Source organism: Saccopteryx leptura, unplaced genomic scaffold (assembly GCF_036850995.1).
Source record: "Saccopteryx leptura isolate mSacLep1 unplaced genomic scaffold, mSacLep1_pri_phased_curated manual_scaffold_20, whole genome shotgun sequence".
Taxonomy (NCBI): domain Eukaryota; kingdom Metazoa; phylum Chordata; class Mammalia; order Chiroptera; family Emballonuridae; genus Saccopteryx; species Saccopteryx leptura.
This window is the reverse complement of record NW_027095702.1, coordinates 1,282,454-1,335,518: the sequence shown is the minus strand read 5'-3', so window position 1 is coordinate 1,335,518 and position 53,065 is coordinate 1,282,454. Positions and strand designations below refer to the sequence as shown.

At 36.6% G+C, this 53,065-nt stretch overlaps 1 protein-coding gene across 1 annotated transcript; it reads right to left on the bottom strand.

Annotated features, from left to right (window-relative positions):
- Positions 1-8,633: 8,633 nt before the first annotated feature.
- Positions 8,634-43,042, bottom strand: LOC136386903 (dmX-like protein 1). Its single transcript, XM_066358023.1, is given in 15 exon segments — positions 8,634-8,741; positions 9,638-9,759; positions 9,941-10,526; positions 10,638-10,891; positions 15,787-15,999; positions 25,368-25,536; positions 26,722-26,911; positions 31,041-31,209; positions 31,212-31,218; positions 33,183-33,232; positions 33,235-33,245; positions 36,883-37,015; positions 42,380-42,433; positions 42,436-42,457; positions 43,022-43,042. Coding segments are annotated over 15 exon segments (2,109 nt in total).
- Between the last annotated feature and the right edge of the window lie 10,023 nt (positions 43,043-53,065).

Sequence of the window (53,065 nt, the reverse complement as noted above, 5' to 3'; positions counted from 1 at the left end):
GGGCAGAGCATCGTCCCCTGGTGGGCAGAGCGTAGCCCCTGGTGGGCGTGCCGGGTGGATCCCGGTCGGGCGCATGCAGGAGTCTGTCTGACTGTCTCTCCCTGTTTCCAGCTTCAGAAAAATGAAAGAAAAAAAAAAAAAAGAATCACCTGGAAGGCTTATTAAACAGACCCCAGAGTTTGTGACTCAGTAAGTCTAGGTACAGCCCAAGAATTCTTATTTCTAACAATTTCCCAAGTAATGCTGATGCTGCTATTCTGGATACCACATTCTAAGAACCACTGCCTTAAGAAAAAAAGAAAAAGAAATATATATATAGTATATATACCAGGAACCACACACTCACAATCTTTCACAGCACACAGCTCCAGGCAGCATTACCATAATTATCAAAGTTGGCAAATAAGGTGCAACCATGTTATTATCTCCACTCTAGAAACTTTCATTTTGTCTTCACAAAAGGACAATAAATTTGTTTTTGAAATCAGTATCTAAGATTACAACTGGCTAACAAATGTCAAAGTAATCTGAAAACAATGAGAAATTTAAGTGTTCAATTTAGGGTACTTGAAGATACTAATTTCTGTTTCTACATGGATTTAAAAAAACGTAGTTATACCTATTTTTAAATACCTAAACACTTATAGATTACAATATTTGATTAGCCTTTTTTCACAAAATATACTAACCTGCTGATGGCTTAACACTTATTATCTCAACTCCTTCTGGCAAATGCAACTCTTGGCTATACACCATTTCCGAAGACACAGTCAACTTGCTGGTACTCTGGAGATTTGCTCTGCAAGCCTGATACTTCTGTAAAAAAGGAGCTAGGATCCTCTCTGGCGAAGAAGAATAATGTTCTTCTGGCTGCCAAACTGTTTCTGATATTTTTGTATCTACTCTTTCATCTATAAAACATAAGAAAAGAACCAACATCAGGGGTTGTGGGGAACCCTTTAATATATAAAATAGCTGTATTTCATAATCTAAAAACCTGCCCTAATAAAAGATTTATAAAGTAAACATTAATATGCCACTTTATAACAAAAAAATCAGAAAATCAGTTTGCTTTTTTAATTAACTGAATAAAACTATTATCATCACTCAATAAGAATAACTTTAAAAATACACACTGAACTGCCCGATATAATTTTCTATATTATATATATATACTATATTAATTATATTATATAATTTGTTAAGTTAAGCCTATCTAAAGTTAAAAAACAAAAAAGACTCACCCAATGAGACAGGAGTGGACTTTAAATGTAAATTCTACATATGTAACAATGAATGGTTGTCTTGGGTACACTCTATTACAATTAGGTAGAATTTTTCAGAAAATTCATTAGTTGAACTGCCTGTTAGTATTAATGATATTTTTCACTATCAACAAGGATTAATGAGACAAGTTATTAAATATACTAAGTTAAAATAACTTGAAATTTTAATAAAATCAAAATTCTTGCCTCTAGTTCTAAAGATAAAGTAGAATTACAGAATGGAATAAACTTTACCACATGAGTTTGTATTAACTTAAAATTTTTGACTTTGGGTGATGGGTATGCAACATAATTGAACGACAAGATAACCTGGACATGTTATCTTTGAATATATGTATCCTGATTTATTGATGTTACCCCAATAAAAAAACAATATTATTAAAAGAAAAAAATTTTAACAAGCATGCTATGCTTAAATTTCACTTTTTGAATTGACAAGCTTCAAAAAATCACATATTACAGCCATCAGTAATACAATGTTCACATAGATCATATTAAGTAGGAATTTTCTAAACAAAAATTATGTGATAGGCACTTTAAGTGAACATATGATGACAAAAATAGTGTTGCCAAATCTATTTTCAAATAAGACCTTTAATGAAATGACTTACTAACAATGTATATCTAAGGACCAATATAAAAGTATTCATCATCCAACATTTAGGAAAATCTTTCTTAGTCAAACCTGCATAATTTAAAGCAGCACATAAGGTTGCTCAAATAAACTAAAAAATCCATCTCGATCTAAATTAAATATATATAAAATATATCATTAAATCAGTAGTTCATTATACCAGAGGAAAAAAAAAGTTTTAAACTCTAGATTTAATCCAAGCTTTTTTTTTTATAATAATTTTATTTTTTTAGTGGGGTGACATCAATAAATCAGGATACATATATTCAAAGATAACAAGTCCAAAGAAAACAAGATAGAAGGTGACAGAGGACAATCTGACTTTGGGTGGTGGGTATGCAACATAATTGAACGACAATCCAAGCTTTTCTTATATTCATTACATACAAAATTATAAAAAGAAAATTACACCATAGAAACTATAAATCATAGAACATATAAAAAATTAGCAACTATATTAGAGTGCAGTCATTTTATCCTTTTAAATTTTCATAGAAAAAAGTTTCAAAGGAACACCAGGAAAGAAAGATAATCATAAATATATTAAGAGACTAATAAAAAGGCAACTGCAGTAATGTGTTCTGGGTGAGTTAAACATTTAGATTACAAGACTTAAGAGAAAGGGAAGGGTAAGGAATTATAACAAAAGGGAAAAATAGATCTAATTCTGATAATTTTACTAACAAGAAAGAATGCCCAATAATAAAAGCTTCTGTAAAATATTTCTATTCTTGACATTAAATCAAAATAAGATAAAAAACATAAATCCTTGGGTATATTCTAGAAAATTCTAATAATAAAAATAGTAGTTTGGGGGTAAAAGTAAGAAATCTCTGAATATTTTAACAAAAAACTAGGAAAAATACTTAGTTTTAAAGAGGAAAAAAAGTTAAAAATTAAAGAATCATAAAAAAGCAAATGGTGTAGAACAGATGAAGATCATAGCAAAACTCAACCTTAAGCATAGGAGAGTAATTTCTTTAAAAAGTCTTACAAAAGAGCTGAATTGTTAACAATACTAATATTTTATTAATACTTAAGTATAATAAAGGAAAAATAATGAACATTTGTTGATATAAATAACCTTTTATCCTGTGTTGACATCTTTATTTCCCATTTTTTATCATCCTTCCATCATTATATTCAGAAGTTATAAAAACACTGTTTTTGCACACTTCATGAATTCTCAGGAAAAATGATAGCAGACTAAGTGAAAGCAGTGGCAAGAAACTAGACATTAGATATAAAAGTGCAGAACTCAAAGAAGTACTTCTCGGCCCTGGCCCGTTGGCTCAGTGGTAGAGAGTCAGCCTGGTGTGCAGGAGTCCCAGGTTTGATTCCCTTCCAGGGCACACAGGAGAAGTGCCCATCTGCTTCTCCACCTCTCCCCCTCTCCTTCCTCTCTCTCTCTCTCTTCCCCTCCCGCAGCCAAGGCTCCATTGGAGCAAAGTTTGCCTGGGCCCTGAGGATGGCTCTGTGGCCTCTGCCTCAGGCGCTAGAATGGCTCTGATTGTGGCAGAGCGAAGCCCCAAGATGGGCAGAGCATCGCCCCCTGGTGGGCATGCCGGGTGGATCCCGGTTGGGCACATGCGGGAGTCTGTCTGACTGCCTCCCAGTTTCCAACTTCAGGAAAATAAAAAAAAATAAAAAAAGTACTTCTCAAAGAAAAAGGAAAATGGAAAAAAGAATAAAGAATTTACAAGAGAAGTAAAATAATACTCTGGAACAAATAAAAATGTAGTTATTAATATTACTTGAGGCTTATAACTGACTTTTAAAATAAGTTACACACTATATGGTTGCTTTATAAGAAAAGTCATTTTTGTGTTTGGTTTGCCTCTGTAATTGAAACTGATGACCAAGAGATTGTAGCTTTATTTCCTGTTTTCCTTTATGCAAAGATAATACAGTTATATTGAGTGGAAGCATTTAAATAATTTTTAAAACTTTAATTATAAAAGTATTAAGACACATTACTTTTTAAACTATAACTTGAAGTGTTAAGCTACTAGTTATACTTATAGGTATCCACATTATCCAAAATTGTTAGGGCAGACCTCATCCATCAAAAAGCATTCATACATTAACAACAAAAACATTTCTATTAAGCTTTTTAAAACATAATTGACAAACCTCCTTCATTTTTCCATAGTTCCTGGTTCAGAATAAAAAGATACTGTTAATTTATGATAAATAATGCCCACAAACTCACTCAGGAAACATTTTAGCTTCAAATAGATTGTATGAAACATATCAATTTCTTCCTAACATCCCTACAGATTATTTCTCATCAAATAAGAATTTTGTCTTTACCTTCATCAGAGAATATTCTGCCTTTTCCCATACTTTTCTTCTCAAGGTTATTCAAAAATGAAGTCTTCTTGAAAAACATGAAGCAGCTGGGTTTTTTGGCCTTGCTGAATGTAAATAAATAGCAACATGAGTTGACATACATGTTATTTAGCCTAATGATAAGTGGCCAGAAAAAATAATACTTACAAGTTTTGTAATGGGATCATAATGCGATGAATGCATCCTGGCCTGGCTGTTGATTGTTGACTTATGATGTTAAACACTTCACCAACTATTTGTTTGGTTGTTTTAGGGGGGGAAAAAGGGATATCTCCTTTATTAAGCAATTAAATTAAAAAATAATAACATAAAACGTCAAATTTCAGGCATAATAAATATGTTTGAGTGTGGCTAAATAAGTTAACAAGTCTCACTATAAATATTCTAGGACTTTACCTTACTAGGGAATTATGTAGAAATGAGTAAGAGTCACAACTCAGCTGGTACACAGATAAACAAAAGAAATGCTTGGTGATTTCAAGGGGGAAAAAAGTATTTTATATCCATAAATGTGAAAGATTGACTTTCATCTCATGGAACTGTTCTAAGAATCGATGCTTTTTAAGCATTAATTTTGAGATGAGAAGGACAGAGCTAAAGAAACAAGTTGATAGACTGCTTATACACGTATGCTGACTTCTTCAGCCACTTATTCCTGACTGTCAAGGTCATATTGTTAAATTGAATCTTCATCATACTTGATCTATCAGCACCATCTGATCCTGGAGATCACTCCCTCCTCCTTGAAATAATTTTCCCCACTTGTCTTCCCTTATACACCATACTCATTCCACTTTTAACAATGGAATACCCCAGAGTTCAATCCTATCACTAGTTTCCAACTATATTTTCTTCCTCAGGTGATCTCCAGCTCCACAATTTTAAATTTAGATTCTGACAACTACTTATTTTATCTTCAGACCAGCTTCCCTCTAAATTCCAGACTAGCCCTACTGGATCTTAGATGTCCAACAGGCATCTCAAAATTAACATGTCTAAAGTCAGGCTCTTGAATACCCCTGCTCCTCAAAATCTGCAATTTATACAAACCTCTCATTTTAATTTACGGCAATTCTATTTTTCCTAGTGCTCAGTTACAAATCTTGAAAGGCATCCTCTTTTTCTCACACAAACCCCATATTCAGTCCAATCCTAACTATTCAATGTTCAAAATCCACCCAGATTGGATCAATTCTTATCTTTTATAACTACTGCTTGCTACAATTCTAAATCCCTTTGGACTCTCTCCTGGACTTACTGTAATAGCTTCCTGATTGATCTGATTCCACTTCTGCTTCCTTGTCTAATCTATACAGCAATCAGAGTAATCCTTTTGAAACCTAAGTGAGAACATATCACTGACATTTTCTTCAATGGCTTCTATGTTATTCAGAGTAAAAGCCAAAGTTAACCATAATTGCTGATGAGGTCTCATATGGTATGGCCGGCCTAACTCTCGGACTCGAACCAGACTATTCTCTGGCTGCCTCACTTGCTCTGCTCCAGCCATATGGTCTCCTTCCTGCTCCTTTACATACCAAACATGTCCTGGACTCAGGATCTTTGCCCTGGCTGCTCTTTATTTCCTGTAATACTCTTCCTCGAAATATCCCTATAGTTAGCTTTGTCATCTCCTTCAGGTCTTTACTCAAATGGAATCTTTGTAATGAGGCTCTCTGACAAGTACCTTACTTGGCGCTCCTTACTGCTTTAGCTACACTGTTGCTCTCCATGGTATTTGTTAATATGATATAATTTTACAGTTTTCCCCTATACCCCCTCATTAGAATATAAGCTCAGATTTTTTTATCCATTTTACACACATCTAAATTTCCAGCATTTAAAATAATTCCTGAGCCTGACTAGGTGGTGGCGCAGTAGACAGAGTGTCAGCCTCGGAGGCAGAGGACCCAGGTTTGGAACCCCGAGGTCATCAGCTTGAGTACAGGCTCATCCAGCTTGAGTGCAGGCTCACCAGCTTGAGTTCGGAGTGGCCGGCTTGAGCGTGGAATCAGAGACATGATCCTATGGTCACTGGCTTGAAGCTCAAGGTCGTTAGCTTGAGCAAGGGGTCTCTGGCTCAGCTGGAGTCCCCCGGTCAAGGCACATATGGGAAAGCAATCAATGAACAACTAAGGTGCTGCAACTATGAATTGATGCTTCTCATCTCCTTCATATCTGTCTGTCCCTGTCTGTCTCTTTTTCTCTCGCTAAAAAAAAAACAAAACAAAAAAAAAAAACACACAAAAAAAACTATACATGTGGTTTGAAAAAAAACTTTGTTCTGCAAAACCTGCATTAAAAATAAACATAATTTAGGAATAAAACAGGACTAGAACAGACCACTGGCATCTATGCAATTATGTAACCAGGGCATTAACAAAAAACATTAATTGATAGTTGAGGAGACAGCTCCAATCTTCTAAACAGAAAGCTCAGTAGTTTTCTCAGGGAATATTTTAAAATACCAAAACCAAAAATGTGAAAACACTGGCTTGCTGGAGGTGTTGAAACATTGCAGATGGTGGGTTGCTATTAGTTTGGCTCAGGAAGAAATGCAACCTATATCATAAGACAAAAGCTTTGCAATGGTGTTTAAAAGATTCCTACTTGTATACAACCGAAATGAGAGGTTTTTTCTTTCTTGATTAAGATTAAAATTCCACTCCTGTTATTTCAGCTCCCATTGACGAGAGAACAATTGCAGATGAAGCAACATAACTATCACATTATACTGCTATTAGTTCTAATTTATCTCTGAGCAAAAAGTACAGTATTACAGAAACTCATATTATAGGACACTAGACTTTCTTCCTGAATAAATGAAAGAAATGACTTCTTTTTAAAGGAACTTAGAATCACTGTAATGGTACAATGCAATTGTGAAAAAAATAAAATAACTAAAAAACATACACATGTATTACTGGGGAACAATTTTTTTTTTCATTTTCTGTTGCATGAGGTTTTAGAACTGTTTCTATATATGTCTGCATCCTGATTCCAAATCTGAAATCCGTTTTTTTGGTGCATGCTCTAGATTTTATGCAATTTTATTTCCTTTTGTTACAGTTAATGGCATGCATTGGTTTTTAAATTGGAGTTAAAGGGCAATGACTCTTCGATTGAACATAACCACAAGGCAATTCATGTTTTACAAACATCACTTTAACATAATTGTAGTTGTTTTTAATGTAAAAGTTATTATATGATAAAAAAACAACCTCTGATTTTGTTTTAAGATTGAATCATGGCTTCTTCAAGTAGGCGTAACTGTAAGAATAGTCCTGACACCTTCTGTTATATATGTGGCTGTTACATACTTCAACATCAAAGGCGAAATATTTCATCATTTGTGACACATGCATATATTGCCTATTTTCAAGTTCCCCTTGGCAATCAAGATAAGAATTGGGCTCTTCATATTGTATGTCATAATTGTGAGGAAATGCTTCATGACTGGACAAAAGGAAAACACAAAGGAATGCCTTTTGGTATTCCCATGGTTTGGCATGAACCTAAGAACCACAGCAGTGACTTTTATTTCTGTCTGTCCATACAAAGGACATCGGCAAGAAAAAACAGCATATGACCACATATCCTAATATTCCTTCAGCAATATGACCTATCCCACACTCTGAGACACTCCTGGTTCCAGTTTTCAATGGTTTTATTTCTTCTAAGGATGAAGAAAGTGAACATGGTGATCAAGTGTATTTTGATAAGATGCATGAGGAAATGGTTGTAGAATCTGAAGGGACTTCTTCCGATGCCAAGCAGTCATTAACCCCTCAGCAGTTTAGCCAACCCGAATTTAATGACTTAGTAAGAATGAGATAAAAATTGTCCTCAACTTTCTGAAGTATGAGGAGCATAACTGGATCATTTGTGTGGATCTTGAAATGGTAAATTTCCTGCTAGGACAACAGAGAGGTTTCACGAAGTATCCTTGCTTTCTGTGTTTGTGGGACAGCTGAGCTCAGGAGAAACACTGGACACAGAAGGAGTGGCTGAAACGTGAGGCTCTGGAAGTAGGGATGCAAAATATTGTGAATGAACCTGTAGTTAATCAAGACAGGATCAATTTTCTCCCACTTCACATCAAACTTGGCTTAATGAAGCAGTTTGTTCAGGCTTTGAATAGAGAAAGTGAATGCTTTCAACATATTATTTCTGCTTTTCCTGCCTTGTCCTTCGAGAAGATAAAAGCAGGTGTATTCGATGGACCTCAAATTCGAACCCTCATTCATGTCGAAGAATTTGGCAGGAAGAGAATAGGAGGAGGGGAGCACCAGGCAGTCTTTTGTGGCAGTTACAAAGAACTTCTTTGGCAACAAAAAAGCAGAAAAACTAGAACTTCTGGTTCAAAGGATGCTGTTGGCTTTCTCTGCGACATTGGCTGGGAACACGAGCGTTAAGATTTCACTTCCTGAACTGTCACCACTTGATAAGTTTCCCCGAAAATCTTGCAGCTGTTAGTAGATGAGCAGACTACTGCTAGAGGCATCCAACGAGATTGTCCTCAACAAGTACCACCAAATGCAAACTTTTGCCTGAATAGAATTTAAATTGGTTTTGTGCAAATTTTATGATTAAAATAAGTGTTTTAATATGTTCTATTTTGAAATTGTAGACCAGGGGTAGTCAACCTTTTTATACCTACCACCCACTTTTGTATCTCTGTTAGTAGTAAAGTTTTCTAACCGCCCACCAATTCCACAGTAATGGTGATTTATAAAGTAGGAAATTAACTTTGCTTTATAAAATTTATAAAGCAGAGTTATAGCAAGTTAAAGCATATAATACTACTTGCTTACCAAGTGCTTTATGTCGGATTTTTGCTGTTTGGCAGAATAAACCTTTATATAACAACTTATTATAGTTAAATCTATCTTTTTATTTATACTTTGGTTGCTCTGCTACCACCCACCATGAAAGCTGGAATGCCCACTAGTGGGCAGTAGGGACCAGGTTGATTACCACTGTTGTAGACAAATTCTGATGCAATCATATCTTTTAGTGTATTAGTGTATTTAATGTATTATATAAATTACTATATTTTCACAAACATGATGCCCAAGAAGACATTCTACTTCATTATGTTAAACTAAATGTTGAAAATTTTTACAAATAAAATAAAAACCTAAAATCTTGAATTGCAAAAAACTATAGTTTACAGAAAAAAACTAATGTCAGATTTGAGATCAGCACACTCGAATTAGGTAAGAACAAGTGTTTTTGTGGATGCAACAAAAATTTTTTCCCCAGTGTTATAAATTATGTCACAATTTTTGAACAGGTCCAATAAGTATGAATTAAGTGTCTAAAAATCATATAATATGCTTAGTTTTGAAAGCTATTTACTTACAGAAATTTCAGGATTTGAAAGCTCACATAGAAGTTTCTTGGCATCAGTAACTGCTTCATATAATCTCAGGTATTGTCCATCACTGGCTACAAAACACGCACTAGGAGAGTTGCAGTGTGCACCTACAAAGCAATTACAAACAGTTAAAAGTCAACTCTTAAACAATAATGTCCAAAATTTAAATTTATTAAAACAAAATCAGAATGCTTACCTAAACAATAACTGGGTATAAGAGTGGGCAGCCATGCCACATTGGAAAATGAGAAACATGAAGAGAATTAATCCGGGCAAGCTCTGAAACACCTCCAGAAAAAGACAATGGCCCAACTGGATCAACCCTCCAAAGAATTAGTTCACTATAAACTGCACTGGGGTCCTGAATTTTCACATCAACAGGGATTTTCTTCTGCTGTGCCAAATCTTCAGTATTTACAGCATCATTGGGTTGTTTTTGGTTATCAAGATCTGGTGTCCTTAATGCATTACGGTGTGATGTTGTCAATAATAATGGTAATACTGAATGGCAAGCTAAATCATTAAGATGAAAGTGATGACCACAATATCTGGATTTGTGGGAAATACTGAGAACTTCAGAAAAAGCAGATTCCTCAGCAAAACTGACTAGCCACTGATTCAGAGAGCCATCAGCATGCTTTGAAATCATCATAACATTAGGGGTAAAAATACTTAATTTTAAGCTATTAGTTGATTTGCTGTGGCCAGAAGAGATAAGCATTGATGCGGAACATGTGAGGCTAGGAGGCTTTTGTTTCCCTTGCTGAATAGCCAAGTCAACATTCTTGGTACAGGCATACATCACTATGCTTTTACAGAGAGAGTTTGCATCACCTGTGGAGAAAGCTACAGAAATTCTGGAAACAAAGGACACCTAGAACTAAGAAAGTGAGCATTAGAACACATGAAATTTTATAAAGCAGTATTACAAAACTGTACCCACATTTAAAAGGAAGTAGCTCTTCAGAGATCTTAATAATAGTACCTGTACTTGATGAAACATACCAGGCTGGTATTCATCCAGCCAATCCACATGCCAAACCAGCAAAGAGCCATCCATGGGATGTATACTGAATAGCATGTCTGCATTTTTACTCCATTCAGACAGAAGTAGTTCAATCTGATGATCAATGGCAGCTGATGGTAATGGTATAAAACTTGAGTTCGGTACCATTTTATCTCCACTCAATTCATTCTTTTCATGATTTATTTTCAGATCGTCAACATCATCATCCATTTCTATAAGCAAAAAGGTTCATGAATCAAGTAAATATAATCAAGCTATTACTATAAATAGAGATATATCTTTAAAAATGCATTCAAGATGAAAAACATACTAGTTTTCATAAATAAGAAATGGGCTCCCCTTTAGAAATAACCTTGCTCCAGGAATATAAGGCCACTGTAGTTAATGGAGTAATCAGAAGGGCTTTAGACCTGAGTCAGTGGAGTATTGGTAGAAGGGTTATTATTAAACAGGAAAATAGTTAAACTGGTTTCTAAACCCAGATGTATACCACAATTAACTACTTAGCAGTGAGACCCACTAATTGTCTGGACCTTAGTTTTGCTTATGGTAAAATGAGGTAGTTGGAGCCAGTGCTATAATTGTGGGCTGAATTTTAAATATACATTATTGGAATGTAATTTTCACTTTTTTCATAACTAAGATTTACCAAATCCCGAGTCTGCTATACCACCTATCCTCTAGGTATATGCACTTATAACTGATAGGACATTTTATTTTATTTTTATTATAATTTTATTTTTTTAATGGGGTGACATCAGTAAATCAGCTTACATATATTCAAAGATCAACAAGTCCAGGTTATCTTGTCTTTCAATTATGTTGCATACCCATCACAAAAAGTCAGATTGTCCTTTGTCACCTTCCTTCTAGTTTTCTTTGTGCCCCTCCCCCTCCCCCTTTCCCTCTCCCTCTCCCTTTCCCCCCTCACCCCGTAACCACCACACTCTTATCAATGTCTCTTAGTTTCACTTTTATGTGATAGGACATTTTAAACAAATACATTTATGGTGCCCAATTTTCAGATTTTCTTCAACACATAAGTAATTAAAAATAAACTGGTATAACAACTTAACAAAGGTAAATATGTATATTCTGGCCTCTATTCAAATACCCTGATCCCTATTCCTGTTTAGGAATACAGAGACTTTCTTTCTTTTTTTTTTTTTTACAGAGACAGAGCGAGAGTCAGAAAAAGGGATAGACAGGGACAGACAGACAGGAACGGAGAGAGATGAGAAGCATTAATCATTAGTTTTTTTGTTTTTTTTTTTTTTATGTTTTTTTAAATTTTATTTATTCATTTTAGGGAGGAGAGAGAAAGGGAGAGAGAGACACAGAGAGGGAGAGAGAGAGGAGAGAGAGACAGAGAGAAGGTGGGGAGGAGCTGGAAGCATCAACTCCCGTATGTGCCTTGACCAGGCAAGCCCAGGGTTTTGAACCGGGGACCTCAGCATTTCCAGGTCGACGCTTTATGCACTGTGCCACCACAGGTCAGGCTTAATCATTAGTTTTTCCTTGCGACACCTAAGTTGTTCATTGACTGCTTTCTCATATGTACCTTGACCGTGGGGCTACAGCAGACCAAGTGACCCTCTGCTCGAGCCAGCGACTTTGAGTCCAGGCTGGTGAGGTTTGCTCAAACCAGATGAGCCCACACTTAAGCTGGTAACCTCACGGTTTTGAATCTGGGTCCTCCACATTCCAGTCCGACACTCTATCCACTGTGCCACCACCTGGTCAGGCTAGAGAGACTTTTTTTTTTTTTTTTGTATTTTTCTGAAGCTGGAAACGGAGAGAGACAGTCAGACAGACTCCCGCATACGCCCGACCGGGATCCACCCGGCACGCCCACCAGGGGCGACGCTCTGTCCACCAGGGGGCGATGCTCTGCCCCTCCAGGGCATCGTTCTGCCGTGGCCAGAGCCACTCTAGCGCCTGGGGCAGAGGACAAGGAGCCATCCCCAGCGCCCGGGTCATCTTTGCTCCAATGGAGCCTTGGCTGCGGGAGGAGAAGAGAGAGACGGAGAGGAAGGAGTGGGGGGTGGAGAAGCAAATGGGCGCTTCTCCTATGTGCCCTGGCCGGGAATCGAACCCGGGTCACCTGCACGCCAAGCTGACACTCTACCGCTGAGCCAACCAGCCAGGGCCTAGAGAGACTTTCTTAAAAGAGACTCTCAAAAATGTTAGACTGTTTACCAGATTTTAAAAATTGGTCAAGACATACAAATCATTAAGAAAAAAATAATTCAATAGAAAATCACGTAAAGAGGAAGAAGCAGCAAACTACAAAAGGGCTAAAATAATTCTGGTCAATTTGCATTCAAGAAAATGCCAAGTAAAACAAGTTGGCATTTTCCTCATATTGGCTGGCAAAATGTAACATAGTATATAGTATAATAGCAAGGACATGAAAAAAGATATTTGAATGTACGTAGAGGAAGTATAAACTGGTAAACATTTCTGGAGGTCAATTTGGCAGAAGTTACTATGCTGTACATCTGAAATTAATCTGAAAATAAGATTTAAAAAGTTAAATTAAAAAATATATAACAGAGCCTGCCCAGTGGTGGCACAGTGGATAAAACATCAACCTGGGGCTCTGAGGTCCCAGGTTTAAAACACTAAGGTTGCTGGCTTGAGTATGTTTCCATCCAGTTTGAGAGCAGGGTTCCAGCTTAAGTGCGGGGTTGCTGGCTTGAACATGGAATCACAGACATGACCCCATGATTGCTGGCTTGAGCTCAAAGGTAGCTGGCTTGAAGCCCAGGGTCACTGGCTTGAGCCCAGGGTCACTGACTTGAGCAAGGGGTCACTGGCTCAGCTGGAGCCCGACAGTAAAGGCATGTACAAGAAGCAATCAATAAACAAGTAAAGTGCTGCAACTACAAGCTCATGCTTCTCATCTCTTTCCCTTCCTGTCTGTCCATCTGTCTCTTTCTTGAAAAAGTAAAAATAAAATAAAAAAGAAAGAAAAAAAATGTATGGCAGAAATTATCAAAACTTATTGAAATTTAAAATGTTTATACCTGGCAATTCCATACTTAGGAATCTATGCTATAGAAATTTAACACAATGATGAAAAGATATGTCATTGTACCATTATCAATACAATGAAAAACAATTTAAATCAATTTAAATACCATCAATAGAGAAAGTTTTCTCTTAACATTGAATACTCAGGCGCTATTAAAAAAGATGGAATTTAAAAAGCAAGTTGCAAAACACTATTTTTGGTTTAAAAATGAACTCTCATAGTAGAATTTAAAAAAAAAACTGACTATATGAATACATGTGTAGGAAGATAGAAAAGAATAAATGTAGGACACTCAATAATACGGAAACTTTAAACCTATCTATACCATTTGATTTATTTTCCTAATGAGCATGTACAATCTCATAATTAAAACTTTTTAAAAACAAAAAGATGTATGAACCACCACCTATGGCAGAGATGGCTAAGTGGCCACCACAAATCTGTGCTTCCTACTTCTTAACACAGTATGGCTGGTGATCCAGTCAGGATAGAATGGCTGGTTATCCAGGTCAGGGACCGCATGGAGCCTATAACTAGCGCTTTCCAATGAAATAAGAAAATGATTATGTGCCAATTCTGAATCAAAACTGAGAAACAGCCATACTGTCTCCTCTCTTTACCAACTGATTAAAGCTAAAAGCAGAAGAGTTTTAGGTCATAGTATAAACCTTCTCAAACTTTAATGTACATAACAATCACCTGGAGATTTCTTCAAAGTATGGGCTCTTACTTAGTAGTTCTGGGTAGAACCTGAGCTTGTGCTTTTTTTTTTTTTTTTTTTTTTTTAGAGCAGCAGGAAGAGAGAGAAACAGGAACATTGAGCTGCTCTTGTATGTGCCCTGACCTGGGAATCAAACCAGAAACCTCCACACTCCAGGAGGACATTCGACCAACCAAGCTATCTGGCCAGGGCTTAATTTTTCTTTTTTTTTTTAGATTTTATTTATTCATTTTTAGAGATAGAGGGGAGAGAGAGAGAAGTGGGGGAAGAGCAGGAAGCATCAACTTCCATATGCACCTTGACCAGGCAAGGCCAGGGTTTCAAACCAGTAACCTCAGGGTTCCAGGTCGATGCTTTTTCCACTGCGCCACCACAAGTCAGGTTTAATTTTTTATTTTCTTTTATTGATTTTTAGAGACAGAGAGAGGAAGGGAGAGAGAGTGGATGTGTGCCCTGACCAAGGATCAAACCCACAACCCTGCTGTTTCTGGACAGTGCTCTTAACCAACTGAGTTAATGGGCTTGGGCCAAGATTGTGCATTTCTAACATGTTTCCAGGTACTGCCAATGCTGCTAGTCCACAGATAGTCCTTTAAGTGGCAAGGCCTTAGGGGGTGATTAAGCCTATGTATGGAGATGTGTGAATCACTACATCACTAGTAGAAGAAACAGGAACCTAAAACAGAAACACATACCCTAAATCAGGGGTCCCCAAACTTTTTACACAGGGGGCCAGTTCACTGTCCCTCAGACCGTTGGAGGGCCGGACTATAAAAAAAACTATGAACAAATCCCTATGCACACTGCACATATCTTATTTTAAAGTAAAAAAACAAAACAGGAACAAATACAATGTTTAAAATAAAGAACAAGTAAATTTAAATCAACAAACTGACCAGTATTTCAATGGGAACTATGGGCCTGCTTTTGGCTAATGAGATGGTCAATGTCCGGCTCCATATTTGTCACTGCTAGCCATAACAAGTGATATGATGCACATCTGGAGCTGTGACACGTGCGTCCCGCATTACCGAAAGTAGTACTGTACGTGAGCGCCCCGCGCTTTGTGGCGCTGCCACATACAGTACTCCAGGAGCCATCCTGTGCTCCTCTCACTGACGACCAATGAAAGAGGTGCCCCTTTTGGAAGTGCAGCGGGGGCCGCATGCGGCCCACAGGCCATAGTTTGGGGACCCCTGCCCTAAATTATTAAATGAGCTAGTCCACGTTTGTATTAATGCAATGGAAATTTTGAAGTTTATTTCTGACAGTGGCTAGTGTTTCCCTAATATAAAAATATTTGCTATTTTGAACAAAATTTACATTTTTTATCCTTCATAAAGCTTTACCTTCATCAGATTTTACATCTGCCTGATTCAAGTCTTCTACACTGGCCTCAGAAGATGGCTGTTCAAAACGTTTTCTAAGTTGCTGTAAAAAGACTTCCATGGACAAAGTAAAATGTAACTCTTTATTGTTTAGCCAGTGTACCACAAAAGGTCCACTCTTCTCTTCATGTTCACTTAGAGTTAGAGATGTAATAGAAGGAAGAAGTGGAATGTCTGTAAAGAAAAACAAAAACAATTAAAATTTCTAACAACATCCAGGTCTCATTTTTTATTGACTATTCCATTTATCTTTAAACCTCTGCAATACATTTTATTTAATCTATAAATAAGACTCTCAATATAAAGTCTGCCACTTATTATTGATAACAGACTTAATGGTAAATTTAACATACCTATTATAAAGGAGATAAAATTATATATTCTAGGTTATGTATAATAACTTATTTTTATATTCATATATTTTTCTTAATTCTAAAAAATTCTCATTGAGAAACATTTGTAATTTGTAGACATTTTAATAAGTCTTAATTTATATATACACTGTGTTAAGAAACATATTTTAACCTGATCTACCAGGCAAAACCCATCATTATGACATCAAAGGAACCAGTGATTTAACTGCACAACAACTTTCCTTCTTACTTAACAGACTGAAATTTCAACTTTTTAAATGACCCCGCCCGTCAATACAACTCTAAGACACTGCTCATTTATTAACATCAAGATCGATGTTGGAAAGTGAAAATTTGATATTCCCTTCTTATATTCAAGAAAGGCATTCAAGAAGAACCAAATCAGCTATAAAAATATTGTCCCCTGGTATTACTTTTGATATAATTACTAAATTAAACATTTTGAAGTACAAATTCAAAGTAAGTTATGACAATCCCTAATTAATAGAGGTGAAGAAAAAAATTTGTCTATCATATTAAATGACATCTAAGTGTAGCTCATGCTGGTATCTGCTGAAGAGTAAAGACTGAAATAGATTCAGAGAATATATTCTAATTCTATGCTTCATGAGAGCAAGGATCACATGTTTTTATCACCCTTCTTTCTCCACTTCCTGTCACTATCTTCAGTCCCTATACTGGCACAGACTAAACATTCAATAAAAGCAGTGAGGGACTTAACTGCCCATTCCATTGTTTCTAGGTGATAAACACTAATGCAGGGATTAAGACAGTGGCCTGCAAGAATCCTAATCGGTACAGTTTTCTGATTTTTGATTTATAATCAACCCCCCAAAAATCAGGAATGCCTCTGGTAGATGACAGACTTAGTTGTTAAGATATACAAGGAGGGACTAATGCTGTCTTTTAGCAGAAGCATTCTGGTTTTCAAAATAAAACAAAACAAAAAACACATTTCCTTGTCCTGACCTCATTTAAAGAATTTGATTTATGTCATTTTTTTATGAGAAACGTTCATGGAAAGGATATCAAAAACAGAACTAAGAGAATAGGCTCTTACGAGCTCCTCTCCTGTTTCTATTTGGCAAATAAATAAGGCCACACCTGAGAGAGGGGTTATAAATAAGAAATAGAGCATCCAGAAAGGTCATTACAAAATATCTATAATTTCAGAAAAAAATTTTGTCTGTCTACCTGCTAATAATATTTTGCTTTGATTTGCTCTGTATGTAGGGATTTTCCTTAGGGACCTACAATCTAAGAAACATTTTAGACCTTTCCTTATTGAAAGAAGTCAAAGAGATGCTCCACTGGAAGTAAGGCCCTTAGCCTTTTCCAAGTGAGAATTCAAGCTTTCTATAATCAAAAAATATTGTCTTTTACTCAGAGAGACTCAAAATTATTCCACAAATCTTAAAGTTACCTCTGGGTATTATAAACTTTGTCAGAGTGTGTGTGTGTGTGTGTGTGTGTGTGTGTATAGATACATTTTTTCCACTGGTATTTATTTTTAACTTAGTTTTACATTGAAATTATTGCAGTGACACTGGTTAACAAAACTATATAGGTTTCAGGTGCAACACATCTTATATACACCGTATTGTCAATGTATATATTTTGATAAAGGTAATAATTTTTTACAAGCCTGTATACCTTTTTAACAAAAATAATAGCACTCCCCTTTACAGTTTCTTGGCTTGTAAATTCTTTTAGAGCTGGGACTGTTGTCAACCAAATAAAAGAGAATCATCAAATACTCTTTATTCCTACCACAAGTATCTCTACACTTTAATTTATCAAAGCACTTGTCACTTTTATTCAAATAACTAATGGATCATATTTATCACTGTGTCTTTGAAGAATGCAATATAGCAAATCCAGTGTGCTATAGAAAAATAGGTGATGTTAAATTTATGCTTAAGAATATCCCAAATACATAAAAAGTTCAGATTAATGCTTATCTTCTGGGGAGAAGTAGGGTGAAAGAAAGATGAAAAAGGCTTTTACTATTCATTTTCTATACAAATGGCATTTTTTTTTAATAAATTTTTATTAATGGTAATGGGATGACATTAATAAATCAGGGTACATATATTCAAAGAAAACATGTCTAGGTTATTTTGTCATTAAATTATGTTGCATACCCCTCGCCCAAAGTCAGATTGTCCTTCGCCACCCTCTATCTAGTTCTCTGTGCCCCTCCCCCTCCCCCTAACTCTCCCCCTGTCCTCCCTCCCCCCACCCCTGGTTACCACCACACTCTTGTCCATGTCTCTTAGTCTCATTTTTATGTTCCACCAATGTATGGAATCATGTAGTTCTTGTTTTTTTCTGATTTACTTATTTCACTCCGTATAATGTTACCAAGATCCCACCATTTTGCTGTAAATGATCTGATGTCATCATTTCTTATGGCTGAGTAGTATTCCATAGTGTATATGTGCCATATCTTCTTTATCCAGTCTTCTATTGAAGGGCTTTTTGGTTGTTTCCATGTCTTGGCCACTGTGAACAGTGCTGCAATGAACATGGGGCTACATGTGTCTTCACGTATCAATGTTTCTGAGGTTTTGGGGTATATACCCAGTAAAGGGATTGCTGGGTCATAAGGTAGTTCTATTTTCAGTTTTTTGAAGAACCACCATACTTTCCTCCATAATGGTTGTACTACTTTACAGTCCCACCAACAGTGAATGAGGGTTCCTTTTTCTCCACAGCCTCTCCAACATTTGCTATTACCCGTCTTGTTGATAATAGCTAATCTAACAGGGGTGAGGTGGTATCTCATTGTAGTTTTGATTTGCATTTCCCTAATAACTAATGAAGCTGAGCATCTTTTCATATATCTGTTGGCCATTTGTATCTCACCTGGGAGAAGTGTCTATTCATGTCCTCTTCCCATTTTTTTATTGGATTGTTTGTTTGTTTGTTCTTGAGTTTTATGAGTTCTTTGTAAATTTTGGAAATTAGGCCCTTATCTGAGCTGTTGTTTGAAAATATCATTTCCCATTTAGTTGGCTGTCTGTTTATTTTGATATCAGTTTCTCTTGCTGAGCAAAAACTTTTATTCTGATGTAGTCCCATTCATTTATCTTTGCCTTCACTTCTCTTGCCATAATGTTCTTTAAAACCCAGGTCCATGATTTTACTACCTATGTCTTCTTCTATGTACTTTATTGTTTCAGGTCTTATATTTAGGTCTTTGATCCATTTTGAATTAATTTTAGTACACGGGGACAGGCTGTAGTCGAGTTTCATTCTTTTGCATGTGGCTTTCCAGTTTTCCCAACACCATTTGTTGAAGAGGCTTTCTTTTCTCCATTGTGTGTTGTTGGCCCCTTTATCAAAGATTATTTGACCATATATATGTGGTTTTATTTCTGGGCTTTCTATTCTGTTCCATTGGTCTGAGTGTCTATTTTTCTGCCAATACCATGCTGTTTTGATTATCGTGGCCCTATAATATAGTTTAAAGTCAGGTATTGTAATGCCCCCAGCTTCATTCTTTTTCCTTAGGATTGTTTTGGCTATTCGGGGTTTTTTATAGTTCCATATAAATCTGATGATTTTTTGTTCCATTTCTTTAAAAAATCTCATAGGGATTTTGATGGGAATTGCATTAAATTTGTATATTGCTTTGGGTAATATGGCCATTTTGATTATATTTATTCTTCCTATCCAAGAACAAGGAATATTTTTCCATCTCATTGTATCTTTTTCGATTTCCCTTAACAATGCTTTGTAATTTTCATTATATAGGTCCTTTACATTCTTTGTTATGTTTATTCCTAGGTATTTTATTTTTTTTGTTGCAATCGTGAAGGGGATTATTTTTTTGAGTTCGTTTTCTAATATTTCATTGTTGGCATAGAGAAAGGCTATGGACTTCTGTATGTTAATTTTGTATCCTGCGACCTTACTGTATTGGTTTATTGTTTCTAATAATCTTTTTGTGGAGTCCTTCGGGTTTTCGATGTATAGGATCATATCATCAGCAAAAAGTGATACCTTTACTTCTTCTTTTCCGATATGGATGCCTTTTATTTCTTTGTCTTGTCTGATTGCTCTGGCCAGAACTTCTAGCACCACGTTAAATAAGAGTGGAGAGAGTGGACAACCCTGTCTTGTTCCTGATTTAAGGTAGAAAGTCCTCAGTTTTATGCCGTTTAAAATGATGTTGGCTGATGGTTTATCATATATGGCCTTTATCATGTTGAGATATTTTCCTTCTATACCCATTTTGTTGAGAGTCTTAAACATAAAATTGTGTTGTATTTTATCAAAAGCCTTTTCTGCATCTATTGATAAGATCATGTGGTTTTTGTTCTTTGTTTTGTTGATATGGTGTATTACGTTAACCGTTTTGTGTATGTTGAACCATCCTTGAGATTCTGGGATGAATCCCACTTGATCATGATGTATTATTTTTTTTAATATGTTGTTGTATTCGGTTTGCCAGTATTTTGTTTAGAATTTTAGCATCTGTATTCATTAGAGATATTGGTCTGTAGTTTTCTTTCTTTGTGCCATCCTTGCCAGGTTTTGGTATGAGGGTTATGTTGGCCTCATAAAATGTGTTTGGAAGTATTGCTTCTTCTTCAATTTTTTGGAAGACTTTGAGTAGAATAGGAACCAAGTCTTGTTTGAATGTTTGATAGAATTCACTAGTATAACCGTCAGGGCCTGGACTGTTATTTTTGGGGAGATTTTTAATAGCTTTTTCTATTTCCTCCCTGCTGATTGGTCTGTTTAGGCTTTCTGCTTCTTCATGACTCAGTCTAGGAAGGTTTTATTGTTCTAGGAATTTATCCATTTCTTCTAGATTGTTGTATTTGGTGGCATATAATTTTTCATAGTATTCTACAATAATTCTTTGTATATCTTTGATGTCTGTGGTGATCTCTCCTCTTTCATTTTGGATTTTATTTATTTGAGTCCTGTGCCTTTTTTCCTTGGTGAGTCTTGCCAAAGGTTTGTCAATTTTGTTGATCTTTTCAAAGAACCAGCTCCTTGTTTTATTGATTTTTTCTATAGTTTTTCTGTTCTCTATTTCATTTATTTCTGCTCTGATATTTATTATCTCCTTTCTTCGGCTGGTTTTGGGTTGTCTTTGTTCTTCTGTTTCTAGTTCCTTAAGGTGTGAAGTGGTTTACTTCGGCTCTCTCTTGTTTGTTCATATAGGTCTGAAGTGATATGAACTTTCCTCTTATTACTGCTTTTGCTGCATCCCAGAGATTCTGATATGTCGTATTTTCATTTTCACTTGTCTGTATATATCTTTTGATCTCTGCGCTTATTTCTTCTTTGACCCATTCATTTTTTAGAAGTATGTTGTTTAGTTTCCACATTTTTGTGGGTTTTTCCCCCTCTTTTTTGCAGTTGAATTCTAGTTTCAAGGCTTTATGATCAGAAAATATGCTTGGTACAATTTCAATTTTTCTAAATTTGCTGATATTGTCTTTGTGGCCCAACATATGGTCAATTCTTGAGAATGTTCCATGTACACTAGAGAAAAATGTATACTCTGTCGCTTTGGGATGAAATGTCCTGTAGATGTCTATCATATCCAGGTGTTCTAGTATTTCGTTTAAGGCCACTATATCTTTATTGATTCTCTGTTTGGATGACCGATCTAGAGCCGTCAGCGGAGTATTGAGGTCTCCAAATATGATTGTATTTTTGTTAGTTTTTGTTTTAAGGTAAATAAGTAGCTGTCTTATATATTTTGGTGCTCCTTGGTTTGGTGCATATATATTAAGGATTGTTATGTCTTCTTGATTCAGTGTCCCCTTAATCATTATGAAATGACCATTTTTGTCTCTGAGTACTTTTTCGGTCTTGTAGTCAGCATTATCAGATATGAGTATTGCAACACCTGCTTTTTTTTTGGGTGTTGTTTGCTTGGAGTATTGTTTTCCAGCCTTTCACTTTGAATTTGTTTTTATCCTTGTTGCTTAGATGTGTTTCTTGTAGGCAGCATATAGTTAGATTTTCTTTTTTAATCCATTCTGCTACTCTGTGTCTTTTTATTGGTAAGTTTAATCCATTTACATTTAGTGTAATTATTGACACTTGTGGGTTCCCTACTGCCATTTTATAAATTGCTTTCTGTTAGTTTTGTATCTAGTTTGATTCTTCTCTTTTGTTTTTCTATCATTTGTTTTTGTTTGTTTGTGTTCCATACTTCTTTCCTCTGTTGCTACCTTTTTTAAGTCAAGTGTTTTTGTGGTGTTTTTTTCTAGGGTGGTTACCATTAAGTAATGAAAAGGGTACCTACCATATTCATTGTAGTGCCCTATCTTATAAGTATTTCTGCACTTCATCGTCCTTTGCTACTCTTAATCTTATTCTCTCCCCCCTTTTTTTCCTTTGTTGTCACAGTTTAAGTTTGGTTTTATTGTGTTCTTGGTGGAGCTGTTACTTGTGGTGTTGTTTTATTTTGTTCTTTGAATCTGGTTGGAAAACCCCCTTTAGTATTTCCTGGAGTGGGGGCTTTCTGTTGATAAATTCTCTCATCTTTTCTGTATTTGTGAATGTTTTTAGATCTCCTTCGTACTTGAATGATAGCTTTGATGGGTATAGTATTCTTGGCTGAAAGTACCTCTCTTTCAGGGCTTTAAATATTGGGGTCCACTCTCTTCTAGCTTGTAGAGTTTCTGCTGAGAAATCTGATGATAATCTAATAGGCCTTCCTTTATATGTTGTACTCTTCTTTTCCCTGGCTGCCTTGAGAATTTTTTCTTTGTCATTGGTTTGTGTCATCTTTATTATGATGTGGCAAGGCTTTGGGAAAGGCTCTGGCAGTCAGGGCCTCCAGTGTAATCAGGCGGGGGTGGGAGTCAATTGTTGTCAACGTGACTGTTCAGCGCCTAGCAACAGTTGGACCTCTCAACCCAGGCTTTCCACACTTTGTAGCCTGTTTTGGCTGGGAAGAAGAGGCACTAGTCTCTGCTTGCGACTAGTGTAGATCTTATTATCTGCCAAGTCCTTCTTGTTAGCGTTTATCCCTGAATATGGAGGCTCTATCAATCAGAAGTTGCCCCCGCCCCTTTAGCGAGAGGCACTAAAAAATATCACGCCTCTTGTCTTGGGTCGCTGAACTGAGAGAGATCTTATCAATTAGAACCAAGGGTGCGCAGATTTCACGGGTTAAGTTAATTTCAGTAATTGGGTCGCAGCTGTGCTCCCGAAGGTATTTCAGGCTGCCTGCGCGCACCCCTCCCCCAACGCTTGATTGTTAGCTTGAATGGCTGGGTGAGGTGCCCCGACCACGGAGAGAATCTCCCAAGTATGGAATACCGCCCTGAGGCCTCTCCCGCTCCCCCCGCTGGTGGCGGCTGGGGAGCACTGGGCGCAGGATGATGGGGCACCCTGGGTGTGCGGGCCAGCAGTGCGCTCTGGGCGGGTGGAATGCCCAGGGTACACGCGCGAATGGGGTGCTCCGGGCACCGGTGGCTGGCGACTCTCACTCGCAGTGCGCGGGCCGCTGGGAACGTTATCGGTGCTCGGTCTGCAACCAGACCGGGCGCGCGCCAGCGGCTGCTCGCCGCTCTGGAGTGTGGGCGGTGCTCACTCTGCAACCAAACCGGGCGTGCGCCTGCGGCTGCTCGTGGCTGCTCGCGGCGGCTGTTCGCGGCGGCTGCTCGCGGCTGCTGCTCGCGGCTCCCGAGTGTGGGCTGACTCACCACCACCACAGGCGCACTCCCTCGCGGCTTGAATGAACGTCCCTGCGGTAGCTTCCTCCACACCCTCGTCTGTCAGATTCAAGTGATAACAGTCCTTTCGCTTTCAGTTTGTGTGGAACTCCGGAATGCTCCGAGGATAAATTTTCCTGTTTCTAGTTGATAAATTTGTTGTGATTTTGGGGAGATCTGTCGGACGCGCTGCTCACGGTGCCTTTCCGTGACGTCACTCCCCAGATGGCATTAATGATAGGCAATTACTGTTTTAATTTTTTCCCAGTAATATTCTATGGTTTTACTTTAAATGTCTCAGCTGTGATCAGTTGGGGCTTATTTATTTATTTATTTATTTGTTTGTTTATACCTTCATTTTAGAGAGGAGAGTGAGAATGAAAGAGACAGACACAGAGAGAGAGAGAGAGAGAAAGGGTGGAGGAATAGGAATCATCAACTCCCATATGTGCCTTGACCAGACAAGTGCAGGGTTTTGAACTGGCAACCTCAGCGTTCCAGATCAAAGCTTTATCCACTTCACCACCACAGGTCAGGCCTGTGATCAGTTGGTTTTGAAACTCACAGAAAATATTTCCTAAAATGAGTACTTATTTTCATCAAATTTATAGACAGATCCAGATATTCTAGATCTGTCTATCTAATTGTACATATTTGACTACAGAAATGAGATTCTTAATTCTTCCAGTTATAACTTTTATATATCTCTGCTCTATTTCTGAAATGGCTCCAAAGATCAAGTACTACCACATTGTTTTTTTACTTTTCTTTCTTTCTTTTTTTTTTTTTTTTGTATTTTTCTGAAGGTAGATGTAGGGAGGCTGTCAGAGAGACTACCGCATGCACCCGACCGGGATCCACCCGGCATGCCCAGTAGGGGGCGACGCTCTGCCCATCTGGTGCGTTGCTCCATTGCGGCTGGTGCCATTCTAGCACCTGAGGCAGAGGCTATGGAGCCGTCCTCAGCACCCGGGCCAAGTTTGCTCCCATGAAGCCTTGGCTGTGGGAGGGAAAGAGAGAAATAGAAAGAAAGGAGAGGGGGAAGGGTGAAGAAGCAGATGGGCGCTTCTCCTGTGTGCCCTGACTAGGAATGGAACCGGGGACTTCTACACGCTGGGCCAATGCTCTACCGCTGAGCCAACCAGCCAGGGCTCTACCACATTGGTTTTAACAACTACACAATAATTATAAAATCCTAATCTCTGATAAGTATTAACTCTAATCTCAATTTGTGAATACATTAATAAAGTATCTCAATGGCTTATCAAGATCTTAAATCACAAACCATATATAGCCTTAAGGAACAAAGAAATAAACAAAAGTCTCATTTTGTGTAGCTAGTGAGTTGGCTATAATGAAAAATTAACAAAGAAAGTCAACTCCAATTTTTTTACCTATTTAAAACTAAAAAAATGACTTATTATCAAATCAATCTACTCAATTCCAAAAACCTTTTTTGAACAGTGCTCATTACCCATGGCAGGGTTGATGCTGGCTGCGATATGAAAGTGGCAAAGTGCATTAGCATGCAGCGGAGCGATCCTGTGGACGTGATGTGGGTCCTGCTGATACAGCAGGTATCCGGTGTGTGCTACAAAGGCCAGAGACCTCCTCCGACCTCTACGAAAATGTCTCAGATTGACCTGTGTGAATAACAAAGTAAAACTAATACCTATACTGTCATAAGGACATATGCATAAGCTATACAGTATTGTTAGACATTACAGATATTCTATTTCAGATGAGTTTATATGTACAAATAGCTTTCAGTAGTTTTGTATAGCAAATTTGAAACCTAAACAAGCTTAGAACTTAAACTGACCAACTCTGAAATATCGTACAATACATTACAATTTTATTTGGTGTTATTTCCTGATAATTAATTTTCTGAACTTAAAGTTTTGGTTTTACAATAATGTGTCTGTGGACAATGACGTCTCTATGTATACTGTTTTCTTTGTATCCATGCCTTACTCCCTATGACCACAAAGCACTGGATAATATTACCATAATAAATTAGGGTGGTATTTCATAATTTACAAAGCATTTTCAGATAATCTCATTTGATCCACTGCATAAGGGTCCAGGCAGACCTCACAAATATTGTTATTCTCATCCTTCAGATAAAATAGTTTATACAGAATTCAAGGTCTAAAAGTAGACAGATTCCTAACTGTTGAGTCTCCATGTATTATATATTTAATAATATTCTGAGTCATTAGAACACCATTATAATTCATAAAGTTGTTCCATAATCATAGCATTCAAAGATAAATCATTTTTAGATCACTTCCTGTTTTTAGTATTAAGAATGAAAAGAATCTGCATTACTACTCTATGTTCAATTAGTACAAACATCAAAAATTGACTTTTACTTTCTACATTACTTAGTAAAATAAATACTTCCAGTTTTGAGAGGTTCTAAAGATAATCGTAGAATAGAATCTGACAAAACTACTCTAGTCATTCCTGTAATTAAGACAGGAAAAAACACCCAAATTCTAAAGAAAATAAATAATTTTGAAGTCACACCTTTGCTTCCTCAGACTTTGTTATTTTAGCTAAGATAAGTATACGCATCCTTTTCTTATACTCAATTAAACTAAGATTAACTTCATAATTATAATGGTTGTTTACTGTAGACAAAATCCTTAAGGACATATTTTAAACAAAATAAAACTGAAAATTTTCTGAGATTTTCCTAAGACATATTTTTTTATACCTATCCATATGACTTTGAATATTATGACCGATATTACAAAAAAGGCAATTCCATGTACAAAATGTTTTAAAATTTGTAAGAAATAAGATCTAGCGAGAACACTCACATCTAAAGTATTTTGAACTCGTTCTTTACTGGAAGAGTTTCTCTCCAAGTTATTTGTTAAATTAATTGGTTCGGTCCAATGGTTGATGTCACCTCCATGTAGTAAACAATCATTTGGTAAAAATGTCTCTACCTAAAGACGACACACATTATCTTTGCAGCAAGTCAACAGTACATTACATACAGAAGCCCTAAGGAATAAAAATATTTTAGAGGCAAAAATATAAATTCACACAGTATCACATTCTACAATGTTTCTGTTATAATGCACACACACAGCTAAAGTACCAATGAAGAAAATATCAATGCACATGTATGCAATATTTTTAGTCAAAATTATAACTGAGTGGGTATTTGATTTCATCGCAACAAATGCTTGCTAACCTATTTCTTTTCTGCCTGGAATTTGGTAGTTCTTTTTTCAATAATCTAAGATTTTCCTTATTGCTAAGGAATAAAGACTGAAATCGTGCCATAATCCCTCTTAAAAAGAAAAACACCCAATTATATCTATTAAAATTTTTAAATTTTCTGATCTATTCAGTGAATGGTTATTTGAAATACTTCATAATGATTCATTTTTACTTCCTGTACAGGCACATGCACATTGGTGATTAACAGGCTACATTAACTAGTACACTTATTCTCTCCTTGCCTAACATACATGCGGAAAGCAGTCAAGTGTAAGAACAGAAAATTAATGATGAAAGACGTACAGCCACCTCCTCCCTGAATCATTCCTGATTGTCAGTGAATTTACTGTCTTGCCACCCCACAAAATAAAAGCAAAACTAACTGCACATATATTAATAAGCATTTGATGCTTATGGAAGCATCAAAATATAAGGTTGAAACCCCATCAACAAAAACTACCTCCTATTGGGACACTCTGAAACTTTAGAAAAAAAAGAGTCCCAATATCCTGTAATAGACACTCTTTCAAACATATTTGTTTAAAAACAATCAGTAGAAGACTTCTATCAAGTAACTCACGGGTTAAACTAAATAAAAAGAAATAAAAATATTCTGTAGCAGTCGCTTTGTTAAGTATGTCTACCTGATCATAAAAGAACCATAGCAAAGGGGAAGAAAAGGAGGACAGCATGTTTTGTCTTGGTTGCTCTTCCCTTCAGCTTTCCTCCTCTATTCTCTCATCTGTCTCCTTCCTGCCCTCTTCCTTCCCTTCTCTGTCTACTCTTCGTTCTCCCTTGCCACCCACTCCCTGGGCTTCTCTCCTTCAATTCTCAGTTCTCCTCTCCAGACTAACCTTCCTTGCTATCTCTCTGCCTTCTTTCCCTTTACCTCTCCCCCCTTCCTACTCCTTCCTTCCTTTTCAAACTATTTCTTCTTTCCCCCTCCTCCTTCCTCTCCCTCCTCCTTCATTTTTTCTCCCTCTTTTTTTTCCCTCTACTCCCCTATGCCCTTCTTCTATCCCCCTTCCTTCTCTGTTTCTCTATAATACATTCACACACAGGCAGTGGCAATGAGATCAAGAGTAAACAAACAGAAACAGAAGAAAATATATCAAAAGGAAATATGGAAAGTTCACGGTTCATAGTGCCAATCGGTAGTGCCAACTGGCAAAATGGAAAGGCTTACCAAGGAAAAGCAGAATGTAGGAGACTAAAGGGCTAAATAGACAGCAGTCAGAAAAGGCATAAGAACTTAGGCAAGGGTAGCAAATTAAGCAAGAAAGGTACACAACTCAGAAGCAAGAAGAGGGCTTTGACCCTGAATGGGTGACCCCATGTGATTTTCCTCACCTCACAGGATAGCTAACCTTACAGACAGTCAGTGTAAACAGTTGGCAGGTAATATATAGGCAGAGCATGTAAGAAACACTCTGATCTGTTTGAGGCATTTCTCTGGCAAAATCTTCCTTCCTCACTTCTTCATTAGGATATCTAATGCTTTCTTCAATGGCATATCATCCTCAGGTATAGCCAAAAAATAAAATAAATAAAAAGGTATAACCTTAGAGAAGGCAACCATGTTATGGGTGTATCACCCCTCCTATTTTGATGTAACAACAGGATAACACAGTTTGAAACTAGGTGTCTACACTAATTTTGGGAGGTTTCTAGAGGATATAATCAAATCTCCCAATCTGTCCTACATTTATCAATTTTTTAATTAGTAAAGAAGTATATGCTTATGACAAACACTTCCCCATTATTCTCTCAAGCCAGCAGTCCCTTGCATACTATTACCATTTGGTTGAGTATCTTAATTTTATGTGAAAAACAAACTTCCCATATTGCCCAGAGAAGATGCCATATCTTTGATGGGATGTCTCTCATTCTCATAAGAAAGTAACAAAAATGAAAATGAGAGAGCTCAGGGAGATTAGCTGGTCTTAAATGACATAGATCCAAAAGTAAATTTCTGGAGACCTCTAAAAGATGCCATAACTAACAGAAATTATAATTATATATCACAGCTCCCTATGATGCAAAATTTAGTTGTTAAGAGCTCTTGGGGCCTTTTTGACAACACTGAGTGAACTAGGTTAGGAGCAGACCTGACTTCTCCTAAAAGATACAATATTTTTAAGCCTCTTTTTTAGAAGGCTGGTAGCCCAAACATCAGTGAATGAAAACAATTGGATATATTAGAAGAAATTAGCCTGTGAAATGATGTAATTTTTTTTTTTAATTTTTTTTAATTTTATTTATTCATTTTAAAGAGGAGAGAGAGAGAGAGAGAGGAGAGAGAGACAGGGGGGAGGAGCAGGAAGCATCAACTCCCATATGTGCCTTGACCAGGCAAGCCCAGGGTTTCGAACTGGCGACCTCAGCATTTCCAGGTCAACGCTTTATCCACTGTGCCACCACAGGTCAGGCGAAATGATGTAATTTTTTAAAAGATACTTCTAAAAGGCTCACAGTGCATGATGATAGCTATTTTTACTGGGATGATTTACAATTTTTAAAAGAAGAGTTAACATATGCCACAGCTCAGTCTATTCTAAACACATTTTTACATGTGTGGGCAATGATCTTAGAGTTACTAAGCAATAGTTCTCAAAGTAAAGCAGGGATGAGGGGCTTTTGCTAACAATATAGGTTGTCTACAGCACTCTTCTTTAGCCCAAAGACCGACACATCCTCCTAACAACAGAAGCATTACTGTTTCCAGAGTATACTACTCATATTCTTTCCTATGATGGGGAGCGGGGGTAAGAATAATAACTGTCACACCAGAAAATAGCTCAAAAGCTAGGTAAAACAATAACGGATACATGTTATTATACATTTGTCCGTAAAATGCAGAACACCAACAGTGAAATGTAATGTAAACTATGGAATTTAGATAATAATACTTTGTTTATAAAGGTTCATGAATTCTAAGAAATGTGGAGAATGTTGACATGAGGGGAAGCTATGCATGCCTGAGAGCAAAGGATATATAGGAAATCTCTATACCCTCCCCTCCATTTTGCTATGGACCTTAAACTGATCTAAAGAAGTCTTAATATATATATATATATATATATATATATATATATATATATTATATTATTATATATATATTGTAAATCTAGGTATATTCTGCTGCCTCAGAAGAACAAAACTGAAGCCAACAAATGGTCCAGGCAGACTACCACAGATCAGTTTAGGACACTGCAAGTGATAACGGGAAAAACTGTACTGCTCCACGGTATGGTCAAGTTGAAAATGGCCATGTGAAATAAAAAAGGGATTTCTATCTATACTTAAGTAATCTCCATAACTTACTAAGTACAGGCAACAATTCAATGGGATATCAAGTCTTGTAAGTGCTACAGGGAAGAAAGGAAGTGCTTGTTTATGCACGTATAGGTTAAACTAATACCTAGTTCAGGGCATCTTAATGTATAACCCACTCTCTTTTCCTCAAAGATGTTGGATATAATTAAATAAGTGTTTGAAATCTCTTGCTATGTCCTCTCAATAACACTAGGGGTTTTTTGTTCTTGCTTTTTTTTAACCGGAGGAGATACACATAGACGGTACTAGATAAAGTAATGAAATTTGAAAAAGTCCATGCAAACAACAATATGCAGAATAAGTAATGGATACAAGAATTGGAATCATAACATAGAGAAGAAAAAGATGAACAACTCTGTAGAAGTAAATTATTCTTTCACATGGCTTTCCTCTTAAATGTCAATCACAGCTGACCTGTGACCAGAAGTTTGCAAGTCAGGGACTATCTAATATTACTTGAATCTTCATAGGTAAAAGTCCTATACCTATGAATTTTCAAAGTAAGAAAAGTAGTCAAAGTCCCAAAGATGATGTTTTCTTAATACATGAGAAAAATTACTAATCCACTGACCTAGGCATATATTTGCTGGTTTTACGCCAGGAAAATCCATTTGCAGCTGGAGGATGGGCCAGATATACAAAAGAAAAGTCAATTTCTCCTTGGGATTGTTTTTCTGAACTTTTATCTGGAGAGGTAACAGCTGTCCGCCAGTTTTCTACATTGTACCATACCTTTAAAGACAGTCATCCTAAGAGAAAAAAACAAACAAACATGGAAAAACATCCACATCAGATTTAATGATTAAGTTAAATAGCAAATGTAAGATTTTTCTCTCCAATCACAGAAACAGGGATGGGAAAAGGGGTTGAGCATGGAGGAACTGAGAAGAAAACCTCTGATTATGATACTTTTCTATTAGCATTCCTTATTGTGCTCTGAGAATTAAAATGTGTGAATGCGTACATTATGCAAGGGTTAGTTCAAGGAAAATTCTAGTTACCATACAGTATGGAAAATAGAGTCATTCAGAAAAGACTGAAAGATAAGTTATGGGTTCTTTTTCCACTTACCCAAATATCATATAAGAAAGCATTACCACTAACAGACTTACAAAGACTAATAATGTCTGAAAAGGGCAGTTTTCATGAATTATCACATGATGTACAAAGAAAATATTGAAGATGATAATAAGCATTTAAAAACTACTACTATATAAAATAACCTAAGAAAAATAAAAATTGCACCTCCTAATCTGGGAAATAAGGGAACAAGAGAGACTAAAATGTACCAAGTTTCACTCTTAAGCCATAATTGCATTCCCACCTTTAAAGTCGATCAGAATAACAGCTTCACTCTCTCCTAAAAAAACCTCAGAGGATTTAGAGTACGTATCTCATATTCTTAACCTGCAGAAGGCTTTGAGCAATGAGAACAGTAACTTCAGTTGTGCATTAACTGCTCTGTGAACCAATAATTAAAAATAAAATATTTTCAAAGAAATACATTATTCTAAAATCAATAGGTAATGACAAAGAAAATTATTACAAATGTCCTTCTAGAACAGTGGTTCTCAACCTGTGGATCGCGAACCCAGCAGGGGTTGAACGACCAAAACACAGGGGTCGCCTAAAGCAATGAGAATACATTCTGAATCTAACTGTAGGAAAATTACAGTTATGACGTAGTCACCAAAATTATTTTTTGGTTTGGGGTCACCGCAACATGAGGAACTGTATTGCAGGGTCATGGCATTAGAAAGGTTGAGAACCACTGCTCTGGAAAGTCTGTAATTTGTTATATCTTAATCCTTAATATATGTCTGTTTAAAGATAATATAAATATGGCCCTGGCCGGTTGGTTCAGCGGTAGAGCGTTGGCCTGGCGTGCGGGGGACCCGGGTTCAATTCCCAGCCAGGGCACATAGGAGAAGCGCCCATTGGCTTCTCCACCCCCAACCCCTCCTTCCTCTCTGTCTCTCTCGTCCCCTCCCGCAGCCAAGGCTCCTTTGGAGCAAGGATGGCCCGGGCGCTGGGGATGGCTCCTTGGCCTCTGCCCCAGGCGCTGGAGTGGCTCTGGTCCTGGCAGAGCGACGCCCCGGAGGGGCAGAGCATCGCCCCCTGGTGGGCAGAGCGTCGCCCATGGTGGGCGTGCCGGGTGGATCCCGGTCGGGCGCATGCAGGCGTCTGTCTGACTGTCTCTCCCTGTTTCCAGCTTCAGAAAAAAAAAAGATAATATAAATAGTGCAATAGTTCATTGATAGTATTCTACATGCAAGACACCATGCCAATCAATTTACTTCTACTGTCTAAATTAACCCTATGATGAATGATCTGAAGTAGGGTTTTTTTATCCTCAGTTTACAAATGACAACGCCAAAGCTCAAAGAAATTAACTATACTGCTCACAAAAGTTACAGGATATTTCAAAATGAATATGAAGCTATATATTTATCCCCTAAATTTTTGAGCAGTATATTTACCCAATATCAAAAAGCTGGTAAATGGTAGTTTTAATAACGACGGATTACCTTTAAGTCTATGCTATTTCAATTATACCATACTGCCTTTTAATAAAGTCATATTGAACCAAATTTTACTATTTCACATTTTAAACAAAATATTTTCAACTTAAATAAAAAAATAAAACTCTAAGTTTTTTGAAGTTTCAAATAAACCATAAACACAATCTGTCAATAGCATTTTCATAAATTACCTTCCCAGCAGTGGCAAAAAATTCCCCATCTGGTGAAAATTTCATTAAATTTGGGAAGCAGTTCTGTAAATTAAAGATATAAGGAATAATTATTAAGAAAAATTCAATGAGAAAGCAATATTACTCCATAAACAATATTCAGCAATTTCTTCAAATAACAAAATTTTTGATAACACAAGTTTTATACTTACTTTTAAGTATAGCTCATAATTATAAATTTAAAAATATAACTAAATTAAATATAAAGATTATTTTTATGTAAAAATATTCATGTATAAGAATCATGCAAAGAATAACTTGTCAGTCCTTAAAATTTAAGAGTCATAGCTCTCATTCCCTCAGAATGTGAAAGAATGGTTATATTTTTAATCTGGATATCTGATTTCCAGAACCGTAAATAATCTGTATTTCAAAATACATTTTCATGGACAAACTAATATTTTAAAAAGCATTCTGCTTTATGGTAGCATGTGACTAAATACAGATTACGTGTGGGTTAGTGACCGTCAGGGACTGAGCCTTCCAGCTTCACCTATATACTTGGTGAGTACTTGCTCTTCTTCTCCAAGGAGTTTTGGCTCCTTTCTGTTCACAGCCTTTCCCTTTGGCTACTCCTCAAGACTGTCACTATCTTTGCCTTCCTTTCCTTATCCAAGTTCATGCTTAGATGCATCCTAAAATTATTTGTAAAGCAGGCCAGAGATTAATTCAGTCACAGTTCATTCCAAATACAAATATATTTTTCCTGACTTTAAATGTAACAAATACGTACTTTAAAATATATATACAGATGAATAAGAAAAAAAATAAAACCATCTTTAGTTTCACTGATACCGTGACACCAATTATCAGGCAAAACCACACTTAATATTTTAATATAAAGATTTTCAGATGCATCTGTCTGCTCTTCCTCTCTATTTCCTATAGGAGGGTGTGGGGGAAGAGGGTATAGAAACTGAGGCCACATCAACAGTTTGCTTTGCAACATTTACTTATTTAAAGATACATTATGGCCGGACCAGGTGGTGCCACAGTGGATAGAGCATCAGACTGGGATGCAGAGGACCCAGATTTGAGACCCCAAGGTCACTGGCTTGAGCATGGGCTCACCAGCTTTAGCTCAGGGTTGCTGGCTTGAGTGTGGAATCACAGACATGACCCCATGGTCACTGGCTTGCGCCCAAATGTCACTGGTTTGAAGCCTAAGATCACTGGCTTGAGCCCAAGGTTGCTGGCTTGAGCAAGGGGTCACTTGTTTTGCTGTAGCCACCCATCAAGGCACATATGAGAAAGCAATCAATGAACAACTAAGGGAAACTAAGGAGTCGTAACGAAGAATTGATGCTTCTCATCTCTCCTTCCTGCCTGTCTGTCCCTATCTGTCCCTCTCTCTGTATCTCTCTCTCTCTCTCTCTCTCTCTCTCTGTCACACACAGACACACAAAAGATATATTATGAAGTTTTATGTATCAATACGCGTAGACCTCCATTATTTTATTGACCCATACTCAGAGCCAATAACCTTGGGGTTTCGAACCAGCAACTTCAGTGTTCCAGGTCAATGCTTTATCTACTGTGGTACCACTGGTCAGGCTTCATTTCTTGATATAAAGTGAGATCAACTCTTAATATGCTTATGATTCATATGTATTACCATTTAAAATATTTCTCTTCAAAGCCCTGGCCGGTTGGCTCAGCGGTAGAGCGTTGGCCTAGCATGCGGAGGACCCGGGTTCGATTCTCGGCCAGGGCACACAGGAGAAGCACCCATTTGCTTCTCCACCCCTCCGCCATGCCTTCCTCTCTGTCTCTCTCTTCCCCTCCCGCAGCCAAGGCTCCATTGGAGCAAAGATGGCCCGGGCGCTGGGGATGGCTCTGTGGCCTCTGCCTCAGGCGCTAGAGTGGCTCTGGTCGCAACATGGCGATGCCCCGGAGAGGCAGAGCATCGCCGCCCGGTGGGCAGAGCCGGGTGGATCCCAGTTGGGCACATTCGGGAGTCTGTCTGTCTCTCCCTGTTTCCAGCTTCAGAAAAATGGAAAAAAATATATATATTTCTCTTTATTGTCCATTGTTGTTCACTATTGAGATATCTGTTTCTTTTCTAAGACTTGGGTTTAAAAAAATTTCCTCTCAATTTTTTGTTTGTTTTCTTTATGGTCATTTTGATTTACAGAACTTTTTATTAATAGAGAAAAATAATCAAGTTTTTCCTTTCCTTTCCTTTCAGTTTCTAGTTTTGGTGTTATACCTAAGTTTTTCCCTGACTCTAAAGCAGCACTTTTTATTCCATTACAATAGAACATAAATGACAAAAGTTAGCCATATATGTAAACCTTCTAGTAGCCACATTTTAATATAAAAAGAAACAGGTGAGAAATTAATTATTTAAGCTAAAATAGATGTCAAAAATATTATCATTTCAACATGTAGTCAATAAATAATAGAATATTTTACACGCTTTGTGCTAAGTTTTTGAAATCCAGTGTGTATTTCATACTTATAGCACATCTCAATTTTGGGTTAGCCGCATTTCAAGTATTCAACAGTGATATATGGCTAGTTGCTATCAATACTGGATATTCACCTATATTTCTAATATTTGTTTCATTGTATAGAAATTCAATTTGTCCTTCCTTTGAAATTTATTTTGGTGCCAGATATAACACAGACTCTAACTTCATTTTCACATCCATAGAGCTAGCCAATTTTCCCACTGATGTAAAATATCACCTTATATATCAAATCTCCATGTATATAACTGGGTCTAACCCTGAACCTCAAACTGTCTGTTCATTTTTTTCCTCTCCTCATATTTATTTTTTTATCTATAAATATTTTAAATTCTTTTTAATTGAATGAGGGTGACAGTGGTTAATAAAATTATACAGGTGTACAATTCTATAATACATGATCTATATTCTGTTGTGTACTCATCACCCCACGTCACGTCTCCTTCCATCACCACTGATCTCCCCTCACCCTCTCTACCTCTCCTGCCTTCGCTCTTGTAATCATCACACTGCTCTGGGTCTGAGTTGCTTTTTTTCCTTTGCTCAATCTGTCTACTCATATCAATTAAAAATTGTTTAGAACTTTGGTTAAAAGAGAAATTACAATGGGATTTTGACTAAAATTATGTTTAATATACAGATTACTTAGGGAAAAATATACCTCTTCACAATAGAAAAAATTTTTTCAAAAGCATAACTGTCTCTCTCCTTTTGTATAAATTAGCAAGTTCTATTTAATAATCTTCATATAGGCCTTACACATTTCTTTCTTTTTTAAAGACTTTATTTATTCATTTTAGACAGGAGAGAGAGAGAGAGAGAGGGGAGAGAGAGAGAGAGAAGGGAGGAGCAAGAAGCATCAACTCCCATATGTGCCTTGACCAGGCAAGCCCAGGGTTTTGAACCAGCGACCTCAGCATTCCAGGTCGATGCTTTATCCACTGTGCCACCACAGGTCAGGCGCCTTACACATTTCTTTCGTTTCTTTGTAATTGTTTTATTCAACAAGTAAAAACAAATAAATCTGTAGAACACAGGCAATGGTAAATCCTCTGTATATAGGAAAAGTCATATCACAGAATAAAAAATAATACTTTTTCCGTCAGTGTGGTTTTACAAAACTAAAATGCATTTATAATAAAACCACATGGAACAGGCTTGTTGGTTTAATCCCCTGATTAATTGCTTACTTGCAATGCCAAATGCATCTCCAATCTCCACAGTGAAGATCTGCTTTATCCAGATTTCCATCTTCAGTCGGCTTCTCCAAGTTGGAATTAGACCAGAGTTGCAAACAGCTAGAACCAGTTAAAAGAGGATTGCCTAAAAATATATGTTATTCAGCACTTATTATTTAAATATTTAGTGAGTTACGTACTCAACAGTTTCATATAATACTATAAAGATAAAAACAACTTCTAAAAAGTCAAATAACATGATTAGGGGGAAGGGGGAGTAAAGTTGTATTTTAATTTTGTTGAAACAACTTGGGGAAAAACAAGATTTTATAATCTCTCATTCAACAAATATTTAATGAACATCTTCTCTGTACCAGACACTGCCAGGCACAAAGGATGCCATGACGAATGTAACACTGTTGTTTTCATAATGAGTTTACCTTATGTAAAGAAATACTATGCACAGAGGCATGAAGACATGCAAATTCAAATATATTCCCAAGAATGGCTTGACTAGTAAAATAAATAAGGTTGGGAAAAAAGTCTGAAGACAGATTATGAAACATTTCTGATGCTCATAAGGAGTTTGGAGTTTGTTGTAGGTACATAGAATTAAAGGTTTTTAAGTGGGGGGAGGGAGTTTACATAAGTAGATCTGTATTTTAGAACAAGGGGTCTCAACTGGGGTGAGGGGTATCAACAGAGATACTTAACAAGGCCTGTGAACCTCCCTTCAATAAGATATGCAAAAGTTACATGTACAGTATGTGCATTTTTCTAGAGAGACAGTCCATAATTTTCACCATACTTTCAAAGATTCCAGTACACAAAGAAGGGTAAAGATCCATTTTAGAAAGGAACTCTAGTGATAGACAAGATTAGAGAAAACATAAGACAGAGAAACGTGGTTAATTGTAATAATACTGATAGAAAATCATGAGAATCTAAATCAAACATTAAAGTACTAAGCATGATTTGAAAACCATTTAAAAAGCAGAATTTTCAAAGCTTAACACCAACTAAAAAACAGGAATAGACAATAGGTTTCAAGGACATATTTCAGCTTTATGACTTAGGTAACTGAGTAGAATGCTGTGCTATCATCCAAACAAACAAACAAACAAAAAAGATAAAGAAAGAGATGCAATTTTGGCCAAAATGCTGATATTAAATAAAGCATTTATCTTGGCAATTACGGCCTATACATTGGTGTCTCTCTGGAAATACATTTTATTTCAGAAGGAAAGTGGGGCTCTGGCAAAACATAGATGTTAGGTCAAAAACCCTTGTGTCTAATTCTCAAATAAATCACTGAATTAGCATGTGAACTGGATCTAGTTGGGCAGCTTTTGAGTTTCAATTTTCTCATCTATAAAATTAAAAATCTGTAGAGTTGTGGTAAGGATAGCCTATAATATGTATAATGTATTTAGCACAGGCTTGACACTTAGCAGAAGCTCAATAAACAGTAACAACTAGGGGAAAAGTCTCACAGGCAGATAAAAATAGCACAGAAAGTATTAATGAGACTTTCCATTTAAATATGATTACTATTCCACTGTTTAGCTTACCAACAGACACAAGTTTTCTTTTTGAGATATAGTTAGTTGGCAATAACATTATATTAGTTTCAGGTATGTAACATAATGATTAAATAGTTATATATATTGTGAAATGATCACAATAAATCTAGCTTACATCCATCACTACACATGGTTACGACTTTTTTCCTTATAACAACTTTTGAGATCTAATCTCCTAGTAACTTGCAAATAAACATACAGTGTTATTAATTATAGTCACTGTGCTGTATATTATATCCCCAGGACTTATTTCTTTTATAACTGGACATTAATGCCTTTTGACCACCCTAACGTAGTTTGGCCACTATCTACTTCCTATCTCTGAAAACTACCAATCTGTTCTGTGTATTTCTGAGTTCAGTTTTTACAAGTTTTCTTTAACATAAACAGAAAATAAAATCATTCCATGAAAGATTAAGAATTTACTACAGAATACAAAATAATTAATACCTGGTATAGAATGAAACAAAAGTAGGTAAGGTATGCTATAAAATATATTGATTTGAACACAAAGGGCAGAGGTGTGGATATTATAAAAGGAAGAAAAAACATAAAAACCTAGAACAGAAAGTTATGATTTCAGCAAAATACAATAGTGGTTTCTGAGACAACGCAAAAAGGATTATAGTCAGATTAGTATCATCATTTGAAAAAAAATTTCTTTATATCCAAGTACCTAGCACATAAATATGTGCCAAAACCAAAATACAAATATTTCAGGTAAGATATTTAAAATCATATTTATAAATAACTACAAAGTTTACTAATAGCTCCCAAATATTTATTTCAGCTATAATGTATTCCTCAACAAATTCTAAATTTTAAACTTCTGTATATTAAAAAGAAAAATAATAAACTTTTATGTGAATTTTAACTCAATCATAGTTCAAAAAGCAAATGGTCATGAGCTATTGTCAAGTCACTAGTACATATATTAAAAAGAAGTAATTACCTTTTAATACTACTCTGTAATGCCGATTTTAGAGGAATTTAACATTCATGCTATCCTCTAAAACCTTAGTACCAACAGACCAAGGGTACAAAAATTATTACTCAATTCAAATATTAAGGGTTTTTATTGCAGTTAATATGATACTTCAAGTAACCAGTTTACTTGCTAACAATATTTCTATAAGATTTTATCAATTACCAAATACTTCCCTATGTAATGCCTTATTTGATAACTGAAAAACTATTTTGTGAACTACATATTATCTTAATTTATGAATTAACCATTCTTGATCTATTAAGTAATCTGTTTATGACCACAAAACTGTAGTCAAAAATGTGACATTTATTGAGAGCTTAATATATCCTGGGTCCCTAAAAATAACTAAAATACTGAAACAAATAAATTTCATTCCTTGTCTAATAAAATAAAATAAAACGAACCGTGTAAACAAAGAATTACAACAGACTATAGTGCCATAACTTAGCAACTGTAAATTATCATCCAAATAGAACACTTGTGAGAGTAGAAGGTAACACATTTAATAATTAAATGAGAATAACAGGCATAAACTAGGACCTACAATCACGCTATGCCAAAATCTTGTACTAAATGTTGAATTCGAACCCAGCTCTGACCTCTTTTCTTTGTATGTATAAAATATACATGCAGGTTACCAGCTATTATACATAAATCTTAAAATCTCATGAGAAGAAACATTTTAACACAATGTATGATTTTTAAATAAAAATCTCAAAGATAATCTCTTTTTTTGCCCAGTGGGGTGGGGGGAGAGAGACAGAGAAAGAAGAAGGGAGAGAGATGAGAAGCATCAACTCATAGTTGCATCACTTTCGCTATTCACTGACTGCTTCTCATATGTGCCTTGACCCTCTTTGTTTAAGCCAGCAACTTTGGGCTCGAGCCAGTGACCTTGAGCTTCCAGCAAGCAACCTTTGGGCTCAAACCAGCGACCATGGGATCATGTTGGTAATCCCACACTCAAGCCAGAGAAACCACACTCAAGCTGGAGAGCCCTCACTCAAGCCAGATGAGCCCATGCTCAAGCCGGAGACTTCATGGTTTCAAACTTGAAACCTCAGTATCCCTCTATCCACTTTGCCACCACCAGCCAGGTGATAGTCTTCTCTTATAAAATTTCTGGCCCTGGCCGGTTGGCTCAGAGGTAGAACATTGACCTGGTATATGGAAGTCCCAGATTCCATTCCCAGTCAGGGCAGACAGGAGAGGCGATCATCTGCTTCTCTCCCTTCCTTTTCCCCTTCACCTTTTCTCTCCCTCTCTCTCTCTTCCCCTCCCACAGCCGTGGCTCAACTGATATAAGCATGTTGGCCCCAGGCTCTGAGAATGGCTTCATGAAGCCTCCACCTCAGGAGCTAAAAATAGTTGAGTTGCAAGCATCGGCCCCAGATGGGCAAAACATCAGCCTCAGATGGGCAGAGTGTTGGCCCCCGATGGGGATCACCAGATGTATCCTAATCAGGGTGCATAGGGGAGTTTATTTCCCATCCTCACACTTTAATAATAATAATAATAATAATAATAATAAATTTTCAAAGGTTCTAAAATTTGTGTTATAACTTAACTTTCCTCAGATATTTCATCTACCGTATTAAAATTTAAACTATTTTTTTCTACCTAAACTGATGACCTGGTTATGTTCCAAAGATAACTTCTTTCTCATATTCTAGATTAGCTATTTTCAAATGGTATGCCACAAGAAATTGTAAACCATGTAATACCTGACTAGTTAGGGGTACTGACCTTTTCCTTTTAAATTGTCAAATAAAAACATGACAATAGGCAATACCACAGGAGTGGTCTGGTGTGAATGAATCAAAATTATATCTTTTTTTTTTGTCTGATTGGCAAAAAAATATATTTTGGTGTGCCACTGGATATTAGTAACTAGTTTATGTGTGCCGAGAGATGAAAAAGATTGAAAATCACTGTTGTAGACTCCAGTTTCTAACTCTCTACTGGACATTGCTATATGATATGAAAGCACTTCAAATTCCACACATGCAAACAAAACCTGTGTTCTACTCTAACTGTTGCATATTTACTCTCCTTCTTCTGGTGGTCATAGATATCTTCAAATTCATGTGAAATCCAGTTGTCAAGTAATGTCAATTTTATTGCTAAATGCATTTCATATTTGTGCACTCCTTCCTTTCATTATTCATTTAATGTTAATACCTACTATGTTAAAGTTACTAAAATAAGTTATTTCTCATTCAGACTACTGTAAAGACATACTTTCCAAAGGTAACTGTAACTATAAATAACATATTTACCCTCCCGTTCCTCTTGTCTCTAATTCTTCTAATTCACTGCTCACAGAAAACTCTTGTAGAACACTTGTCACTAGCCACTTTCAAAAACCAATGATATTATTACACAACTAGAAAGAATTAAATTCAAAGCCCTTACCATGACTTTAAGGCTTTCTACAATATGATGCAATCTTATCTCATCACCAGATTCACTTGTCTTAATGAATTACTAAAATCTATTATAATCTATCTTACACTTTCTTTGTGGCTCTGCTCATCGTGGTAAATTGGTGAAAATGGCTTTGGAAGGTTTTTAAATACAGAAATAGATAACTGGTACATAATACACACTAACTCTTCCTACAATTCCTCTTTTTCCCTTCTCACTATCCCCACCTTCACTGTTAAATCTATCTCTCTGAGGTTAAAAGCCTCCTCTTCAATCAAACTTTGTCCAGAAGAAATTAATGCCACCTTCTCAAAACAATAGGTATTCCTCCTATAGTTGGAAACTATTGCAGTGTATCTTCATTTTACCATAAGTTCGAAAAAAGTACAATTTTATTACTTTTTTGTTCCCCACAATCTCACACAAAGCAGAACTGTAAAACATAACAGTAAAAAAAGCAATAGCTAGGAAAGTGATATTTCATTTCAGTTAATTCTGCTTCTGTTCTTACCGTCGCGATGCCAAGTGATATTGTGTGCTATTGATTCCAAAAAAAACTGACCATTTTCTGCCACTGACTGTATACTTCCTAAAATTAAAATAAAATAAAAGGTTATTTATCCAATTATTATTGACACCTTTTATCAAACAAATGTATATATTCATTATAATTAATAATACATGCATTTTTTTAGGTATAAGTGACCATGCAGTCATGTTTAAGAAGAACAAAACATTTAATTCTGTCAAGAAAAATAAGAATATGTGGTAGAGGAGATTATTGAGAGACTATCCACCCCTGGAGGTCCAAAAGTCTATTGTTAGTATATTTAAACAACTAATAATAGTATACTCCACCTGAGGCAATATTCTTATTGACCTCAGACTTATGTGTGAAAACTCAGAAGAGATGGAATACTTCCATTATAATGTATAATTTAAGTCTTTTCATTCCTTAAAGGAATAGTTTTCAACTTTTTTATCTGAAAGCCAGTAAGAAATATATGTTGTATTGTGAACCAGTATATATATAATATACAAATCCAATCAGAAGTAATCTACCCTTATTATAAGTGATGCACTCTTAACATTTCTACTCTATTTAATTCTCCTTTATATTCAGGTTGTGGCCTACTAGGTTGATTTCACTGACCTCTAATAGATTGAGGCCCATATCACTTTCTTAATGTAGTGGTTCTCATACTTTAGTACAAGAATAACCTTAATGTTTATTAAAAATTCAAATTTCCTCCCCGGCCGAATAGCTTCATTGGTTGGAGCATTGTTCTGACACACCACTGGTATGGGTTTGATCCTCAATCAGGGCACATGCAAGGAGCAACCAATGAATGCATAAATAAGTGGAGCAACAAGTGGGTTTTATTTTCTCTCTCTCCCTCTTTCTCTAAAATCAGTAAATATGTTTTTAAAAATCTTTTTTAAAATTCAAATTTCCAAGACCTACTACTGTATGTCTAAAGGTTCAGGCTCAGAAGGTTCAAGACAAGGCACCAGATTCTGCACTTTAAACAATATCCCAGATAATTTTGATACTGGTGGCCTGCAGCACATGATTTTTTAAAACATTGCCTTGAAGAAATGGCTCTCAATCACAGTGTCCATCAAAACCCTCTCTAGAACTAGATATACAGGGCCTAGACACAACCCCACACTACAGATTTAGAAGTTCCCGGGGCAGAATCTGTACACATGCGTCAACTAGTGATTCTGAAGAGGACCTCTTATAAAGAACCACCATACTGAAAAAATATGCCAGAATGTACTAAGAAATGGAAATATCTTTATATATATATATATATATATATATATATATATATATATATATATATATATATATATATATATATATATATATATATATATATATATATATGTATATATATTTTATGAGGATCTAAAGATTCTCTGAGTAGACCCTGGAATAAGAGATTTCTTCTGCCTTCCAAGTCTATGGTTTCTCCATCTGAACAGGCTTTCTCTTTAGCTGTCAGGCTTTTTTTTTACCCTCTCTGCAAAGTTAGTGCTACCTACCAATAAATCAGGCTCTTTTTAATGAGTTGTTGACACTGTTATATTAAACAATCATATAACAAGAGTGAAGGGGTAAAAACTGAAAATCTCAATTCTACCCATATTAATACAGGCATTTTAACATAATGCACAGATTTGTTAAAAATCAGTTTAGTTCATTTAATAAACATAGTGAGTATTATTTGAAATATATTGTTCTGAGGTGGAGCAACTACCTTTAAAATTTAGTTTCAGTACTGTCAATTACTAATTCACAATGCTGTAAGAGCTTCTAATATTGGATTCATTAAGTAATGTCTAAACACAAATAAAAAACAGGGGAGAATTGTGAATTCCCCATCTATAAAATTTTAAAATGGGTATAAATCCAGAGAAAAATCTTTTTCATTAATACAAGGTACAGAAAAGAAGGCTCACACTTAGGGATCAAAAAAGCTGGTTTTATTCTTAGTTCTGTGGCTCACTGGTCAAGTCACATTTCTTTTTGGACCTCTGAGGTCTTAATTATAAAAGAAAAAAATACAGCTACAAAACTAAGTCAAAGAAAATATGTAAGACACTAACGAGTGAAAACTATGAAAGATACATAAAAGTATGTCTATTATTAAAACACTGCTTTGTTCTTTAACATATTCTATACAATCTCTGACATCATGTCATCCTTACAATAGCTCATGAAGAATATGACAGTAACCAATTTCAGAATTCAGCTAAAAGTCTTCTAAAGCTCCTTGCTTATTAGCTCAAACAGCTAAGCCGCAGCAGAAAATCCCCAATCCTCTGACCCCTAATAAAGTCTCTTTGCACCACACTTTACCGATCTTTTGTCACATGGTTTAAATCACTAGTTTTTAATTTTGTTATTGATTTTTTTTTTTAGAAAGACAGAAACACTGATGATATGTTCCACTTATTTATGCATTTACTAGTTGATACTTGTATGTGCCCTGACTGGGAAACAAACCTGCAACCCTGGTGTATTGGGACAGTGCTCCAACCAACTGAGCTACCTGGCTAGTGCTAAATTACCAATTTAATTTTCAGTGCAGATGTGGAGATGGGTAAAATAACCTGGATTGTCTGTCATATTTAAAGACATTTAAACTGCTCAAGAAATCTACTATAGGTGACGTCACGGAAATGGCGCCATGAGCAGCGCGTCTGACAGATCTCCCCAAAATCACAAGAAATTCATCAACTAGAAACAGAAAAATTTATCCTTTGAGCATTCCGGAGTTCCACACAAACTGAAAGCGAAAGGACTGTTATCACTTGAATCTGAGAGACGAGGGTGTGGAGGAAGCTAACTACAGCAGGGATGTTCATTCAAGCCGCAGAGGGAGTGCGCCTGTGGTGAGTCGGCCCACACTCGGGAGCGGCGAGCAGCCTCCGGCGCGCGCCTGGTCCGGTTGCAGAGCGAGCACCGCTAACGTTCCCAGCGGCCCACGCACTGGGAGTGAGAGTCCCCAGCCACCGGTGCCTGGAGCATCCTATTCGCGCGCGTGCCCTACTGGCCCGCACACCCAGGGTGCCCCATTATCCTGCGCCCGATGCGCCCCAGCCGCCAGCGGCGGGGTGAGCGGGAGAGCCGCCAAGGCGGTCTTCCCTACTTGGGAGATTCTCTCCGCGGGCGGGGCACCTCACCCAGCCATTCAAGCTAACAATCAAGCGTTGGGGGAGGGGCGCGCAGGCAGCCTGAAATACCTTCGGGAGCACAGCTGCGGACCCAATCACTGAAATTAGCTTAACCCATGAAATCTGCGCACCCACGGGCTCTAATTGATAAGATCTCTCTCAGTTCAGCGACCCAAGACAAGAGGCGTGATATTTCTTAGTGCCTCTCGCCAAAGGGGAGGGGGCAACTTCTGATTGATAGAGCCTCCATATTCAGGGATAAACGCTAACAAGAGGGACTTGGCAGATAATAAGATCTTTACTACACTAGTCGCAAGCAGAGACTAATGCCGCTTCTTCCCAGCCAAAACAGGCTACAAAGTGTGGAAAGCCTGGGTTGAGTGGTCCAACTGAATGCTAGGCGCTAAACAGTCACCTTGACAACAATTGACTCCTATCCTCGCCTGATTACACTGGAGATTCTGACTGCCAGAGCCTTTCCCAAAGCCTTGCGCTGAGTGGGGATAGAGTGGGGATTTCCTAGCTCTTTGAGCCTCTTACTCCCCAGGCAGAAGCAGTGGCAGCCTTATAGCTGGATCACCAGGCTGCTAATTCAGGAAGGGGGGACTAGGAGAGAGACTCCAGGAAAGCAAACTCTCTCATCATTGGACCCTGCAAACGCCAACAAGCCTTGACTACCAGCAAGACTAAAGCCAATTATGTGACATTGCCATAGAATCTCATCAACTGCAAATCCCTACCTAAGTGTGACACAGGGGCAGAGCCTGGGGTACAGAGTCACCGACCAGGAAGAGGGAGAGAAAAGAAAAAGGAAGAAGTTAACGTCTCAAAATCAAGAAAAATCCACAGACTTTATAACTTGTTCCACTAATTTTTATTTTTGCTGTTGTTTGTTTCTTCTATCTTATTGCCTTTATTATTATTATTTCTATTTCCTCCACCTCGGTCCTTCTATTCTCTGCCCATTTTATGCTTCCCTTTTCTTGAACTACACTACCCATGAGTGTTACATTTTATTTCTTATATTCATCCTCACCCTCCTTTAAGGTTATACTCCAAAACACTTAACTCTCACTCTCTCCTCTTTTGTTTTTTTTTTGTTTTGCTTTATTTTGTTTTTTTCTCTTCCTTTTTTTTTCTTCCTTCGTTTTTCTCTTTTTCTTATTTTTTCCTTTCTATTTGTTTTTTTCTTTTCTCATTTTACTTTTCCTCCCATTTAATCCTCAATCACGAACAAATTAGTTAATTTGGGACTCAAGGGTTTTTTTTGGTTTTATTTTTCTTTTTCGCTTTTGTTTTTGTTTTTTTTTGTTCGTTTATTTTTGTGGCATTTTGGGTAATTTTTACGTTGCTTTTTAACTCACTAGCATTCCTCCCAACCCAAGGTCCCCATTGTATTTAGTCTTCGCTCCACTTAATACAACAGATTTTTACTTATTATTTTTATTTTTTTCTTTATTATTCTTTCTTTTTCTCCTTTTTGCTGGTTCCCTCTTATCCCTCTCATTATATCTCTTAGTCGACCATCACTTACAAGCAAATCATCTTATGCTTGTCTAAGATTTTCTTCCTTTTTTTTTTTGCATTTAGTAGGTCCCCACTCCCTTTTATTGCCCCTTGAACTCTTCACCCCAAATCAGGCCCTCCATTATAGGCAGTTTTTGTTCCATTTAACATAATATAATTCACAGGTCATCACTATATTTCCCTGAGGAGGGGAGAGGAGGGAAAGAGAAGAAAGAAAAAAGGGGGAAATAATAAATTATTACTGTTTTTTTTGTGGGGTGCTTTACCTTTTTTTTTTTCTTTTTACTCTTTATTAATTCTAATTAGTGCTATCAACAAGACCACCTTCAGATGCCAATAAGAAAGAGGAAATCGAATATTATGGATACAAAAGAAAGAGAGGTAACACAAAGAGATGTGGAAAAATCTATGGAGAAAAGACTTAACATATTGGAAGCCTTGGAGCTAAATGACAGAGAATTTAAAATAGAAATCTTAAAAATACTCAGAGATATACAAGAAAACACAGAAAGGTAATTCAGGGAAATCAGAAAACAACTCAATGAACACAAAGAATATATAACCAAGGAAACTGAAACTATAAAAACTAATCAAACAGAAATGAAAAACTCAATTCACGAGCTGAAAAACGAGGTAACAAGCTTAGCTAACAGAACAGCCCAGATAGAAGATAGGATTAGTGAAATAGAAGACAAACAACTTGAGGCACAACAGAGAAAAGAAAAAAGAGACTCAAAAATAATAAAAAACGAGAAAGCCCTACAGGAATTGTCTGACTCCATCAGAAAGAATAACATAAGAATAATAGGTATATCAGAGGGAGAAGAGAAAGAAAATGGAATGGAGAATATACTCAAACAAATAATAGACGAGAACTTCCCAAGCCTGTGGAAAGAACTAAAGCCTCAAATTCAAGAAGCAAACAGAACACCAAGTTTTCTTAACCCCAACAAACCCACTCCAAGGCACATCATAATAAAGATGACACAAACCAATGACAAAGAAAAAATTCTCAAGGCAGCCAGGGAAAAGAAGAGTACAACATATAAAGGAAGGCCTATTAGATTATCATCAGATTTCTCAGCAGAAACTCTACAAGCTAGAAGAGAGTGGACCCCAATATTTAAAGCCCTGAAAGAGAGGTACTTTCTGCCAAGAATACTATACCCATCAAAGCTATCATTCAAGTAAGAAGGAGATCTAAAAACATTCACAAATACAGAAAAGATGAATTTATCAGCAGAAAGCCCCCACTCCAGGAAATACTAAAGGGGGTTTTCCAACCAGATTCAAAGAACAAAAGAAAACAACACCACAAGTAACAGCTCCACCAAGAACACAATAAAAACAAACTTAAACTGTGACAACAAAAAAAAAAAAAGGGGGGGAGACGATGAAGATTAACAGTAGCAAAGGGCAATGAAGTGCAGAAATACTCATAAGATAGGGTACTACAATGAATATGGTAGGTACCCTTTTCATTATTTAATGGTAACCACCCTTGAAAAAAACACCACAAAAACACTTGACTTAAAAAAGGTAGCAACTGAGGAAAGAAGTATGGAACACAAACAAACAAAAACAAATGATAGAAAAGCAAAAGAGAAGAATCAAACAAGATACAAAACTAACAAAAAGCAATTTATAAAATGGCAGTAGGGAACCCACAAGTGTCAATAATTACACTAAATGTAAATGGATTAAACTTACCAATAAAAAGACACAGAGTAGCAGAATGGATTAAAAAAGAAAATCCAACTATATGCTGCCTACAAGAAACACATCTAAGCAACAAGGATAAAAACAAATTCAAAGTGATAGGCTGGAAAACAATACTCCAAGCAAACAACACCCAAAAAAAAGCAGGTGTAGCAATACTCATATCTAATAATGCTGACTACAAGACAGAAAAAGTACTCAGAGACAAAAAGGGTCATTTCATAATGATTAAGGGGAAGTTGAATCAAGAAGACATAACAATCCTTAATATATATGCACCAAATAAAGGAGCACCAAAATATATAAGACAGCTACTTATTGACCTTAAAATAAAAACTGACAAACATACAATCATACTTGGAGACCTCAATACACCGCTGACGGCTCTAGATCGGTCATCCAAACAGAGAATCAACAAAGACATAGTGGCCTTAAACGAAATACTAGAACACCTGGATATGATAGACAGCTACAGGACACTTCATTCCAAAGCGACAGAGTATACATTTTTCTCTAGTGTACATGGAACATTCTCAAGAATTGACCATAAGTTGGGCCACAAAGACAATATCAGCAAATTTAGAAAAATTGAAATTGTACCAAGCATATTTTCTGATCATAAAGCCTTGAAACTAGAATTCAACTGCAAAAAAGAGAGGGAAAAACCCACAAAAATGTGGAAACTAAACAACATACTTCTAAAAAATGAATAGGTCAAAGAAGAAATAAGTGCAGAGATCAAAAGATATATTCAGACAAATGAAAATGAAAATACAACATACATGAATCTCTGGGATGTAGCAAAAGCAGTAATAAGAGGAAAGTTCATATCACTTCAGGCCTATATGAACAAACAAGAGAGAGCCAAAGTAAACCACTTAACTTCACACCTTAAGGAATTAGAAAAAGAAGAACAAAGACAACCCAAAACCAGCCGAAGAAAGGAGATAATAAATATCAGAGCAGAAATAAATGAAATAGAGAACAGAAAAACTATAGAAAAAATCAGTAAAACAAGGAGCTGGTTCTTTGAAAAGATCAACAAAATTGACAAACCCTTGGCAAGACTCACCAAGGAAAAAAGGCACAGGACTCAAATAAATAAAATCCAAAATGAAAGAGGAGAGATCACCACAGACATCATAGATATACAAAGAATTATTGTAGAATACTATGAAAAATTATATGCCACCAAATACAACAATCTAGAAGAAATGGATAAATTCCTAGAACAATACAACCTTCCTAGACTGAGTCATGAAGAAGCGGAAAGCCTAAACAGACCAATCAGCAGGGAGGAAATAGAAAAAACTATTAAAAACCTCCCCAAAAATAAAAGTCCAGGCCCTGACGGTTATACTAGTGAATTCTATCAAACATTCAAACAAGACTTGGTTCCTATTCTACTCAAAGTCTTCCAAAAAATTGAAGAAGAAGCAATACTTCCAAACACATTTTATGAGGCCAACATAACCCTTATACCAAAACCTGGCAAGGATGGCACAAAGAAAGAAAACTACAGACCAATATCTCTAATGAATACAGATGTTAAAATACTAAACAAAATACTGGCAAACCGAATACAACAACATATTAAAAAAATAATACATCATGATCAAGTGGGATTCATCCCAGAATCTCAAGGATGGTTCAACATACGCAAAACGGTTAACGTAATACACCATATCAACAAAACAAAGAACAAAAACCACATGATCTTATCAATAGATGCAGAAAAGGCTTTTGATAAAATACAACACAATTTTATGTTTAAGACTCTCAACAAAATGGGTATAGAAGGAAAATATCTTAACATGATAAAGGCCATATATGATAAACCATCAGCCAACATCATATTAAATGGCATAAAACTAAGGACTTTCTACCTTAAATCAGGAACAAGACAGGGTTGTCCACTCTCTCCACTCTTATTTAATGTGGTGCTAGAAGTTCTGGCCAGAGCAATCAGACAAGACAAAGAAATAAAAGGCATCCATATCGGAAAAGAAGAAGTAAAGGTATCACTTTTTGCAGATGATATGATCCTATACATCGAAAACCCGAAGGACTCCACAAAAAGATTATTAGAAACAATAAACCAATACAGTAAGGTCGCAGGATACAAAATTAACATACAAAAGTCCATAGCCTTTCTATTTGCCAACAATGAAATATTAGAAAATGAACTCAAAAAAATAATCCCCTTCACGATTGCAACAAAAAAAATAAAATACCTAGGAATAAACATAACAAAGAATGTAAAGGACCTATATAATGAAAACTACAGGGCATTATTAAGAGAAATAGAAAAAGACACAATGAGATGGAAAAATATTCCTTGTTCTTGGATAGGAAGAATAAATATAATTAAAATGGCCATATTACCCAAAGCAATATATAAATTTAATGCAATTCCCATCAAAATTCCTATGAGATTTTTTAAAGAAATGGAACAAAAAATCATCAGATTTATATGGAACTATAAAAGACCCCGAATAGCCAAAGCAATCCTAAAGAAAAAAAAATGAAGCTGGGGGCATTACAATACCTTACTTTAAACTATATTATAGGGCCATGATAATCAAAACAGCATGGTATTGGCAGAAAAATAGACACTCAGACCAATGGAACAGAATAGAAAGCCCAGAAATAAAACCACATATATATGGTCAAATAATCTTTGATAAAGGGGCCAACAACACACAATGGAGAAAAGAAAGCCTCTTCAACAAATGGTGTTGGGAAAACTGGAAAGCCACATGCAAAAGAATGAAACTCGACTACAGCCTGTCCCCGTGTACTAAAATTAATTCAAAATGGATCAAAGATCTCAATATAAGACCTGAAACAATAAAGTACATAGAAGAAAACATAGGTACTAAAATCATGGACCTGGGTTTTAAACAACATTTTATGAACTTAACTCCAATGGCAAGAGAAGTGAAGGCAAAGATAAATGAATGGGACTACATCAGAATAAAGTTTTTGCTCAGCAAGAGAAACTGATATCAAAATAAACAGACAGCCGCCCTGGCCGGTTGGCTCAGCGGTAGAGCGTAGGCCTAGCGTGCGGAGGACCCGGGTTCGATTCCCGGCCAGGGCACACAGGAGAAGCGCCCATTTGCTTCTCCACCCCTCCGCCACGCTTTCCTCTCTGTCTCTCTCTTCCCCTCCCGCAGCCAAGGCTCCATTGGAGCAAAGATGGCCCGGGCGCTGGGGATGGCTCTGTGGCCTCTGCCCCAGGCGCTAGAGTGGCTCTGGTCGCAAGATGGCGACGCCCAGGATGGGCAGAGCATCGCCCCCTGGTGGGCAGAGTGTCGCCCCATGGTGGGCGTGCCGGGTGGATCCTGGTCGGGCGCATGCGGGAATCTGTATGACTGTCTCTCCCTGTTTCCAGCTTCAGAAAAATAAAAATAAAAATAAAAATAAAAAAATAGACAGCCAACTAAACGGGAAATGATATTTTCAAACAACAGCTCAGATAAGGACCTAATATCCGAAATTTACAAAGAACTCATAAAACTCAACAACAAACAAACAAACAATCCAATAAAAAAATGGGAAGAAGACATGAACAGACACTTCTCCCAGGAAGAAATACAAATGGCCAACAGATATATGAAAAGATGCTCAGCTTCATTAGTTATTAGAGAAATGCAAATCAAAACTACAATGAGATACCACCTCACCCCTGTTAGATTAGCTATTATCAACAAGACGGGTAATAGCAAATATTGGAGAGGCTGTGGAGAAAAGGGAACTCTCATCCACTGTTGGTGGGACTGTAAAGTAGTACAACCATTATGGAGAAAAGTATGGTGGTTCCTCAAAAAACTGCAAATAGAACTACCTTATGACCCAGCAATCCCTCTACTGGGTATATACCCCAAAACCTCAGAAACACTGATACGTAAAGACACATGTAGCCCCATGTTCATTGCAGCACTGTTCACAGTGGCCAAGACATGGAAACAACCAAAAAGCCCTTCAATAGAAGACTGGATAAAGAAGATGTGGCACATATACACTATGGAATACTACTCAGCCATAAGAAATGATGACATCAGATCATTTACAGCAAAATGGTGGGATCTTGATAACATTATACGGAGTGAAATAAGTAAATCAGAAAAAAACAAGAACTACATGATTCCATACATTGGTGGAATATAAAAACAAGATTAAGAGACATGGACAAGAGTGTGGTGGTTACCAGGGGTGGGGGGAGGGAGGACATGGGAGGGAGGGAGGGAGAGAGTTAGGT